This window comes from Erythranthe guttata, chromosome 9 (genome assembly GCF_056151865.1).
Source record: "Erythranthe guttata isolate IM_541 chromosome 9, IM_541, whole genome shotgun sequence".
Lineage (NCBI taxonomy): Eukaryota > Viridiplantae > Streptophyta > Magnoliopsida > Lamiales > Phrymaceae > Erythranthe > Erythranthe guttata.
Genome location: NC_142541.1, coordinates 1,433,451 through 1,490,608, shown reverse-complemented (window position 1 = coordinate 1,490,608; position 57,158 = coordinate 1,433,451). Strand labels below are relative to the sequence as shown.

At 33.4% G+C, this 57,158-nt stretch overlaps 7 protein-coding genes and 2 non-coding genes across 10 annotated transcripts; 7 read left to right on the top strand and 2 right to left on the bottom strand.

Annotated features, from left to right (window-relative positions):
* Positions 1-3,121: 3,121 nt before the first annotated feature.
* LOC105952167 (CASP-like protein 4A3) lies at positions 3,122-5,220 on the top strand. The gene is made up of 3 exons (XM_012975684.2): positions 3,122-3,980; positions 4,620-4,755; positions 4,850-5,220. Exons 1-3 carry the CDS (start codon positions 3,259-3,261, stop codon positions 5,036-5,038), a joined length of 1,047 nt encoding a protein of 348 aa, XP_012831138.2. The 5' UTR covers positions 3,122-3,258; the 3' UTR covers positions 5,039-5,220.
* A 1,111-nt stretch (positions 5,221-6,331) lies between these two features.
* On the top strand, positions 6,332-10,072 carry PPT1 (polyprenyltransferase 1). 2 transcript variants are annotated; one of them, XM_088823474.1, is made up of 9 exons: positions 6,332-6,810; positions 7,268-7,403; positions 7,521-7,642; positions 7,951-8,020; positions 8,189-8,338; positions 8,659-8,794; positions 8,948-9,044; positions 9,377-9,474; positions 9,711-9,835. In XM_088823474.1, exons 1-8 carry the CDS (start codon positions 6,380-6,382, stop codon positions 9,444-9,446), a joined length of 1,212 nt encoding a protein of 403 aa, XP_088679600.1. In that variant the 5' UTR covers positions 6,332-6,379; the 3' UTR covers positions 9,447-9,474; positions 9,711-9,835. The 2 variants fall into 2 exon arrangements, with proteins under 2 accessions (XP_088679600.1, XP_088679599.1); XM_088823473.1 differs by lacking the exon at positions 9,711-9,835 and adding an exon at positions 9,859-10,072 and having other exon boundaries at positions 6,337-6,810; positions 9,377-9,448.
* Positions 10,073-17,364: 7,292 nt separating this feature from the next.
* Positions 17,365-21,493, top strand: LOC105952221 (serine/threonine/tyrosine-protein kinase HT1). Its single transcript, XM_088823470.1, has 3 exons — positions 17,365-18,315; positions 19,681-20,136; positions 21,017-21,493. The coding sequence occupies exons 1-3, from the start codon at positions 17,950-17,952 to the stop codon at positions 21,263-21,265; spliced, it is 1,071 nt and encodes a 356-aa protein (XP_088679596.1). The 5' UTR covers positions 17,365-17,949; the 3' UTR covers positions 21,266-21,493.
* A 1,630-nt stretch (positions 21,494-23,123) lies between these two features.
* LOC148767832 (small nucleolar RNA Z247) lies at positions 23,124-23,252 on the bottom strand. Its single transcript, XR_016033708.1, has one exon. It is a non-coding gene; the product is annotated as a small nucleolar RNA Z247 (small nucleolar RNA).
* Positions 23,253-24,805: 1,553 nt separating this feature from the next.
* LOC105952222 (uncharacterized) lies at positions 24,806-28,018 on the top strand. Its single transcript, XM_012975753.2, has 9 exons — positions 24,806-24,990; positions 25,113-25,187; positions 25,434-25,520; positions 26,422-26,478; positions 26,671-26,763; positions 27,020-27,092; positions 27,191-27,266; positions 27,353-27,443; positions 27,557-28,018. Exons 1-9 carry the CDS (start codon positions 24,940-24,942, stop codon positions 27,674-27,676), a joined length of 723 nt encoding a protein of 240 aa, XP_012831207.1. The 5' UTR covers positions 24,806-24,939; the 3' UTR covers positions 27,677-28,018.
* Positions 28,019-28,871: 853 nt separating this feature from the next.
* On the top strand, positions 28,872-33,461 carry PEX14 (peroxin 14). The gene is made up of 12 exons (XM_012975754.2): positions 28,872-29,218; positions 29,576-29,802; positions 29,893-29,941; positions 30,040-30,230; positions 30,391-30,583; positions 30,671-30,763; positions 30,888-30,955; positions 31,487-31,529; positions 31,617-31,684; positions 31,816-31,860; positions 32,020-32,088; positions 32,753-33,461. Exons 1-12 carry the CDS (start codon positions 29,161-29,163, stop codon positions 33,224-33,226), a joined length of 1,578 nt encoding a protein of 525 aa, XP_012831208.1. The 5' UTR covers positions 28,872-29,160; the 3' UTR covers positions 33,227-33,461.
* A 1,596-nt stretch (positions 33,462-35,057) lies between these two features.
* On the top strand, positions 35,058-39,504 carry LOC105952225 (1-deoxy-D-xylulose 5-phosphate reductoisomerase, chloroplastic). The gene is made up of 11 exons (XM_012975756.2): positions 35,058-35,220; positions 36,090-36,268; positions 36,390-36,476; positions 37,340-37,528; positions 37,620-37,769; positions 37,861-37,928; positions 38,163-38,277; positions 38,456-38,560; positions 38,664-38,785; positions 38,963-39,109; positions 39,215-39,504. The coding sequence occupies exons 1-11, from the start codon at positions 35,124-35,126 to the stop codon at positions 39,363-39,365; spliced, it is 1,410 nt and encodes a 469-aa protein (XP_012831210.2). The 5' UTR covers positions 35,058-35,123; the 3' UTR covers positions 39,366-39,504.
* A 2,985-nt stretch (positions 39,505-42,489) lies between these two features.
* LOC105952224 (1-deoxy-D-xylulose 5-phosphate reductoisomerase, chloroplastic) lies at positions 42,490-46,967 on the top strand. The gene is made up of 13 exons (XM_088823472.1): positions 42,490-42,659; positions 42,787-42,904; positions 43,137-43,318; positions 43,409-43,495; positions 44,202-44,390; positions 44,483-44,632; positions 45,164-45,231; positions 45,362-45,473; positions 45,571-45,675; positions 45,793-45,914; positions 46,103-46,249; positions 46,603-46,783; positions 46,822-46,967. The coding sequence occupies exons 1-12, from the start codon at positions 42,615-42,617 to the stop codon at positions 46,769-46,771; spliced, it is 1,494 nt and encodes a 497-aa protein (XP_088679598.1). The 5' UTR covers positions 42,490-42,614; the 3' UTR covers positions 46,772-46,783; positions 46,822-46,967.
* A 7,750-nt stretch (positions 46,968-54,717) lies between these two features.
* On the bottom strand, positions 54,718-55,943 carry LOC105952168 (uncharacterized). The gene has a single exon (XR_016033608.1). It is a non-coding gene; the product is annotated as an uncharacterized LOC105952168 (transcript).
* Between the last annotated feature and the right edge of the window lie 1,215 nt (positions 55,944-57,158).

Sequence of the window (57,158 nt, the reverse complement as noted above, 5' to 3'; positions counted from 1 at the left end):
CCTTTGAAGTCACAAGGTCATTTTTTTTTTTGGGTTACTTTTACGAAGAAAAAACAACGGGCAAAATACTAGTCAATCCCTTGAGGTAAGATTAAATTACGAAAAAATCCCTTCTGTTTTGGTAGTTACTACAATTCCTCACTTCCGTATTTTCCTGTACGCCCATCATTACAATGTCAAATTTACCTACTGAAAGAGGGGTTTTTTCGTAAATAATAAATAGTTGAGGATGTGACTGTGATTATTCGAAGAAGAAGAGGAGTTTTTTTTCGTAATTTGATCTTATTTCACGGGTGGCAGTAATTTACCCCAAAACAAATAATATATCTTTCTAAAGTGAATTCTAATGCTAAGGAGGGTGTAAAATCCCAAAAATAACCCTAGAGAAAAAGAAAAGGCTTGATGATTGGAAGACAAATATCCAACAATGAGGAATAAAGAGGAAAGTGGAAAGAGCAAAGAATTTGCATGACATCCAAAAAGAGATTATTTGAAGAAGAAGAAAAAATGAGTTTTGCTTACTTTAAACTATTGTTAATTCATAAGTTTATTCACTTTTTTTATGGCTTATGAAAAGGGGTTTTAAATTAAATAAATATACTTTGATTGTTAAATTAACAATACTTTGAGTGTGGCTAAAAAGTGACTTAAAAAAGAAGAGTTGAATGTGAACAATGCTTTTGTTGTGTGTGTCTCAAAAGATAGGGTTTTCTTACCACAAATTAGTCACTCCTAAAGTTAAAGCTAAAGCTATTGCTACCTCTTCAGTTTTGGATTGTACGGAAGGTTATTCTCTTCCTTCTAGCTTGGCTGGTTTAGCCTAATAAATTTGGTTTTTTTCAAAAAAAAAAAAAAAAGTTAAAGCTAAAGCTAAAGTTAGATTTTAAAAAAAAAAATCTTTATAAAAATGATTGGGAAGTAATGCAAATTATTGCTGAAAAGGTAGAAATAATTGAAATAGGGGTAAATTACAATGCCCCAGAAATAAGGTCTATTTACAAAACAACCCCCTTGTAATTTGTAGACTTCTTACATAAACACCCTTTTGTAGGGGTGAATAAACACCCTTTTGTAGGGGTGAATGTAAGAAGTTTACAAACTGCATGAAACTAGATGTAATTTCTAAAATATGAAGGATTTTTTAGTAAATAAACTTTATCTTAGGGAGGTGGTTGTAATTTACCCTTGAAATAGAGTTTCTTTTTTCTTTTCAAATTAATAGTGGTTGAATTCTTAGCTCTTAAGTAGGAATTCAATATTGAAAAATAATAATAATTTGTAAAGAAGGAAGAAAAGGTTAATCTTGTTTGGGAACAACTTATTTTGACATAGCTTTGACTATAAGTCAACGCACACCCACTAGTGATTTGCTTTTTAGGGTGTGTAAAACAAATGAACAAGTTAAACATGTTATTTTTATTTTATTCAAGTTTATTAAGAAAAAAAAATGTCGATCTTTTAAAATTAGTTTGGAGCTTAATTTTTTTGTGATTGATTGAGTTTTCTACGAGCATTAGAAAAGAGTTGACTTCAATAACCTGATCCAGGGTTGTTGACAAATTTTAATTTCTTTTTGTTAGAGGTATATACAAAAGTATTACAAATTAAAAAAAAAAATTATATAAATTTTACAAATTATATATTGTAATACAAGTTCATTAAACAAATATAAAATTTACATAAGAGAATATTTATAATGTAAACATGATAGATGAATAAACTGTAGCTCATCAGATCCTACACCTGGTGAAATACACCATGCACTTTTAAACCGTAGATCTATATAACTAATTACTCCCTCTATTCCTCAATAACTGTCTCGTTTTAAAAATGTTTTGTTCCATATTATCTGTCAATTTAGATTTCCAATATTGCATAAAATGCATTTTTCCTGTTTTAACCTTATTAATGAAAATCTAATTATTAATTTTCTCTCATAAATTATTAAATAATAAAGGTTGTTATAGTCATTTTTATATGATTTTTCTAAAATCAAGATATATTTATTGAGTTTCTTAATTTTTGTGAAAAGTGAAAAGAGACACTTATTTAGGAACGGATGGAGTATTCACTAAGCACACATATACGTCGGTGTGTGTTAGTATGTGCAGATCAATAGTGCATTTCTCGAGGTATAGGTTCTACGAAACCGTGTGGCAAAATTACGAAAAATCTAAATTATATAGAATAATCAAATAAATAAATATTGCAAGCTTATTTATTTTTGGTTGGTTCAGAATCACGAAAAATATAAATTATATTGAATAAATCAAATAAATAAACATTGCAAGCTAATTTATTTTTGGTTGGCTCTTGAAGTAAGCAAACGTCACATAAATAGCTTTTAAGGTAATAATTATGCAACTTTAACAATACGACGACGTTTGCATGCACAAAGTACAATCACGTAAAGAATCGTCACTGACGCGTAGGATTCGCAGAGAAATCACAACAGAAATCGCTGATTGATTCTACACAGCCGCACGCGCCACCGCACGTGAAGCGCACAATGAATCCTCCCTCGCCACGTCATCAATCAATCAATCCCCAGAAACCTAGTCGTTTCGACCGCTACCTATTATATGCTACCCTGCTCCTCTCCACAGTCAATAACTCCTCCTCGAAAATATATTTTTTGATTTATTTAAATTAATAATAAAAAAATAGGGCGACCCCAGTGGTATGGTCAAATTGTGAAAAATCACATCATGTTTTGATAATTACAACTACCCTCTCAACTATGAATTTTCTTACACATCCACCCTTATGTTGTCAAATTCAACACAATCTTCGTGGAATGTTCTCTAGTTTGTACTCGTTTTGTGCATAAATGCAGTTTTTGATTCACCACAATCTGATATATACAAGCCAAAAAACACATCTTATGATCATCTTGCTTCAAAATGTGGAGCTCGAATGGGATAAAACGGGGAAAAATTTGAGAATATTCCATATAATTTAGAAGATTCAACTAAATTTGACACTGCAAGGGTGGACGTATAAGAAGATTCATTGTTGATGGGTGGTTGTAATTACCGAAACATGAGGGGTTTGTTCGTAATTTGACCATCCCTCAGGGGGCGATTGTAATTTACCAAAAAGAAAAAAAAAAGATGACACGTTTCACTTTATTATATTTAAATTTCTGAATTCAAAAATTTATTTTTTCCCAAATTTCCATTGTTTCTTCTGCCCTCTTTCCTTTTCTTCTTCGTCGTCTTCATCTCAAAATTGCCATAACCCGATTACAGAATTTTAATGGAAAACCCGGACCCGAATAGCAACAACAACAACCCGAGTAAGCGGACCCTGCGGAGAAGCAGCAACAGTCACATATCAATGTCGGACACTGAGTCAACCACGAGCCAGGTCGATTCATGGCACTCCCCTCTCCGATCCGACTCACCCTTCCGCTCCGACGACCCGTGCTTTCAGTCCGAACACGACGCCGTCGGAAATAAAAGCAGCAAGTCACTCGTCACCGTCGATAAGTACTACTCCCCGGTGCCGTCCCCGGGAAAATCCAATTTTCCGGCGAGTTCTCCCGCCGCCGGTGGGAAGGGATGGCGTCCGTGGCCGCACTCGGAGAAGCCCTCTTCCGGGAACGTCGATACGCCGGCGGGTGGGAAGGGTGGTCGGAGGGAGAAGCCCGTTTCCGAGAACCGCGATTTTCCGGCGGCGAAGGGGGCTTCTCCGGTGGTGCTGGGGCTGAATAGATTGGTCAGGGACGAGCCTCCTCCGCCGCGGGTGAAGAAGATGGGGCAGAGTGGCGGTGGTGGGTTGGTGGAGGATGGGTACGGCGGCGGCGAGGGGGAGGCCGAGTTGGGCGGAGAACGGCGGCCGAGGGCGGCGGCGAGTAAGGCGGCGTTGGTTTTCAGAGTATTGGAGCTGATTTTGTGCCTGATTTCATTCTCTGTAATGGCTGCTGACAAAACTAAGGGTTGGAGCGGCGATTCTTTCGATCGATACATGGAATACCGGTACTATACATTCTTGATTCTTCTGTCTTCGATTTTGTTCTGAATCAATGGTAATTAGTTTATAGCTAAGCTTGCTTTAATTAGCTTGCTTTAATTATCATGTTGAATGAAGTGAAGTAAATGAAGTGAAGTAATAGAATCTCGATAAATTAATAACCTGACTTAAATAATAATTTATCGCGGTCCCGACTCGGTGTAAACATACTAAATTACTAGTTCGATAGTTTTATATTTCGGTACATTAATAGAATTTATTAATTTATAGAGGTTTACCTGTATATTGTATATTGTAGTTTTATGAATATAAAGGCTAGGGAGAATATTTACGAATTTCGTATTTGTTTTTTAAATGAAACCGAAAAAACACTATAAATTATCTCGTCATTGTAATGTTGATCAAACGGGCTTTCGTAAAATGTTTTTTTTTAAGCAATGAAATTTGTTTCCTCGTGTTTTATTGTTTCTTGTCGGAATTTTACGATTATATACAAGATCGTTTGCTGCTTGAGTTTCTATAGTTGTTGTTTGTCGACTTCTTATTATGCTTTAGATTGGATTTCTATATTCTACCTTCGAAATCCAGTTCTTTCGATACTTATTGAATATTGATATATGTACTCAAATTATTTTTCTATGCAGATATTGCCTCTCTGTAAATGTTATCGGCTTCGTATATTCGGCTTTTCAAGCGTATGACCTGGCGTACCATTTGGGCACGGAAAAACACGTCATCTCTCATCATCTACGTTATCATTTCGATTTCTCAATGGATCAGGCAAGTTTTATAAATCTCTCTCATCATCATTTACAAATGTATTTCACTCGTTACATTACAAGGGCTAAAAGAGTCTTTTTCATATGTATCGCAGATTATGGCTTACCTTTTAATGTCGGCATCTTCATCGGCAGCTACAAGGGTGAATGATTGGATATTGAATTGGGGCAAAGACGAATTTACGTTAATGGCCACTGCGTCGATTTCTATGTCGTTTTTGGCTTTCGTTGCCTTTGCATTGAGCTCTCTCGTTTCGGGTCACAATCTTTGCACCAGGGATTAATTCCGTTTCGCAATCTTTTTATTTTATTTTTATCTTGAGAAACCATTGCCGCGAATATCTTAGTTGCAGAGGAAAGGGGAAAATGTGTATATATGCCGTGTAATTACGCAGGAAATGCTCCTTTTTTTTTTAAATTATTAATATTATGATTATTATTTTGGCGTCGAGGGTGCATTTGTTAAGATCGATATTATTTACGATAAAACGTAGGTTGCATATTACGAAATTAAGTTCTAGGGAAAATCGTGCAAAAACAACGGGATGCGATAAATGTCGTTTCAGTTTTAATAATACCGTTTGAACTTCAAAAGTGATTTTGACTATTTTTTATGTTCAATTTGGCAAAACTCAAACTACGGATTTATAGTTCTTTGAGTTAGCTTTCTAATCTAACTTGAATCACCAAGATTGGATGTTGGTTGAAAAAAGATATACACAAATCAATGAATATTGGCAATAATTTTGATATTTTGAGTTATCTAAAATTGGTAATGTAACTCGTTGATGCATAACGTTGTCATCCTACATCCGATCTAGTTGATTCAAATTGTGTTAGAAACCCATCTCGAAGGACTACAATTTTCGTATTTTGAAATTTACAAAAATCATAATAGAAAGTGGACAAAATTACATTTGAAATCAAAACGGTATTATTAAATTTGAAACGACATTTAACATTTCAGAAAAAAGAAATTATTCCATAGGCAATGTGCAAATTGACGTAAAATGTTATTTACCCTAATTTTAAACGTATTCGACTCTTTTACAAAGGAAATGTGCACAGGGATGTAAATTGGACGAATTAGTTAGCAATTTTGAAAAATTCCGATTTCTTTTGGAAGTAAGAAACTAGTTCCAAATCTGTTCCACAAAAATTGGAAAATCTGAAATCGAAATTTCGGAAATTGAAACAAAAAAACTTGTTCCAAAATCGGAAAATTTCGAATCTTAATCGGCAGAATTCGAAATTTTCTAATTTTTGCTCACCTTAAATATAAAATTAAAACACATAATAATATTGGTATTTTAATTGTAATATTCGAAAGAAAGAAAAAAAATCAGAATCTTTAGAATTATTCTCGAAATTTTAGTCGGAACGGAAATCGGAATCTCATATATTCCAATTATGATCCAAATAATTTCGGAAAAATCGAAAGTTGGAATGAAAAAATGTTGTTCCAAAATTGAAAATTTTGGTATCCAATCAGCGGAAATCAGAAATTTCATTCCAATTTCCACGAGAAGATTTTCAAAATTTGATTTTTCAATTTTAATAATTAATAATAGAATAAGAAAAATATTAATAAAAAAAGCTCACTACTGCTTCATTACTTGTTGACAATGGCGTTCTATCGTCTCTCACGAATCACCCGGAGTCTCCACCGCCGCCGCCACCACCACTGCCCTTCTCTCTCCACCGCAAACTCCTATTTCGACTCACCCCAACCCTCTACCAATTACAACTCCCCTCCCACTCGCCGCCGCCTGCACCACCTCTTCGAGCTCTCCGGTAATTTTGGCTCCAAAAATCAATGGCACAATTACAGCAGCTCAATCAGATCAATCGGCGCCTATCACGAACTTATTCAGCACTCCAGCTTTTCCACCGCAGCACCCGACGGAAAACGAGAAGAATCGAAAAATTCGAATAGCAGTAACGGCGATCGTTCGTGGATTGATGTTTATTTGCCGGAAAATGCGCGGCCGTACGCTCGGCTGGCGCGGCTTGACAAGCCGATCGGCACTTGGCTTCTGGCTTGGCCATGTATGTGGTGAGTGTATTTTGTTTACGCCCTAGGTTTCCAATTCGTGTGTATTATTATTATCATCATCTTATTTTGCGCAATTTTGTTTCTCTATATACCTTTGTTTGTATCAAATTTAGTTGAATAAATAGCTTAAAAGCTAAAGTTGAGTAAATAGTTAGCTTAAAAGCTAAAGGGTAGAACTGGTGTTCGTTGTATTTTTTCTTTAACAAGTTCTGCATCAATTTATAGTATACGTTTTGATGTATTTAAGTCTAGGGAGAAAACGAAGTAGTCGAACGATAAACAAAGTAGTCTGCATATCATGTTTGCACTAGCCTTTTGCTTGCTAATTGCTTTAAAACTAAACAAAGAAAATTGCGTCGTACTCCATTAATACGTAAGATCCAGACATTAAAGAATGTAACAAGTAAATTTTGATGATGATTACTGTTACCTGATTCAAATATTTTGGGTTTTAAAGGTCGATTACAATGGCGGCAGCTCCAGGTAGCTTTCCGGATATTAAGATGATGATGCTTTTCGGTACAGGGGCGTTGCTTTTGCGTGGTGCAGGGTGCACGATTAATGATTTACTCGATCGAGATATTGATACTAAGGTAATTATTTTTTGTACTTGAAGCGGCAGCTATTTATTTTGTAATTCCCTCTTCGTATTTGATGTCCGTCTTTCCTCCTTGTAACGATTGTGTTTTTGATAGCTTGATGTGGTGTAGGTAGAACGGACGAGGTTGAGGCCCATAGCAAGCGGTGCGTTGTCGCCGTTTCAAGGAGTTTGTTTTCTTGGCTTTCAATTGCTTTTGGGTTTGGGGATTCTTCTGCAACTGAACAATTTTAGGTTTGTACTCGTTCTTAGTCTAATTTGTGCCGTAAATTGCTCTGCACGAGTATACTCTTTTCTTCCAGTATTTACGCGGTGTGCTTCTTTCACAACTTGACTTTAGCATTTATATGTATAGTTTACTCTTGTTGGACGCCGTTTTCTTAGGAAATAGGGGAATGTGCTGACATTGTATTTATTGTAATAAATAAATTTTCAAGACGTATCTTGCACTATTAAACGCTCTTCAATTCACAAAAAACTGAAAGATAATGATCCAGTGTGTATACGGATTGTTTATTGCTAAACTTGTGAAATATTTGCAGTCGTGTTTTGGGGGCTTCGTCTTTGTTGCTCGTTTTTTCATACCCTCTTATGAAGAGACTGACATTTTGGGTAATTAATTCTGATCTCTGTTCCTATTTATCCTCTTTCTATTTTCACCTTCCATTTAACTCACATTCATCTTAAATTCCTTCTCCCGAGTCCGTCTTGGGCGCACACACACACACACACACACACCCCAAGAAAGCTGGTCCTGAACTTACATTTACGTCTGTGCAGCCACAGGCCTACCTTGGATTGACATTTAACTGGGGTGCTTTACTCGGTTGGGCTGCTGTTAAAGGGAGTCTTGATCCAGCTGTCGTACTCCCTCTTTACGCGGCTGGTGTATTTTGGACCCTTGTTTATGATACAATATACGCTCATCAGGTATACAGTATACTTATATTTTATTTTATCTCATGTATCAATATATAAATTCATTAGCCGACATGGGTATAAGCATAATTCAGGAAACGAGTCAAAAAGTAGGGGTTCTTGGATTTTCGGAACTCGCCTCGAGTGACATAAGGCGTAATACATTTAGCTCGACTAGAAATATTAACTTATCAACTGCTTATAAATATCTTCAATTCGAATTTTGCAAATGATTATGATATTTCCGCTATCGTTTTCTTCCAATGCATGTTTACTCACATAAAAATAAATTTGTAAAAAGACGAATAAAAATGTGATAATTGTGCATTCAGGACAAAGAAGATGATATAAGAGTAGGTGTCAAATCGACGGCCTTGAGATTTGGGGATTCGACAAAAGAATGGGTTTCTGGATTTGGAATAGCATGTATTAGTAGCCTCGCTCTTAGTGGATATAATGCCGATCTTGGTACGTTGGTCTCTTTTTCTTTTAATTCTCTCTCTGCTAATAAATAATTACACTCGTAACAATCCTATATTTTTATCCGTTTTAATTCATTCATTTATTTAATGTTTTGTCTTCCTTAGTCACTTTGATATCTTTGCTGTTGGTTTGAAACAGAATGGCCGTATTACACATTCTTAGCTGCTGCGTCTGCTCAATTATCTTGGCAGATTTTGACAGTTGACCTTTCGAGTCGTGCTGATTGCAACAGAAAGTGAGTACTCGAATACTTGATAGATAATTTAATCAAGGTTTGTCAAATGTTTTCGGGTTTAAGTTTCAAGCCCGTGATTAAAAAATAAAGTGACCCGGTGTTTAATCAAACAAAAGAATATTACCCAATACAAGTATTTTAAAATAATCGACAATCTCAAACAAGGCCTATCTCTAATCTTACATACTTCTAAGTAGAAGCCGTCCTTGAAATTAGTTTTGATAAATATTAACGTAATAGAAATTTATGCGTACGTGCATTGTAAGCTCGATTGTTCCTTTTTTTTTTTTTTTTATAACTATTGATTCATTTTCTGTTTTCTGTATAATCAGATTTGTATCCAACAAGTGGTTTGGAGCAGCCGTTTGCAGTGGGATTCTGTTCGGAAGGCTCTTATCCTGACGGTACGAACTCACCTTTCCAACAGCTTGTATAAATTCCAGAAAATTTAAAATTAAAATTAAAATTATATTCTTCTCGGATATAACTTTTGATAACATTATTCATGGGGTGATTTAGTTTCGGTGTTCTTTTTTTTTTCTCCATAATTACATAAATCCTTTACGTTCATTTCCTTTTTAATAAACTATACATACAGTGATACAACATACATATTTTCAGATACTTTGTTAATGAGAAAATTTGCTTATATTCCAACGACGCAAGACGCCATGTGTTGTTACGGCTGTTACGATAATTTTACTCAAATAGGAGAATGTCATTTCTTGCTTCTTTTAGTAGTGACATTTATAAGTGTTACCTCTCTTAATTTACCAACCCGAGTTAATTTGTAATATTGTATTGGTCTTAACAGAATGGGCAAATTACGGCCACCCCCTTGAGGTAAGGTCAAATTACGAAAAAACCCTCTTGTTTGGGTAGTTACAAATATGTATTTTTTTACGAAAAAACTCCTCTTTCAATAGATAAATTTGACACCGAAAAAATGAACGTGTAAGACGATACATAATTGAAGGGCAGTTGCAATTGGTCAAATATAAGAGTTCTTTTTTTTCGTATTTTGACTTTATCTTAGGGGTGGCCGTAATTTGCCCTAAAATAATTATTTTTACACCTTTTTTTTTTCGGCGGTGGGGGTGGGCGGGGGGAGGGGGCGGTGTTGGGGGCCAACAGCTGGTGTGTCAATCGAACTGATGTAATGTATTTTATTGAAATTCTTTTTGTGGTTCCTATTTTCTCTTGAGATGATGCTTTGCCCCCACAATGTAGCTGTTTTTGTGCCAATCAGATTGTCGTCTTCATACTAATTTATTAATGAATAAATAATTCATAAATTGCAGTTGGAAGTGATTGTAGAATAATGCCATGAACTAATTTAAAAAAATTTAGAGGACTTTTTTTTATATAGAATCCACTATAATCTCTACTGTTACAAGGATTATAAATAATAATGGGAAAATTATAGTTTACATCCCTAAAGTTTGCATCGATTTCACATTTCGTCCTTCATGTTTATAAAAAATACATTTGGTCCCTCATGTTATAATAGTTAAACACTTTTGGTCATTTCCGTCAATTTACCGTTAATTCGTTGTTAATGTAGTGATGGGCACAAGCTTGATTCGATTCAGTTAGTAGTAACGGAAAATTCACGGAAAGGACTAAAAGTATTGAGTTTTTTAAATATGATGGACCAAATGTATTTTTTATGAACATTAAGGAGAAAATATGAAATTAGTGCAAACTAGAGGGTTGAAAACTGTATTTTTTCCTTATAATAATCTATGAATTGCAAAGTCGATAAGCTTGAACTCGAGCTCGCCAAATATGACTCTGCTTGAAAAAGCTGGCGAGCTCGACTTATTTACTCCCTAGTTGCAGTGGTGGTATTCCTAAAATCATATAGGGTGTGGCAAAGTATTATCATTTTTATCTGATAAATACTACACCTGGTGAAATACGAGAGGGTAATTTCATATTTTGCATTTAATCACACATAAATACTTGTGTACGTGTGCAAAATAAAAAGAAGAAATAGTTGAAAATGATTTGACATTCCAACGAAATTAACAATCTTTTTTGAATGAAAGTATAAATGCTACTTGCTACAAAGTATATAATAATTGTGGACCCCAGTCTTCATAGATTTGGGCTGGCAGTGGTTGGGCCATAACAAACACCTTGGGCAATGTTTGGAATTGTTTTGAGAGTTATTTTTCGTGTTATTTTGGTGAAATATGCTTTGAGATAATAATTTGAGTATAAAAATAATGTTTGTTTATGATTTGAGATTGGACAAAATACTCTGTAGCAGTCGAATCATGTTTAAAGTTGTTTGAAAAAATATAATTTAGAAGAAGAATTTAAAAAATAAAGTGGTGTTTGTTTGTTTTTTAGTGAAAACATTTTTAACTGTACCAGTCAAATCATGTCTGGACGAGAGAGAAACTTTAAAACTTGTTTTGAAAATGATTTTTTGGAAAAGCTAAACAAACACGAATTCGTTTCCGGGAAAGAATAAAAGTGAAACCAAAACCAGAGCCAAACATTGCCCAAGATTTCCTAACTTACAATATGAGTTTTGGGTTCCAAATCCTAATTATTATTTTTAATATTTATTTTAGTATTATTATTCATTATTAATTAACTTTATTAATTAGTGATGTAGCTTTTCTACTATGACATATAAGAGGAGAAAGGGACCCCTAAGGCCCTAACATCTTATATCCATTAATTATTGTATTTGTAATTGTAGTTAGTTAAGCTAATAAGCCTTTTTTATCATCATAACAACTAATATTATATTTGATGGTGTGGGATCTGTATTTTCAATACCTCATTTCAAACCCTACTCCCGTAACTGTCGGTAAAATCCATCCAGCACCGGTGTAGTCGTCCGGTGAAGATGAATTCAATGGATGGAAAAGTAAACCAAAATAAATAGAGAACTTGGAAGAGAGTATAATGTTTATTAACTGTTCAAAACGTAAGATGTTTTTTTTTAGAACCCTTTAATTTTGTCTAAGAATATGATCTTGATTACATAATTATAGTATCAAAATCATGTGTTTTATTTATCAATTTACGGAATAAATCCTCGGATCGTACCTGTCTATGATCCGAAGATCAGTTCGTCACCTACTGTTTATCTTTTTCTCATTTTCAGGTGCGCCAGGAGCGATTGACGAGCTTTCTACCTTATGAAATGGTACTCATGTTGTCGCCTCTTTAAAATGTGAATCTTTATAGAACCGATAAAATCCCCCAATTTTATTTTTTAATATAAAATAAAATAAAACATCATTATATTATGTAAGCATTGACCCGAATTGAATCCCTAAAAACTATATGTACAAAACATATATACTTGTTCCAGATCTTTTGTGTATTATTATACTTATTATGTCAGTTGAGGAAATTTAATAGGGGAGTTGTGTTTGTGGTGTGGATGTTATGATCAGCTGGTTTTAGGACCACCATAACAAATTTAAATATATATTTTTTCTACAATAATAATTATAATAATAATTATTATTATTAAAAAAAATGTGTTCTTATTTCTTCTTCTTGCAAAGAAACATAAAAACAAGACATGTGATAGTCCATCACCGGCCATGTTCTTGCAGTGTGCAAATATGAACTAAGTGACAAGAAATCCTCTTCAAAATAACCAAATCTTGTTCTACACCCAACCACTTCTTCCTTTTATAGGAGTTTGATAAATGCAGGACGACTTTTAGTAAATGCAGGACATTCTATTTGATAAATCAACAAACCCGTCTTTTTCCTTTCAAACCTTTATTTTGCCGGAATATCGCATTATTAATCGTCAAAACAGGATTATATCAAATTTTGTGCATAACTCAGACGCTCGTTTTTCTGGATTTGTGAAGCTTTCTTAGATCAAATTGTTCAACCATTTTTTCTGTTTCTACTCCATAAAAATCGCCAAAAAACTATTCACTATGAGTAGAAACTTTTAGTTTTTTTAATTTCAAGACAAATATACGGATAAATTTTGAGTTCAGATAATTTTTCCCAATTTAATTCTAAAAGTTCAAAATCATTATTTAAATTTAGAAATTCAACAGCACTAAATATAATAAATTTTAAAAAAATTGACCTATGTTTACTAAAACCCATCATTTATTTATCATTTCAGTTTTTTATAATACTACTATTAAAAAAAAAATCAATTTCTTTTGTTGGTCTTTGTTTTGCACAATTTGGCATAAGACAAGCCCTATGTGCCCACCTAACATTTTTGGGAACAAAATAATCAATTTGGCTTTGAAGAATAAGAAATTTAATTTCTACATGAAAAAAAGCCTAAAAATACTAAAATTTTCAAATAAAAATCATTATTTTAAATCAAGTCCCCAATAAATATTTCGATATCAAATAGGCCCTAATGCTCACACCTAACCCAAAAACATGCTCATTTAATCCTACGCGTAACCATGTCTGACCAATAATTATATATTACGGTAGAACATCGATAAATTAATCCCCGATAATTTAACAATCTCCCTTAAATAATAGTTTCTTCTAGTTCCGACTCGGTAAAAACACATCAAAATAATTTGTTCGACAATTTGATATTTCACTAAATTAATAAAAATTTTATTAGCCCGACTGTATTAATATTATAGAGGTTTAACTATAATAATAATTGATTATTAATATAATTTAAAAAAATTAATGAGATATTCCCTCTTGGTACAAACCGACATAAAAACCCGGCCGTACTTTACCGTATGCAACTTATATATATGCACATGGACATGGGCATCTCAATTATTTATTTCCCACCTATAAAAAGTAGTATTAGAAAATGACAAAAAAGTCCTCTGGCTCGTACGATATAATCAGTTGACAGTTGATAACCTGACTCATCAAGGGATTATAAAATTTAATTTTTCTTTTCCAATATATTTTATTATTTTTTTAATTAAATAAAGCCACTTTTGATGTTTATATTATACATAACTCTTATTCTTTCGGTAAAATCGTACCAGGATTTCTTGTAAATTGAAATTTCGGTACTTCAAAAATTTGTGCGGCTCGGTACGTTTTTCTACCGAATTATTTCGGTTTATTTGGTTCGGTGCCTGTCAAAATTGGAAATATATTTTCTTATCTTAAAAAAAGGTAAAAAAAATATTTAAACTAATTAATTCTTGAGTATGACATCCAAAATTTCAATAATCGGTCCTGAAAACAACAACAACAAAAAAATGATTATCAATAGAGGTTAATTTGTAATAATTGAAAAAAATCAATCTATAAATATTTGTAATTTGTTAATTAGAACCTTAAACGATTTAAAATAAAGGGCAAAAATTATAAATATATATTAAATATTTGACATTCGGTACGGTATACTGAACATCAATATAGTATACTGTACCGAATACCCGAGTTTTTAAAAGGAAATACCGTATACCGGACCAAATTTTCAATTCGGTATGTAGCATTTACCGAATTTTCGGTTTGGTACGGTTCGGTTGGTTTACCGACCGTGTGAACACCCCCAAATTAAATATCAAAAAAGGAGTCGATGATTTTTTTTTTTTAAATATACTTAGACCCACCTAAATTAGTTGTTATTGTTTATTACAATCACTTTCTAAGCATTAAGGTTTAAGTTAATTATATAGTATTCATTTAAGTTATAGATGAGTTTAATGGGGTGAGTCATGATCAATAAACCCTTTTACATTTATTTTTTTAATTGACAAATGATTTAATTATTAATGTTTAATCGATAAATTCAATTTCCAGATTTTACAGATTTATGTTTATTACAGTTTGACCCCCTCCTGGGGTCCCTGCCGCAATTTTATATTCTTCCACAGACTTATCTTTGGAGGACAACACCAAGATTGATTATTTGCATTTTGACCCCCACCTGGGTTCAAAATAGCAATTCCCGTTTGAGGACAGCACCAAGATTGATTATTTACAGTTTGACCCCCACATGGGGTCAAAACAGCAATTTCTGTTGGAGGACAGCACCAAGATTGATTATTTGCAGTTTGACCCCCACCTGGGGTCAAAACAGCAATTTCCGTTTTCATCATTTACCTAGTTTAGCTTGTTTGCTCTCTTACCCTTCTCTTTGGGGCATTTGTGTAATAGCCTAGATGGGTCTCGTTTTGATTTTTTATTACCATTATAGGGTTATGTTTTAACGAGGCCCTAAAACTCTTATCAATAATAGAATAATAAAATCTTTTGGCAAAATAAAAAATAAAAATAAATAAAAATTCATCGTGTAATAGCTCACAAATTATATCATGTCTAAGCTTTAGAGGATGTTTGGCTAAGCTTATAAGCTGTTAAAAAAAGTTTATAAGATATTTAAGAATTATAAGCTCTTACAAAGTGTTTGGTAAAATTCTTTAAAAAAGATTAAAAAATTCGAAACAAGGTTATGGAGAATTTTTAAGATCTTTAAAAAAATACCTACAACCAAACTTTTTATTTAAAATCTTATAATGCTTGAAACTAACCTATAAATAAGTTCATTATTTAAATACTTTAAAAAATTAATTCTAAAAATAAGATGTAACAACTTATCAGCTTTTAAAATAACTTATCAGACGTAAGAACTTATGAGTTGTTCCATTGCCTCACAACAATTTAAAAAAAGATATATGTTTGGAAATCTTATCAATTTGAAAAAGAGTTCTTATCAACTCCTATCTCATGGTTTGTTAGTTGGATCTTGTCTTAATCTTGATGGGATTTCTAATAAGGATAACATATAATTGGGTGCTTAAAGGAATTAAAAAGCAAGGTTTTTATGGAGATAAGTGAAATATAAGGTAATTATTTGGTATTTAAGTTACAATTAAGATAAAATAAACAATCGTGTACAAGCAAGACTAGCTAGTTTGGTGCACGGAATTACGAAAGCTTATATATACGGTTAAAACTTTATAAATTAATATAGTTGAGATAATCAATTTTTTTTAAAAATATCATTAAATTTCTTCTTTAATTGCATCGTGCTATTTTCTTATAATTAAATTCAATTTGATTAAATCTAACAAATTGGTTAAAAAGGAACATTAGAATCCAAGGGATAAGATCTTAATTAATTGTGACAGCTTTATGCTGATCATGTCTTTAACTTTTTATTGCCAAAAAAAATGTAAAATATTTAATAAAATAAAATAATATATAATTGAGATAATTATTGTGAAAAAAAAAAAAAAAAAAAGGAGAAAGGTTTTGTGAAAGAGTGAAGAGAGAAAAGTGGCCGTATACGGAATATGCATACGGTACAGTACACACACAAACACTTGGTTTTGAGTGGGTCCCACTTTTGGGAATCCTAACTCTCACCCCCATCCACCCCCCCCCCCTCAATGGGTGTTTATGTTTTTCTGGTGGCAGGCCATACATGGGGCACGTGCTACTAAATTACCAAAATATCCTTCTCTTATTTCCAAGGTCACTATTATTTTATTATGTACTTTGACAAGAATAACCCTTTCATGAATGTTCTGATAGGCCCATTGCATTATATAGATCATAGATGAATGAATGAATATTTTAGGGGTTTCTCTATCCACAATTAATTTGTATTAGTGTGTTCTTTGCTTTTTTTTTCTTTTTTTTATTAAATAATTAATCTTATAATGGTCATTCAACGTGATATTAAAGTTAGATTAAATTAAAGGTCTTGAGTTCGAATTTCACCGCCACTCATTTCTTATATTTTTAGTGCAGATCTTTAAATGTAATTTGTCTACACTTGAGGAGGCGTATTGATATTTTATATTAATGAAACATTTTACTAAAAAAAATATGCTTTCAGTTGAGACGACATTCAACAGCATGGTATCAAACTTTTGATTAAGGTGGTCGGTCATTCAACACTTACGGCATACAAATCAGAGGGATTTGAATCCCCAATCTCTCTCACCAGACTCCATTATGAAGAAATTTTTAATAACACTTAAACTAATCATTAACGACCCGTTTTCCCTCTAGAAGTATGAAAATTACGATCATGTCAAAAGCTAGAACTCGAGTGTCGATATTTTCTTGTTTATCGTGAACGATGGGATCACCACGCGTGTTGTACCTCAAGTCTACAATTATAATTTAAAAAGAATTTGAAAGAATTCGTGTATAATTTAAAAGAATTTTCTTGTTAATAGTTGTTCTATATTAATTAAACAAAAATATACTACTAGCCTATTAGGGGTATACAAGAGAAATAAGGTTATAAAATGAAGAAAATTAAGATGGCCAAATAGTAATTTAGAGGGAATTAGAAGGGCAAAAAAGGAAGAGTAAAAAAAGGGGAGGGAGTCATAATCCGTAGACAGCCGCATGTCTCCTCAGAAGTGGATCTTCGCACGTTATGAATGTTAACTCTCTCTCTCTACTAGTTACTCTCTCTCTCTCTCTCTTCTCCCTTCTCTCTCCTCTCTCTCTCTCTCTCTCTCCATAACTCTTTATGCTAATCAGTCATCACAGTGACAGAAAAACACAAACCCAACCGCCACTCCCCCCCCCTCTCTCTCTCTCTCTCTCACACACACACACACACAGCTTCAACACACATTCATCTCCTTCAACAGACATCACCTGCCTGCCTGCCTCTCTCTCATCGTTTTCTCTCTCTAGTCTCCTAGAGTCCTAGATACAAAGAATAGCTTCATTCTTCACACACACACACACACATATATATATATATACAGCAGAAAAAGAAGATCTACTTTTTACTTGAATGAACAGAGGGAAAGATCCCATTTCCAAAACGCTAAAACAACAATTAAATTCCAGTTCCAAAACTCGAGGCCCCACACAAAGCTCCAGTCTTTTCCTCCATTAAAACCCCCCCTCCCACCAAGAATTCAGACAAGAACTACAAATTCAAAAAAAAAAAAAAAAATTCGGTATTAGATGTTCTTGCACAAAACCCATGAAGAAATTTCACTGGCTGAGGCAAATAGCGAACACACAGCAAAGCAAGCTGGAGCGGCGGCTCTCGTTGGGGGAGTACAACAGGGCGATTTCATGGTCGAAGTACCTGGTTTCCTCCGGCGCGGAAATCAAGGGCGGCGGCGAGCAAGAATGGAGTGCTGACATGTCACAGCTGTACATTGGTAATAAATTTGCATCTGGTCGGCACAGCAGAATATACAGAGGTGTGTACAAGAGGAGAGATGTTGCTATTAAGCTGATTAGTCAGCCTGAGGAAGATGGTGATTTGGCTGCTTTCTTGGAGAAACAGTTCACTTCTGAAGTTGCTATTTTGTTTGGGTTAAGGCACCCTAATATCATCTCTGTAAGTACCTTCTTTTTTTTTTTTTTTTTTTTTTTGCTTCTGGTGGTACATTGTGCTTAGAAGGTTGTACCTTGTGCATTAGAAGGTTGTACCTTGCCTGACAGAATCCTAGATTTTTCCGTGTTATGAATTTTGTGTGTTGCTTTGGTTGTGTTTATTTGCCTGAGGTGGGGTGAATGTATGCTGCTGAGAATGGAATTCATGAAATTGATGTGTTGTACATTGTGCATTAGAAGGCGTACCTTGCTTGACAGCATCCTTAAAATTTGTCAAGATTGATTTTTTGTGAAATTGTTGTTGCTTTGATTGTGTTCAAATATGTTTTATGGCTGATGTGGTTTTGTGGTTATTTTATGAAACAATTGCATATACATATATACACAAAGACCGTAAAGATTGGATTTTTTGGTGGTACATTGTGCCTAGAAGGTTGTACCTTGCCTGGCAGGATCCTGGATTTTCCCAATTATGAAATTTTGTGAAGTTGATGTGTTGGTTTGGTTGTGTTTATGACTGAGGTGGGGTGAATGTATGTAGCTGAGAATGGATTTTATGAAATTGACGTGTTGTACATTGTGCATTAGAAAGTTGTACCTTGCTTGACAGCATCCTTCAAATTTGTCAAGATTGAATTTTTATGAAATTGTTGTTGTTGTTGCTTTGATTGTGTTCACTGTTCACATATGTTTGTCAAAGATTGGATTTTTATTACATGAAAAGTAGTATTCTTGTACACTGTGCATCGGAGTTGTACCTTGTGCCTTAGAAGGTTGTACATTGTGCATAGAAGGTTCTACCTTGGCTGAAAGGATCCTGGATTATCCCAATTATGATTTTTTGTGAAGTTGGTGTGTTGCTTTGGTTGTGTTTATGGCTGGGGTGGTGTGAATGTATGTTGCTGAGAATGGTTTTTGATGAAATTGTTGTGTTGTACATTGTTCTTTAGAAGGTTGTACCTTGCTTGACAGCACCCTTAAAATTTTGTCAAGATTGAATTTTTATGAAATTGTTGTTGTTTGTTGCTTTGATTGTATTCACATATGTTTTATGGCTGATGTGGCTTTATGGTTATTTTATGAAACAATTGCATATATATATATATATATATATATATATATATATATATATATATATATATATATATATATATATATATATATATATATGCACAAAGCCCGTAAAGATTGGATTTTTATTACATGAAAAGTAGTATTCTTGTAAATGTTGATCGCCGTCTCTAATTGCCCGATTAATTAACTAATTACCTCGTTCGCACTTATACTAGCTTTCGAATACTATGTATATAAAGTACGTTTCGAACGAGAATTGAAGTTATATATAACATTGAATTTTTACTTTTTGCAGTTCATCGCAGCGTGTAAGAAGCCCCCGGTATTTTGCATAATCACAGAGTACTACCCGGGCGGGTCCCTCCGGAAATACCTCCACCAGCAAGAACCCTATTCGCTCCCACTAAACCTCGTACTAAAACTATCGCTCGACATTGCGCATGGAATGCAGTATCTCCACGGTCGAGGGATTCTTCACCGGGACCTAAAATCGGAGAATCTTTTGCTCGACGAAGATATGTGCGTGAAAGTGGCGGATTTCGGAATATCCTGTTTGGAATCTCAATGCGGTAGTGCGAAGGGATTTACGGGTACTTATAGATGGATGGCTCCGGAAATGATTAAGGAAAAACACCACACGAAGAAAGTCGATGTTTATAGCTTCGGCCTCGTTTTGTGGGAGCTTTTGACTGCTTTGATACCGTTCGATGATATGACTCCCGAACAAGCTGCATTTGCAGTGTGCCAAAAGGTAAATTTTTTTTTTTTTTTTTTACTTTCTTTTAAAACTAATGCTTATAAATTATTGTTAAGATCAACCCATTAACCCTAATCCCGAAATTGCAAATACCGTGTTATATCGAATTGTTAAAAAACTCCCCGTACTATTAATATTAGCCGAAACCCCCTTATGATGCATTTTTTAGTCCTAAATGATGTGTTTTATAGGGGTAGTTTTTTAGCCTTAAATCATTTTTTTTTTTTTTTTTTTTTTTTTGTAATATAGTATTTATAACTAAGGGTGTAAATGAGCTGAGCCGGCTCGACAAAAGCTCGAACTCAAATTTTTCTAGCTCGAGCTTTCTGACGAGTCGAGCCCGAGCTCATTCTTAGTTGTTCTTGAGCTCGCGAGCCGGCTCTTAAATAATTAATATAAATCATATAAATAATTAAAAAAAAAATTACATGTCATTTTTTTAATTATAATTTATAATAATATAATTCTAGTAATATTAATAAAAAAGAAAAAAAGAAAATAGACATAATGGCTCAGGCTCGAGCTCGCTTGAGTTCGAGCCCAAAAAAATACTCGAGGAGCTCGAGCTCGCCAAAACAGCCAAGCTCGGCTCATTTATACCTCTATTTATAACACGGTGAGGTTTTTAGCAATTCAATATAAACAATGAGGGGCTTAATGCAATTAACCCTATTTATCTTCTTTTCGTTGTTCATGCTTTAGTTGGAAGAAACCGTTGCCAGTTAATTCGATATAAGTTTTGAGTATAACTACTTGTTGATGATTTTAGATTATTTTATGTTACCACATTGCAATAGATTGTAAAATCTGCCATTTGAAAATTGTTATTTTCTTTCTTTTAATTGTTGTAAATATATTGCGTAATTATTTGCAGAATGCAAGGCCTCCGTTGCCATCTTCATGCCCAACGGCGTTTCGTAATCTCATTAACCGTTGTTGGTCGAGCAATCCAGATAAGCGGCCACACTTCGATGAAATTGTGGGGATTCTAGAAAGATACTCGGAATCTTTAGAGCGGGACCCGCAATTTTTTTCTTCGTACGAGCCAAGGGAGAGTAGTGCACTTGCGAGATGTATTCCGAAGTGCATTGCTGCTCGTAGATCCCCGTCTCTAAGTTCGTGAGAGAAAACGTGCGTCGAAAAAAAAAAAAGGGGTTTGTGTAGGTTTTATTTATTTATTTTATTGCTAGAGTTTTCTTAAGAGTTGAATTTGTAACTTTGAGGTGCAATTTGCCGTACATTATTCTTTTTCTCTCTATTGAAATGTATGGAACTATACTAAAATAGTTCTTTTTCTTAAACTTTTTTATTTTATTTTTATTTATACTAGCCCTAAATGGGGATTTGGGAATTCCATTGGAGTTTATACTATTATGCTATACCGGTTAAATCTTTATTATTCATATATACACAAACATATATACATCTACATTAGTGTATGTAAATCAACAGTAAAAAGATCATCTGGTGTAAATTGAGAGAATGAGAGATAAATGGTGGAAGCCACTGAAAAGAAGTCTCATATGTTGGATGTGGAAGTTGAGATTGGATTGAGGAAAAAGGAAATAACGACTCAACAAACTTGACATGACTCGACGTGTAGATTTTGTTAGTGATGCAGAGGTGGCGGAGCCGGAATTGTGTGGGGACAAGTTTTTCCGAACCGGAACGACGAGGGGAGTTAAACACACCGCTCTGCTGTGAAGTGCGACGAATTTTGGCGTTTCGAGGTCGTTTAGGCCTTCAAAACGACGTTTTTGTTATTTTCGGGGGTGTGAGATGTGAAATGCCATGTGTGGCCAGATAGTGAGAAAGTGCTTTGTATTCCCCCCGTTATTAGAGTAAAGTGTAATGATTTTTCGATTAAAGAATTTTTCCACAATGGCCTTGAAACGGGTAAACACAGCCAAACCATCAGATTTTCACTTGAGTGGATAAAACTAAATGTATTTTGTAAAATGATCGACAAAAAATAATATAATATTTGAAACCATCAAAGGAGTGTACTGTTGATGTCCAAACATCAGAGAAAAGAATTTGTAAAGGAGAGTTTGAGACAAGTGAGGAACTAGAAAATGGAAGTTTGTGACTTTTATTGCATTGACATGCATCACAATTAAATGACAAAGATAAATGACCCGACAATTCTAAATTAGACTTCGCTATAATATGCTTAAGAAAAATAGATGGATGACCTAGTCTATGGTGCCACTCGGACGAAGTGGTCTTAAAACTTGAAAATGCAACTAGTGGAGAAGAGGAACTTGAAGGAACCAGCCATTCATACACACCATCTTTAGAGCGGCCCTGTAGAAGTATTTTCCCTGTGCGAAGATCCTTCACATAAAAAGAGTAAGGTAAAAGTTCAATGGAAGAATTATTGTTACGGCAAAATTGAGAAATTGAAATTAAATTCTTTTTCATATTCGGCACACATAAGACATTATGTAGTGAAAATTTGGAAGTAGGTGTAGAGAAAGATGTAAAACCAGTATGTGTAATAGGGAGACCCATGCCATCGCCAATCATAATGTCGTCAGAGCCGTCATAAGGAGTATATATGAAGAGAGATTATATTGCTCAGATCTGTGGTGACATGGTGTGATGCGCCGCTATCAAGAAGCCAACCGGGAGGAGTACCAGATGATTGGTTGGTTGCGACATGTGCACGAGGTTGCCATGGTTGAGTTGGTGCTCGATTTGACCATTGAGTTTGCGGAGATGAAGTCAAATAGGATGGAGAGACAATGACCAACCGGAATAAAGGGCAATGTTGGACTGTGTGACCTTGTGCACGACAACCTTGGCATTTGCTAACTTAAGGACGAGTGGGAGGCCTATGTGCTGGAAGTGGACTGCCACAATGATCTCTTGAAGTTGGAATGAGAGACTCCATTATTGTTGTTGCGGTGAGCAACATTTGCAGTAGCGGGTAGTGGTGATGTGGATGGTTGATGAATCCGCAAAGACAATTCTTTAGTGATCAATTTTTCGTGAAGTTCGTCAAACGTGATTGGTGTTTCACGACCTACAATAATGTCAACAATAGGCTTATAGTCATCATCAAGTCCGTCAAGAATTTTCTCAATGAGATCTTCATGATCCATGGGTTTGTCGAGAGCAGCCAATTCATCAGCCATGTTTTTGATGAATTGCATGTAAGTAGTAATTGTTTGAGAGCTTTTTACAGCAGTTTTGATTTGGTCTTTGATTTGTTTAATACCACGAGAGGGGCGAGCATAAGTGTGTGCAAGCGTGGGTCCAAGCTTCACGCGTAGTTTGCGCTTGTTGAATAAGTGGAACGAGAGGCGGAGTAAGAGAGCCAACCAAGGCCCAAAAAATCAATTTATCTTGGCAAATCCATGTTGAGAAGTCGGGATTCGGTATAGTCAGATTATCTTTCTGAATCGTTAGTGATGGACATAGATGTGAGCCATCAATAAATTTGTATATATAGATCGTAACCTATGAGAAGTGCCTCGAGTTGCAATTTCCATGAAATATAGTTGGTAGAGGTTAATTTGATGATATTGGAGGCTGAGATGTTAATAATGGTGAGCGGTTTGGTGGGTTCTTGGGTATTTGGGAGAAGAACAGGCGCATTATCACTGGCCATGGGAGAAGAAAAAAAATAGAAGAGATCAGACATGGTGGTGAAGAGAGGGGAATATATTAGGATCTTTGCTGTGATACCATGAGAGAATAAGATAGAAGAATAATTTCTTGCATTTCATTATTGCAGACTAGATATATATAATTTACATAGTGTAATCTATTCTAAATATATTCTAACTAATAATAATCCTAATGATACACCAAAGAGATTACAAAAGATTACGTAAGATTACAATCAATTAAAATAATAATATTGATTTAGTTTCCTAAATATCTCTAACATAAACTTCACCGGGTGTAGCATATAAATAACGAAACTACTTGGAAAAGAGTTTTTCGCAACATCAAGTACCAGAAAATACGATAAATATATTAAGAAAAAGAGCACTAGTTTGACTGTTTGACAAATTTAATATAGGGGAAATTACGGCCACCCTGATGTAAGATCAAATATCCTTTATGTTTCGGTAATTACAACCACTCCCCCCAACTATAAATCTTTTTACACGTCCGCCCTTGTGGTGTCAAATTTAGTGGATTCTTCTATATTATATGGATTTTCTTCAGTTACTCATTTTACTCTATTCGAATTGCATATTTTGAAACAAGATAATCATAAGATGTGTCTCTTGAGTTGTGAATATAAGATTGTAGTGCATCAGAAACTGCATTTTTGCACAAAACGAGTACAAACTAGACAACATTCCTTGGAATCTAGAAGATTGTGTTGATTCGACACCGTAAGGATAGACGTGTAAGAAAATTCATTGTTGATGTGTGATTGTAATTATACAAACATGAGAGATTTTTTCATAATTTGACCTTACCTCAGGAATGAGTAACCGTAATTTACCCTTTAGTATACAATAGAAAAAAAAAAAAAAAATTCTTGAGAACAGTAATAGAAAGATAAAAAGGGCCAATGTGCTTCAACCAATAGATTTTCTTTAATTTGGGGGCAGAACGCAAAATATATCAAAGTTCAGGGGCAAAAATGCCATTAACCCTAATTGTAATTATAAAGTGATAATTACAATTTTCACCTAACGCTTCACAAACATCTTACAAACTTAATTCGCGCGCCGTTAACCTGTTGTTTCCGCCTCCACCCCATCGGCGCCGCTTCTTTTTGGCGACGGGCATACATACAAATTACTGTATCTATTTTCTCTTCAAAGAAATATGGAAGCAAAACCCTCAGTTGCTCCGTCAAGCTTCATCGACCAGCAAGTGGTTTGTACTTTGCGCTCATTCTCTTGTTCCTTTTCAGTTCAATCGACTATTCAAATAGAGACGATGAAATTGTATCTATAGGTTGTGATTTCTGTGTGGTTTTTTTTCAATTGGATTATTAGTTTCCAGGGGATTTGGTATTGGACCTCTCCAAAATGACTAATCAAACCATCAAGCTCGGCGGCGGCCTCTGTCAGGTTTCCTTCTTCTTCTAGGGTTTTATTTTATTTCGTTTTAGGCAAAATTGACGTGCAAAATTGGATCTTTTATAATGTTTTTTTTCCAGAAACTATAACTGTAATTGTAATTTTGATACCAACACTTGTCTTTTCCAATTTGCTGAAGAATTCGGGAGTTACGATTTTTTGAAAATCGAATATTGTATTAGTGGATCGATAGTTTGTAGCTAGGGAGATTTTAAATTAAATATACAATTTTTGCAGGATGGTGATGTTATATCTGTTATGAAAGCAGGGAAGCTAAGGTTCTCGAAACCGAACAAGTATTGGGTCGAAAGCTCACATAAACGGGTGAGTCAAATGTTAACTGCTTCGATGAGTTTCAACTCGTTCCACGTTAATTAACTTTGTCGTATGTGTTCTTCCCTTAGTTTAAACTAAATTATCATCACGGAACATGTGATAGTAATATAATAAGTAAGTGAAGTTACTAAAGCTATTTTACACCATTTCGTAGAATCTTCCTGCTATTGATAAACCTTCGAGCATATATTCTGACCATTTTTCGACATTTCTCACTGTTTAAATGTGATTGTGTGTTCACTGCCGAAGATGTTTTTAAGATTGATGCAGTAAAGAAAAGCTTAATACATGCTAATAATGTACTCGTTTGCTTTGATTGATTTGTCCGTATGGTTTCTTACAAAAACAGAAACGAGAGTCATTAGAGTTCATTAAAAATCTCACACAATTTATTTTCTAGATGATCATGAAACTCAAATGAAATCAAGTTTAGCTACATGATCCTGCTAATTGCTCACAAGCGTCAATAAACAATCTATAGGAAAAAGTGAAATTGGATTGTAAATAAAACACGAGTTTTTCATAGTATTTTGTTTATAACTGACAGATAATTTTTGATATCCTAATCCTCAAAACCTGCATAGTCACAATGTAGAAAAAATCCTAAACGATCCATGGGGTCTCTTCATATTTGAATAAAGTGCCATTCTTGGAGATTTTTCTGCAACGTGGCTGTTAAACAAACAATTGTTACATCATGTGAAACCGACATTTTCAAAATTTGGTTTTTATTGTGAAATTTCATTCTTACTTGCATTTTTCCTTGCTGCTTAGGCATATATGTCAGTTCTTGAATTTTCAATGAAATTGACTTCTTGGCTTTATTTATGGTTAATTGGTAACTTTTGGCTTGTGATATTCATACAAGTTGTGTTTTACTTTTTGACAGTACGTACCTAGTGTTGGGGACAATGTACTTGGAATAGTGGTTGAAGCAAGAGCAGACGTAAGTACTTTAGGTTCCGTGTTGTTCTTTATGAAGATAATTTGTTCTCTATTTTATGTTTCCTTCTATGATTCTTCTACCATCGGGAGAAATGGTGTGATCTGCGCCTTCATATCTTCTGATTTTGTATTTGATACATTGCCAAAACATGTTATTTCACACTTGTTTGTTGATTTGTTATACGTGCAACAGAATTTTTTTGTGGATATAAAAGGTCCTGCATTGGCATTTCTGCCGGTTCTTGCTTTCGAAGGTGGAACCAGGAGAAACATTCCTAAGTTTGAGGTATTAATATTTATTGTCTCGTATGAATACTATTAGTGGTGTTTCCGGTTTCCCGAGTGTGGCACAAATATGTTGCATAAAATAAATGATAAATCAACAATTCATTTCCCATCACGATTTCTTGTTGGAAAAAACTCGTCCGTTGAGCATGTGCTATCCTTTTTCTGCAAGCGAAAAACTTTGAATTATGTTATTCTGATATAGCTATTATTTTTCTCTTATCTATAATTGTCTGAAAGTTTTCTATCATCTTCAGACAGGAACTTTGCTGTATGTCCGTGTTGTCAAGGCGAACACTGGCATGAACCCTGAATTATCATGCACAGATGGTTGGTCTATTACAAAATTGGAAGCTCTTTTGTAATATATATATAATTCTATTTCTTCTCTAATTTTTTTTTCCAATGAAATTTCTTCTGCTCCATAGCCATGGGGAAAGCAGCAGAGTATGGCCCGCTTAAAGATGGGTTCATGTTTGAATCATCGACTGGATTATCACGAACGTAAGATATTATTCCCCAATCAAGAGAATATTGTACTCAAAAGTTTTTCTTGAATTACTCAAAAATTCTCCAACTTGCATTTTTAGGTTGCTAAGCTCTCCAACATGTCCAGTTCTTGAAACTCTGGGGAAAAAAATTGCGTTTGAGATTGCAGTTGGTTTGAACGGCCGGGTTTGGGTATGATTCCATTTATTTATTTTTTATTTTTATTTTAATGATTATCTTCTATGAAGTTTATTAGTATTTGAGGCGTTATTTGTCTAATTTTGATGAATTTGGAAATTGTTTAGGTGAATGCTACGTCTCCTTCGATCATTGTTCTTGTTGCAAATACAATCATGCAAACAGAGTCGTTGAGTCCAGCTCAGCAAAAAATCAGGGTTGAAAACCTGCTGCAGAAATTGCAATAAACGGACACAACTTTGTGCGACGATTTTTGTAGTATGAGCAACAATGTTGGCAGCAAATTCTAACTCCTAATGCAGGCTAGTAAGATTGCTTCTCCGTCTAATTCTTGCCGATATTGCGAACCAAAACGAAAAGTTTGCAGAGCATCATTTTGTGGCTTATGAAGAACATCCGAAGTAGATTTTTTTTCAAATTAAAATTTCAATGTTTAATGTTGATATTGTCGGAGATAGATAATACTAGTTCCGTAAACTTGAAGATGATCGATTTTATTGTTTATTATTTTAGGTGATATTAAATTTTATTTCCTTTATGCGGAAATTAGATTTTCCTTGAGAATGAAACTTGTTGGCTAATACTTTTCTTACTTAGTGTGCATCTACCTGAAACGGCACTTAGAAAAAACCGGAGGGAGTGTACAATAAAAGAGCCCACAAGAGTAGTTTAGTTGGTTGAGTAAGGAGAACACAATCGTGTTTCAATAATTCTTGCACGACTTTACATCTCTTGTGTAATTTACGAACGAAAATGTGAGGCCTAAACAAGAGAAATACAATTTTATCCTTAAATTTATATTTTATCAAGTATGATGTTTTATGGACAAATTCAATGTATAATACGAGAATTTAACTAAATTTAATACAAGAACTAATCTAAGGAAGCAAATATATTACTAACTAAATAATTAATTAATCAATAGAAAATTAAATTCAATCTCATATAATACAAACCAATCTATAGGTAACTGCCTAGTGCATACTAGGGGTGTAAATGAGCCGAGCCAGCTCGTGAGCTCGGTGAGCCGGCTCGACAAAAGCTCAAACTCAAACTCGAATTTTTGGAGTTCAAGCTCGCGAGCTTGAGCTTTCTGACGAGTCGAGTCCGAGCTCATTTTTAGTTGTTCGTGAGCTCGCGAGTTTTTTTTTTTATTTTTTAAATATATTTAATATAAAATAATTACTAATTCATATAAATGATTACAAAAATAAATTAAAGGTTATTTTAATTTTAATTTTTTTAGTATAATAAATAATTATAAATTTTTAATAATATTTAAAAATAAAATTACCACCGGCTCGCGCGAGCTCGAGCTCAAAGAAAGAATACTCGAAGAGCTCGAGCTCGTCAAAACGGATTCGAGTTTGAGCTCGAGTTTGTCAAAACAGCCAAAATCGGCTCGTTTACACCCGTAGAACTGCATATATTGTACTATTAAAAAAGAAAAAGAAAAAAGGATAATACATTTTGAGATGCTTTGGGATGAGCAAAAATAAAAAATAACCAGAGAAGCAAAATCCAAAATCAGCGGCACCTCTTCACTCACTCCTTCATCTCTCATACATAATCTCCTTTCTCTCTCATTGTTTCATAAGAATCACTGTTCCCAATATCCAATCGTCGATGAATTCCCCTTTCTCCTTCAATCCATCTCATCCTTTCTGAAAATAAGAAAAACTGCTTCTGTTTTGGTCTTCGATTTCTTCCCATGGCGACTCCGTCTGATGCTCCGCCAAGTTCGGCTGACGAAAACCCCCAAAATTCAGGTTTTTGTTTTGTTGATTCCTTTTTCTCTTTCTACCTTAATTTCTTTGATTTTTACTCGTGTGTTTTGATTACTATTATGGAAGCATCTTTGTAAAATTGAATGATCGAACTTCTGATAATCTGATTCATAGTTGAATTTTCCAATTCGTGGTATGAATTCAATTTCAGCTCCAATTGACTAGTTTCTTAGCGTGTTCTGCTGTACGCGGTACATGTGTGTGTGTGTGTGTGTGTGCGCGCGCGCGCGTGTGCAGTTATAATAGATTAACATAAGCTGAGCCACAATTTTGGATTCATTTGTAATTTTATAACCGGAAAGCCTTCCGATTTCTGATGTTTGCTATGTTGAACTGCAGTTCTCACTCAGCCGACCAATGATAATTTTCAAGACACTGTGAAGGAAAGTTCTCCCACTTCAGTATTTGTGAACTCGGAACCCATTCGAGAAGATCAAGTACAAAACGCAATAAAGTTTCTCTCGCATCCAAAAGTTAGGGGATCACCCGTAGTTTACAGAAGGTCGTTTCTCGAGAGGAAGGGTCTCACAAAAGAGGAGATCGATGAAGCCTTTCGACGTGTTCCTGTAAGTCGAATAATTTTCTTGATTATATCATCAGCATGTGAATTTTTTTAAAAAGTATCGAATCCTAACAGTTAATATATTATTATGCAGGATCCAACCCCACCTGTTACAACGACGCCATCGGTTGTTACTAATCAAGGTAATCTCGTAATTTGACATGTTTTTTGTTTTTGGGTTATTAAGCGTGCTTAAAGTACTGACGTTGATCTTCTCTTCTCGAACAATATATATATGAAGATGGGCAGATTAAATCTTCTGGAAATGTTCAACAGCAACCTCCAGCACAAGCGTTACAGCAGATTACGCCCGTTGGAAATGTGAATAGTAATTCGAAAATGGGGAGACTAGCTCGATTCCAGTGGTACCATGGTATTCTTGCTGTAGGCTTTCTCGCCGTATCAGGGGCCGGAACAGCAATACTTTTCAAGGTAAATGTTAAATATTGTATTTACTCGCTGTAAATTTTCGAACAATGAAATGTAGTTCTGTTTTAATTTGTGGTTATGTATGTATTTACTTGCATCCGTCGGTTTGATATTTCCTAATTTGACATCAGATTTTCGTTGGCGTGTTTTTTTGTCTTTTCAGAAAGCAATTGTTCCTAGGTTCAAGTCTTGGATTCGTAAAATTGTATTGGAAGAAGACGAAGAGGGCGTGATGAAGAAAAACGATGCGAAACCAAGCATAGCGGAAGAAGCTGCCGCCGCTGCAAAATCTGCCGCCGCTGCAGCGGCTGATGTAGCTCGAGCAAGCCAGGAGATGTTGATTACGAAAAGTGAAGGTACATCTTTAATGAGTTCTGGTCAATATATGTATATATATATATATATATATATATATATATAATTGTTTCTGTTGTTTTTTTCAGAGAAGAGATGTTTTGAAGAGCTTATCAAAATGTTGAATGTCCAAGTACACGAGATGAAATCGATGAGTAACGCAATACAGAAGTTGGAAGTTGGTAAGAATTTGCTCCGTGTTAATCCATCTGAATGCTGAATTTTCTTTTTTTTTTTGCCCGTTTGTTTGGTGCTTCCGTATATCTGCAAAATGTGAGGAGTTCGTTTTTTTGCTGTGAATATCAGGACAAAGTATAAATGGTAGAATTGCTGTGGAGGAACAATACCAAAGGGTCTCAGGAACCAGTTCAAGGGTAAGAAAGCTATTACTATATAGGGTAAATTACAACCACCCCTCGAGGTATGGTTAAATTACGAAAAAACCCCTCTTGTTTGGATAATTACAACTACCCCTCAATTATGAATCTTCTTACACATCCACCCTTATGATGTCAAATTCAACATAATCTTCTAGATTTCGTGGAATGTTCTCTAGTTTGTACTCGTTTTGTGCAAAAATGCAGTTTCTCAATCTGATATTTACAAGCCAAAACACACATTTTATGATCATCTTGCTTCAAAATGTGGAGTTCGAATGGGATAAAACGGGTACAAAATTGAGAATGTTCCATATAATCTAAAAAGTTCCACTAAATTTAACACCGCAAGGGTGGACGTGTAAGAAGATTTATAGTTGAGGGGGTGGTTGTAATTACCCAAACTGGAGGGAGTTTCGTAATTTGGCCATACCTCAGGGGTGGTTGTAATTTACCCTACTATATTTTCAATTAGTTTTTATTTATTTAATGCTGATTCTCTTACATGCATGTCGTCTTGGTTTTCAGCAACCTTATGCCAATGGCAGGGCAGATACTGATTCTCGTTCAGGTTTATTTATTTATTGATGTTATATTTCTTTTAAATTTCTCGTTGCTCTTTTAAATGTTATTTATTTGTCGGAGGTGTTCTTTGCAGTGAGATCTTTGTCACCGCCTGCGCCAGTGGAACCTTCTGCTGCTCCTCATCCTAAGTCGTATATGGATGTAAATATATATCTTTTTTCACTCTTACATATGTGCTCGGATTTCTATAATTGGAATAACTCTTTATTATTAATTTTAGAAGTCTATTTTCGTTTCTATTCTCTTTACTAATATGCACAGCTCTTTTGCAGATAATGGCTATGATACAAAGAGGGGAAAAACCCTCCAATATAAGGGTCAGTCCACTTTCACTAATCACGTTTTTGTCGAATTCACACACACACACACACACACACATATATATATATATATATATATATATATATATATATATATATATATATATATATATATATATATATATATATAAAACGTGCTTTTGTTAATCGTTTCAGGAGATCAATGATGCACCACCGAACCCCAGTCAGCCATTATCAAATCCACGTTTAGCACCAAGGCTTAAGGTTTGCCTTCGAAACTCTTACCTATTTCAAATATTTAATAATTCCTATTGAAGATACGAAAATCACCATCACAAGCAATATAGCTCTAATTGCCCAAAAAACAAGATGTACTGATTCTAAAAGTCTCGTTTACTAATATGAAAACTTGTATTTATTATTGTTATAAATAGGGGTGGAAATTGGAATGGAATTCCAGATTTCCGCCGAGTTTTTTCAATTTTGGAACATTTTCATTCTGAATTCCGAAAACCCGATTCCATTTTTTCCCCTTTTTAAAAAAAACTGGAATTGAAATATACATGAGATTCCAATTTCCAATCCAATTTCAATTTCTGGAAATAATTCCACAAATTCGGATTTCTTTTTTCCTCCAAAATTACACTTGTAAGATCAGTATTATTATGCATTTTATATTTTAGGTAACTAAAAAATTTGGAATTTTCCGACTACCGCCGATTCCAATTCCGATTTTTTTCCAATTTTTTTTGGAACGGACTCGGAACTTCACTTCCAAAAAAAATCAGAATTCTTCCGGAAATACTTATTCCGATCCGATCAGTCTGAATTCCGCCCTCTAAACTTGTTCGCATTAAACTATTTGTATTGGCTTTAGTATTTACACACAATAGACGATTATCAACACAAACTTCTTGTTTACATTCAGCCATGGGAATCTCAGAATAGCGCCCCCAACAATTATCCAGCTCAAGATAGCATCAACGCCTCAAATTACGATTTCCAAGATAACCAGATGAACGGAGACAATGCAGCAGCATCTTCTTGGTGGCAACAAAAGAACGCAAGAATCACAGAAATCGAAACTCCCAATACGACAATGGTTAACGAACGTGGGCCCCCCGCCATTCAGAGGTCATCATCGTGGGTGCCACCTCAGCCGCCACCTGTCGTGATGCCTGAAGCAGCTGCCGCCATACGGCAACCCAAAAAATCTCCGTATCAAATGGAGCAGTTGACCGACGACCAACTACTTGCTCGTTCTTCTGCAGATGCAAACGACGAGTTGCAGAGAATTACGAAAATATCCGAATCTGGAGGTACTGTACTGGATAGTACTAATGGTGGAATTTATTCCAGCGAGATATCGAATGAAGAGAATGGCTCGTATTTCGAGACTTGATTAATTCGAGGTACCGTATAGCCGATAGGGAGTTGATCGTAATCGGAGAATAGAGCATATCGATCTTATTCCACAATCATTTAGTTCCGAGTTTTAAATTAAAAAATAAATAAATATATTGTGGTACATAAACCATTAATTATATAAGGTCCACTGTTTGTGTTGAGCACAATTTGTTATCTGCTGAACAGGTAATCAATCTGTTATCCATGAACCATTTTTTTCGGCCTTCGAATTTTGGTCGTCTTTAGGTGTTATTTTTCGAGTAGAGAAACGAGTAGTGCTTCTTAATCTAATTGCAACATCTGATCTGCTCTTTTTGCTTTATTTTCAAACTTAATTCGTTATCGTCGAATCCCCAACTCTTTTAACTGATCGATCTCGATTAAGTGTTTGTTATGATTTTATTTCCGTATTGATTGGAATCGGCGGAAATTGGAAAATTTCAGTATCAATCAATCAATCAACAAATGTATCTATATTCCTCAATTTTTTTATACCTAAACTACCCTCATATTTTCTCTTTTGAAAACAACCCCTCCTTTGCTGGAAGAAACTGATCACCCTCTCTTCCACCAACAGCCACCAAAATGATACTGAATAAGAAAAAATTTCAAAAGTGACAGTTAATTTAAATAAATTGAGAGATCCAGGAGTAACAATATCTTGATTTTCTGAATTTTATACTCGTATTAAAAAAAATTGAAATTCAAAATAATTATTTGAATTCCAATTTATTTCTCAAAAAAAAAAAAAAAGAATATTTATGAAGACAATTTATTTTAAGGCAAGTGGTGAAAGATTTTTAGAGTACCATCTAAATATGTTTCATGAGTTCCTAATCTAAAATGAATGGTCTGCATTCTTGAAGTGGGCCTTAATTCAATTGGTTTATTGCACCAATAATTAAAAGATAGAACATACTAGATCATTCAAATATAAGTCTTATATAATTGTTTTATATATATATATATATATATATATATATATATATAAGTCTTATATAATTGTTTTATATATATATATATATATATATATATATATACACGCACACACGTGTATTATGTTTGTGTATAAATATAGGCTTACTTACATATACAACCCTACATTGTGTTACTAATAGTTATAAACTTATAATACTAAAAAAATATTGTTATTACATGACTTACCTAATATAATCCTACATGATTTGGATGCTACAACATAAAATATTTTACTCAAAAAAATTAGAAAAATCGATACACAAAGTTCGATTTCGTAGAACCTACATCTGGTGAAATACACCATGCAGTTCTACACCACTGATCTGCACATAATCACACACACACCCATGTGTATATGTGCTTATTCGGTAGTTATTTATGTAGTTCTACAGTTTTAAAATCACATGGTGTATTTTCACTAGGTGTAGGATCTCGTAAACCCACAAAGTCGATTGATTCTTGGCCATTCAGAATTCCAATTTAATTTAATGATATTTTTGATTCATATGTGTATATATTAGAGGTCCATGATTTTTAATTTCTTGTTCTAGAATTCTCATATGTAGATAATTTATTTAGCTGAAATTAATATTATTTTTTATGGTAAGTATTTTTTGCTAAAAAAAAACATATAGAGGAAATTAAAGATTATATTTGAATGAGGGTTGTGTAAGTTGGTGTCATTTTCAACTAATAAGCCCCAAGTGAGAGAAGACACGTACTCTCTCTCTCTCTCTCTCTCTCTCTCTCTCTCTCTCTCTCTCTCTCTCTCTCTCTCTCTCTCTCTCTCTCTCTCTCTCTCTCTCTCTCTCTCTCTCTCTGTATGTATATATATATATTGTGTTTCTTGAAATAAGCATGAAAGACAATAAGAAGAAAAAGCCTTTTGTTAATACCTCATTGAGTTGTGTAAAATGGCTCTAAAAATGCTCTCTCCAACTGAAATAAAGCCTCTTTCTTTCTTGGATTCCTCTAAATCCAATTACAACCTTAATCTTCTCAACTTCCCAGGTACATTTTAGTCTATTTATTTATTATTATTTAGATTCTATAATTTCGATATTATTATTGTTATTGTTGTTGTTGCTGCCGTCGTTGTTGTTGTTTCTTGAGGATTATGAGGCAATAAGTTTGTTGTATGAGACACGAAAAATTCCAATTTGTAATGAGTTTTTTCATTTCAATTTCTCAAATTCGATTTCCGATTTTTTCAGTTTCGAATATTTTTATTCTGTCTGTATTTCCACCCCTAATGGGATGGACGTCGTTCATTTTTATTTTTACGCTTTCTTGATATATGTATAGATAAATATTCGCATATTTTCGAATTGAACCTAAATCCGCTTATTTTCTTCATCTCCAATACCCGTTGCTAGACAAATATAGGGGTAAAAATCGAACGTATCAGGATTATCATTTTCGAAAGGAAAAAAAACAATTTCTTTCGAAATTTGAAAATTAGTTCCAGCTCGACTAATTAAATCAGAAAATCAGAAATTTGAATGAAACAAATTGTTCCAAAACCCTTTTTTTAAATCAAGATTGTTAAAATTCACAAATTCCATTTTTTTCGTCACCAACAATACAAACTACAGAATAATATTGATATCCTAAGTGCAATTTTCGGGAAAAAAGAAAAAGCGTCGAAAATATTTACGAAAATTAAAATCGGATCGCAAATTGGAATCTTCTATATTCTACCAAAAGAAATGGTGGGAACTTTCAGAATTCGAAATTAATAAAATATTATTCCTAAGAAGTTTGATGGCCCATGGGTCCAATCTGCTGGCCCGGCCCGTAGTATAAACTTACTTAAGATGCCGAGTTATTAAATATTCATTTATTTAAATAATTAAATGTGTTAATATTATTATATCCAGGTGTATTTTCTTTGAAGAGGAAGGAAAATGGAAGCACTCCGGCGAAGCAAGTCCGTTGCTCGGCGGCGGCGCCACCTCCGGCTTGGCCCGGTCGAGCCGTGGCTGAGCCCGACCGAAAAAAATGGGATAGTCCAAAGCCTATTTCAATTATCGGATCGACTGGCTCCATTGGTACTCAGGTGAAACAATATTTGAGTTCTGAATCTGAATTTCTGCCCTAAATAAAAACAAAAAACCCTAAGAACTGAATTAATTTGGGTATTATTAGCATTTTAATTAGTTTTGGATTGTGATTGGCAGACATTGGGCATAGTTGCTGAAAATCCGGATAAGTTCAATGTTATCGCACTTGCAGCTGGTTCTAACGTTACTCTTCTTGCTGATCAGGTGATTAATTGATCTTTTTTTTTTTGTTTTTTTTTTTTTTTTTAATTCTAAAAATAACTCAATCAAGTTTCAGATTATTATTTTTTGTTGTTGAGGAATTTCTTTTGTTCTATATTAGTTGTAACTTCACAATTCTAGTCATGCAGTAATAGGTGTGTAAATCGGACCGATCGGATCGGAATTAGCCGTTTCGGAAAAATCCCAATTTTTTTTGGAAGTGAAAAACTAGTTCCAATTCCCTTAAAAAAAAGGAAAGAAAACGGAAATCGGAATTTCGGAAATTAGAACCAAAAATCTTGTTCCATAATCAGAAAATTTCGGATCGGAATCGGCGGAATTCGGAATTTTCCAATTTTTGCTCACCTTAAATATAACATACAGAATAATATTGGTATTTTAATTGTAATATTCAGAGAAAAAATCGGAATTTTTAGAATTATTTTCAGAACTTTAATCAGAATCTCATATATATATATTCCAATTCCGATCCAAATAATTTCGGAAAAATCGGAAGTAGGAATTTTGGAATTCGGATTGAAAAATATTGTTCCAATAATCGGAAAATTTCGGTTCGGAATCGGTGGAAATCAGAATTTTCGTTCCAATTTCCACCCCTATGCAGTAATTATCCTGTTTTTTTTCTTTCCCAATTCTGCTTCTATAATTCCTAAATTCTCACCTACCAAGGGGTGTAATTAACAGAGAGAGAGAACTGATCGTAAACGATATTTCAGTCATATTATATACAAATTTTTTTCCTAGTATTCTTGATAATTGTGCTGAAGACACCTTAAACTAGAGCTAATTTGAATTAAACTATGGTGGTAAAAAAATATATTCAATCTTAGTAGTGATTAATGCAGGTGAAGAGATTTAAACCTAAATTAGTTTCTATTAGAAACGAGTCGTTAGTCGATGAACTGAGAGAGGCTTTAGCTGGTATTGAAGAAATGCCCGAAATAATTACTGGAGATCAGGGAACAATCGAAGTTGCTCGTCATCCAGATTCCGTTACTACTGTCACTGGCATTGTTGGTTGTGCCGGTTTAAAGGTAAAATAAATTCAATTATTTTTGTCGTAGAAAATAAAATAGAATAAATTAATTCCGATAGAAAAATGATCGTTTTTTTTCGATAAAATAGCCTACAGTGGCTGCCATAGAAGCTGGGAAAGACATTGCGTTGGCCAATAAAGAGACACTAATTGCTGGAGGGCCTTTCGTCCTCCCTCTTGCCAAAAAGCATAATGTCAAGATTCTTCCGGCAGATTCCGAACACTCTGCTATATTTCAAGTATGTTTATATACGTCTTAATTTATCCGAATCGCATAACAAATAATTCGTCATTTATAAAAACAATAAAAAAAATTATAATATATTTCAGTGTATACAAGGCTTGCCTGAAGGTGCTCTGAGGCGCATCATTTTGACCGCATCTGGAGGTACTTTCAGGTGCGGCCGTTGTTTTGTCTGTCACTTTAGAATGATGTATTAGTTACTCGTTTTCCAATTTTGCCCTTAATATTCCTAATTCGTCTCGATCTTTGATGCTTACAAAGAAACAATGATTCCCCGCGTAGAATTACATCGCCTAGATAAATTATCTCGAGTTTACATATAAATTTCTCTCGAGTTCATTTGCGATTAGTTGGACTGTTTTAACCGACAAATGCTGCCAAATGATAGGGATTTGCCGGTTGAGAAACTAAAAGACGTGACGGCAGCCGAAGCTTTAAAGCACCCGATCTGGAATAATATGGGGAAAAAGGTCACAATAGACTCTGCTACACTCTTCAACAAGGTAACTTCCTTAGTAGGTAAATTTGACACCGTAAGGGTGGACGTGTAAGACAATACATAGTTGAGGGGGGTTTTTGTAATTTGGCCTTACCTCAGGGGGTTGGCCGTAATTTGCTTTAATACAATTAAGGGCTTATTGCATTATTATAAAATAAAAGTAATTCATTTTGTCTTTACAGGGTTTAGAAGTTATAGAAGCCCACTATCTGTTTGGGGCTGAATACGATGATATCGAGATCGTTATTCATCCTCAATCTATCATACATTCAATGATCGAGACACAGGTAAATAAATTCAGTGTTTATTAATCCAAATACCTCGTACTTATACTGCTGCATAAGCTGCTTTTATTATATATTTTTTTATTTCGTATTTTTTTCTTTCTAGGATTCATCTGTAATAGCACAGTTGGGGTGGCCCGATATGCGTATACCTATTCTTTACACCTTATCGTGGCCCGAAAGAGTTTACTGTTCCGAGATCACTTGGCCCCGCCTCGATTTTTGCAAGTAATTTACTCATTTACCCCTGCCCTCATATCAACATTTTAACAGCTGACGTGTCTTTACTCGTTGATTTGAAGAATAATTTGAACTGCTGAAAACCCAATTTTTAGACGCTTCGTTACAATTTAGCTAGTTCTGATTAATTATTTTTTTGATTATTTTTGTTTTTTTAATTTTTAGGCTTGGATCTCTCACATTCAAGAATCCCGACACTGCGAAATATCCATCAATGGATCTAGCTTATGCTGCTGGACGAGCTGGTGGGACCATGACCGGTGTTCTTAGTGCAGCTAACGAGAAAGCCGTCGAATTGTTTATCGATGGGAAGTAAGACTTTTTCTTCCTTAAGTTTGATTTGATGAGTTTAATAATCTTTTGTAATTAAAAAAAAAATTAAATTTATTTTAACGTACGAATGTTTACTTGCTGCAGAATAAGTTACCTGGACATATTTAAGGTTGTGGAGCTAACATGCGATAAGCATCGGCCCGAACTGGTGACATCACCGTCGCTCGAGGAAATTATACACTACGACTTGTGGGCCCGCGATTTTGCCGCCAGTTTGCAGCCTCAGCTGGTTTAAAAGTCCGGCTCAGCTAGCTGATGAAATATGTTCAATTAGAATAATTAAAATAAGCAAAAACCATATGAAAATGATTGTTACTTCACTTTGAATGATTGAATGAGTGGTTGGTTTTGGGCGACCATTTTTTTTGGCTGAATGGAGTATGTACATGTTTATGACTTGTGAATTATCTCAACTGTTATGGATGAAATGAATTGCTAATAATTACGGTCACCTTTGAGGTAAGTTCAAATTACGAAAAAATATCTTCTGTTTGGATAATTAAAACCATCATCTTCAACTGTGTATTGTCGTATGAAAACCTTCCTCATTCAGTAGATAAATTTGATATTGTAAAGGTGGACGTGTAAGACAATACATAGTTGAGGGAGGTGGTTGTAATTATCCAAATATGACGGATTTTTTCGTAATTGTACTGACCTCAGGGGTTGGCCGTAATTATTCTAACCATTGATTAGTTAATTTGGTAATTTGAACTTACCTCATGTGGTGGCCGTAATTACGACAATTACATGATAAAAGTAAAATATATTCCTTTCAAATAAAATTCTTGTATAAATAAAAATAATTTTCTTGAAAAATAAAAGTGGGTCCACTGTATGACATAATCATAAATCATTACATAATTTAACTATATATTAATAAATAAATCTATGTCATCTTTATGGGGTAACCATTTTTTTTTCCATTGTGCAATTAGTCAACTTATTCGCTCTTATAAATACATGTTTTCTGTTACTCCACTGAAATATGTTTAGATACTTCATTATTTAAACTTTGATTTCTTGTTTGTTGTGAAGATAAAATTAAATAATTTAATAAAATCCAATTATATTACTGGATCTTGGAAAATCTAGTAAAAAACTTGCATAAAAGATAAGATAATATAATATTTGTGAGTCGACCCATCAAGTTGTTGGGATACCCAATATCAAATAAGGTCGCATTATTTAATTAATTTTGAATAATTTTCCGAACCAAACGAGATCTGAGAGGATTAATTAATTTACAGTCACAAAAAGGCTAAAATTCAACCATCTTTAATTATGATATATTAATTTAAATGACTCCTATCCTAAGATAATACTTAATAGTATATATGTTTAGTGGGGTTTCTAATCAGTGCCGGCTCAAGTGCTCAACCATATAATAAGATTGTTAGGCCATTATTAAAATTTATCTTCATAATAAATTAGTCTAAATAACTATATAAGCTTTTTAGTAAGACTAAGAATATCTATTTTCCAAGTCTTCTATTCATTTTTTTATTCTTTTTTATTGCATTCAGCACACTTGTGTTTACTCAATTGTTAATTTCGTCGTGCTATTAGATTAAAAAAAATCATATTTGTGATTTATTGTCTTTTTAGAAAACAATCCTCTAAAACCTCACTATTTAACCAATGGTGCAAACTAAGGTTTAAAATGTCTTATAAATATAAAATATTCTTGAATTCAATTGAATTTCCATTCAATTGTTTTATATATATGAATTCAATTGAATTTTCATTTAATTGTGTTTAACTAGTGGCGTGGCGGAGCCAGCATAGGTTGGGTGACATGACCTCCTAACATTTCTCAAATGTCTATTACTTTATACAAAATTTTAAAAATTATTTCGCTCATTATATATTTTGGAAAATAATAATTTCTTTTGTTGATTAATTGTATAATAATTAAATTACCTTTACTTAATTATTTTAAAAAAATTATGGGGTTCCTAAGCAAGTATATTTTATAGGAACTTTAATACCTATATGATGAGATTTTATTCGAAATTCGGCGCAATATATGCCTAACCAGCACCAAATGGAAGATAATAAAACAAATTGAACTCTTTTAAGAAAATTGGACTTTTCACAAGAGAATAATATTTGGAAAGGAATAGGAATCATATAGCCTTCTATTCCAAGAATTCATCCTATTTTCCAACTTGTGGAATTTTATATTTAGTTAATTGCATCACAATGCGAAATTTCTCGACCCATAACTCCTCTCCCTGACCCGACAAATTTTTAATGGAAAAATGTAAATCATTGTGACTCAACGACTCGTTAGATAGCGGATCTAGGCCCACAAGCCACACTGAACCAACCCTTTATTGGAGTTGAATTTTTCACAGTACGGCTGCTATTACTCGATCATCGACCCTAGGATCTGGCATCAAATTACAATCCCGAGACCAGTTAAGCTGTACCCATATTGGCTTATATTTAGTTAATTAAAATAATTAGAAAAGGATAGAATCATAAAGAATACCTCCATGCAGTCCACGCGATGTGCTTGATTCCTCAACTGTCTCTTACTTCATTTGTCTTCTTACCCTTATTTATAAATCCATTTTTTAAATCCATCCTCCACATAATAATAATAATAATAATAATAATAATAATAATAATAATAATAATAATAATAATAATATGGAGAGTTTTTGCAGGACCTCAGGCGCTACTATTTATTCTAAAATTAATTGGTGTTAGAAAAGACGCAAATCCAGCATTATAGTGCACTCTTTCAAAAGAGTGTTAAATCAATAAACGCTACTCCCTCCGTTCCTAAATAGGTGTGGTTTTTCACCTTTTCACAAATCTTAAGAATCTCAATAAATATTTCTTGATTTTAGGAAAATAGATATTGATGGACAAAAATACCCTTATTTATTAATTAATGCAGGAAGAATGCTATAGAGTTAAAAAGGGTAAAATTGAAAAATAAACAATTAATGCAGCATTGGAATTGTAAAGTGACAGATAATATGGAACAAAAAAAATTCTCAAAAGAGACAGATATTATGGAACAGAGAGAGTATTAGATTTCATAATTATAATGTAATTAATGCATGGTTATTTCATACTGTTTGTGACCTAACTAAATTTCGATAAATTTATTACACCTCCCAAGTCAGCATAATTAACATTTAATATGGTATAATCGGCACTAGTTTTTTTCACACCCTTAAAAAATATAATTTGATTAAATGTGTTACATATAAATTGTATTGGATTTCTTACAAGACCACATGGTTAAAAAATATTATTCATTTATTTAAATCTATATTTAAAAAAAAAAAATTATACAGCAAAGATTATAGTTAAATATGAGTTGGGCAAGTTGGTGTAATGTTTCAATTAATACTTAATACCACCCCCAAGAGAAGGGAGACATGTATTACAGTATTAGTGCCACACTCTCTCTCTCTCTCTCCTCCGTAACACTTTCTCTCTCTAAAAACTGTCACTAACCTGTATGTATGTATCTCTATATATTTTGCCATCCTTGACCAACTCGAAAGTACACTGTTCTTCCTTATTTATCTTTCTTTCTTCATTTATACACAAAAACAAAAGCTTTATTTATTTTTATTTATTTATTTTTCATCATTAAATTCATATCTCTCTCTCTCTCTCTCTCTCTGCAGAAGAGCTGTGTGAAATCTGAAATGGCTCTAAATATGCTCTCTCCAACTGAATTAAAAACCCTTTCGTTCATGGATTCCTCCAAATCCAATTACAACCTTAATCTCCTCAAATTCCCAGGTATTTATATTTATTTATTTATTTTCAATTTTTATTTTTATTAGGTGGCAAGTTTTTCTGGATAAGAATTGATGGGATAGGCGTAGTTGATTTTATTTTTATTTATTAATTAAATTCCTTGTGATTTTTCCAGTCTCCAATTTGAGGTGATTGGGTTTGGTTGACTAATTTCAGTGATTTTGACTTTTTTTTTTTGGGTGGAATTTAATTTCATGTGATTATATATGTACAGGTGTATTTTCTTTGAAGAAGAAGGAAAATGGAAGCACTGGTTCTAGAAGGTTCCGTTGCTCGGCGGCTCAGCCGCCTCCACCGGCTTGGCCCGGTCGAGCCGTTATTGAGCCGGGTCGAAAAACTTGGGATGGTCCTAAGCCTATTTCAATTGTTGGATCTACTGGCTCCATTGGAACTCAGGTGAGATAATTAATTTAATATTATTTAATTAATTTTGTGAAATTGCTAAATTAAGGACCTAAAAAAAATGAAATTTCTTGTGATCGGCAGACATTGGATATAGTTGCCGAAAATCCGGATAAATTCAGAGTCGTCGCACTTGCAGCTGGTTCGAATGTGACTCTTCTTGCTGATCAGGTGATTAATCGATAATTTTAAATGTTTTTTTAATTTCATTTTTCGAATTAGTCCGTCAGTTTCATATTATCTGTCACGTTAGAATTAGAATTCCAGCGATGCAGTAATTATTCGTTTTCCAATTTTGCTCATATGATTCGAAAAAAAAATCTTTCGAGCATTAAATTCTCGTAAATAAGGGGATTAATTATTGGAGACAGAATCGACGGTAAGGATATTTCATTTTTATTATATAGAAGTCATATTATTGAAAATGGATCAAGTATGCTATACTCCCTCCGTTTCATATTATCTGTCGTTTAAGATTCCGGCACAAGTATTAAGGAAAACTAATAAATACTTTTGATTTTAGAAAAAAAAATGTACTTAATGGACGAAAATACCCTTTCTTATTATTTCTCTATCTAGTAATTCACTCTCCATTAATTACGAGCATGCGGACAAAATTGAGAAAAATGTAATTGATGCATCATTGGAACTCTAAAGTGATAGATAATATGAAACGAAAAAAAAAAATCTCGTTAATTTGAAACGGAGGGAAGGAGTATTAAACGATGGTGTTAATGAATGTCATTTACTTATTCTTTTTTTTGATAATTATGTCATTTACTTATTCATTAGCTTGTGGATAATAGAATACGTAAATCTTAGTGATTATGGATATAATTCCAAGATTAATTCACTAATTAATACCTCGAAAACACAGGTGAAGAGATTTAAACCGCAGTTAGTTTCTATTAAAGACGAGTCGTTAGTGAACGAGTTGAGAGAGGCTTTAGCTGGTGTGGAAAACATGCCGGAAATAATTCCAGGCGAGCAGGGAATAATCGAGGTTGCTCGTCATCCAGATGCTGTTACTACTGTCACTGGCATTGTTGGTTGTGCCGGTTTAAAGGTAAAATAAAATTCAATTATTTTTTTCGTAGAAAATAAAATAAAATAAATTAATTCCGATGGAAAAATGATCGTTTTTTTTCGATATAATAGCCTACAGTGGCTGCCATAGAAGCTGGGAAAGACATTGCTTTGGCCAACAAAGAGACACTAATTGCTGGAGGGCCTTTTGTCCTCCCTCTCGCGAAAAAGCATAATGTCAAGATTCTTCCGGCAGATTCCGAACACTCTGCTATATTTCAGGTATATGTATTTGAAATCAAAACGGGTATTAGTAAAATTGAAACGACGTTTAACATTTTAGTTCAGGGAAGTTCAGGGATGTGATATATGCCAATTCACTTTTAATACTACCGTTTCGTTTTCCAAACGTGTTTTTTTAACGATATTTGAGTCTGAATTTGGCAAAACTCAAAACACATAAATTTGTAATTCTTTGAATTATGTTTCTAAACCAACTCGAATCACCAAGATCGGATGTCGGGTGAGAAAGATTTATGAATCGATGAACAGTGCCCACATCTTGTTCATGCATAACTTTGTCGCCCGACGTCCAATCTAGCTTATTCAAGTTGGATTCGAAAGCTAACTCAAAGTACTGCACTTTACTACATTTTTGAGTTTTGCCAAAATCAGACTAGAAAATGGTCAAAATCACATTCGAAGTCGAAACGGTATTAGTAAAATAGAAACGACATTTAACATTCCCATTTCAAAAATAAATTTCGTGATGTTTATTTAGCATATATTTCATTTCTTTTCGTTCTTTTTCAGTGCATACAAGGCCTTCCAGAAGGTGCCCTTAGGCGCATCATTTTGACTGCATCGGGAGGTGCTTTCAGGTGCGCTGATTTTTAATTATTTATAAAAGAAGTTTGCATTAGAATTTCGTCATTATCTTTCGTTTTGTTTTAATTTTTATGATTTGTGATTAATTAGATTGTTGTAACCGGAAAATTCTGCAAATGATAGGGATTTGCCGGTTGAAAAACTAAAAGACGTAAAAGTAGCCGATGCTTTAAAGCATCCGAACTGGAATATGGGGAAAAAGATCACAGTCGACTCTGCCACACTCTTCAACAAGGTAAGCTCAATTAAGGGTTTATTGCATTATGAACTATTAATAATACTTGATTTATTTATTTATATTAACTATTACGTAATATATTTCGTGTTTACAGGGTTTAGAAGTTATAGAAGCCCACTATCTGTTTGGAGCTGAATATGATGATATCGATATCGTTATTCATCCTCAATCTATCATACATTCAATGATCGAGACACAGGTGAATAAATCTATTTTATTATTATTATTATTAATCCAAATACCTCGTACTTACGAGTAAGCTGCCTTTTTTTTTTTTTTTTTTAAGTTGCATTTTCTTCGTATCTTTGTTTTATAGGATTCATCGGTGCTAGCACAATTGGGATGGCCCGATATGCGTATACCTATTCTGTACACTTTATCGTGGCCGGACAGAATTTACTGTTCCGAGATCACTTGGCCCCGCCTCGATCTTTGCAAGTAATTTACACATTTACCCTTTCCCCTTATATAAACATATTAAACAGCCGAGATGCCTTCGAATTTTAGTGGTCGATCTGAATTTTAATTAATCTGTTGAAAATTGAATTTCTAGACTGTTCAGTATAATTTAGTACCGATTTTTTTAATTTTTTAATTTTTAAATTTTTAAATTTTTTATGGTTTAGGCTTGGATCTCTTACTTTCAAGAGTCCCGACAATGTGAAATATCCGTCGATGGATCTAGCTTATGCTGCTGGCCGAGCTGGTGGGACTATGACTGGGGTACTTAGTGCAGCTAACGAGAAAGCCGTTGAACTGTTTATCGATGAGAAGTAAGCATTTTTATTTTTATTTTTTCGTACTTAATTGTGTTTCAATTATTATGTTTAAAATTGTCAATTCCAATGAGTTTATTATTTTTTTGTAATTCTTGACAAAAAATAAGATGATATGAAAATACGTACACCTACTCTTATAAGTTCTAGAGACAGTGGGCGGAGGCAACATATTTGGGGGCTATAACCCCCCATCAATTTCGAAAAATCTACTATTTTAATATAGAGATTTGATATTTTTCGAGTAGTGCAGTATTGTCGAACTTTTTAGATCTTGTGATACCATACCATATGATACTTTTACGAGTGATGATTTTTTTTTTTTTTTTGTTTCTTTTTCGTTGTTGCAGAATAAGTTACCTGGACATATTTAAGGTTGTGGAGCTAACATGCGATAAGCATCGGGCAGAATTGGTGACATCACCTTCGCTGGAGGAAATTGTACACTACGACTTGTGGGCCCGCGATTATGCCGCCAGTTTGCAGCCATTGGCCGGTTTAAGTCCGGCTCTTGTATGAGCGGAGATAAATGTACGTGGCTGATGAATATATTCAGCTAGAGGGCATAGGAACATTTGTAATTGTTCATCATCAAAACAGTTGAAAAAAAAATCACATTGTTCTTTTTCCAAGTGAAAAACCACAAAATGTTGAGCAAATGAATAATTTGATGTCACTTTACTAGATTTTTTTTATATATATTAATTGCTTGATTAAACTTTCACCCCCAATTTGGGAGTGGAAAATTCGATCTCATTCCCAAATTGGGAGTGAAATCGAAACTCACTCCGAAATTAGTTGAGGAAATTCGATTTTACTTCCAAAGTCGGAGTGGGATTGAATTTTCGCAAAAACTGAATGAAGTTTATCAATTCCCTCCAATGAATAGAAAATTTCCATATACTTGACTGGTAAATATTGGTCTCGTACAAGAGTCCGCAATTAAATCGTATTGGACCAGCCATCTAAGTTGAGTTCGGCCTAAAAAGTATTAGCAAGACAAATCAAACTCGAGTTCAACATCATGTTCTTCTACTTTACCAAACGGAGTCAATCCTTGTGACTGGGGTAAACTACAACCACCTCCGTGATGTAAATTGTAATTATAAAAAAATCCATTCTTTTTGGGAAACTACATCCAGCCCCATGGAGTTTGTAAATTTCTGATATCCACTCCCCTATAAGAGGGCGTTAATTTAGAAAATCTACAAATTACAGGTGTGGATGTAATTATGAAAACGTTAGGGGTTTGTTCGTAAACATATCTTACTTTGGGAGATCGGTTGTAATTTACCTAATTTAAGTGCCTTAATACAACATATGGGCTTGTAGAAAGGATCAAATTTGGGCCCATTAAGGAGCCCATCGAAGCTAAATGGGCCGATTTGGGCTTTCATATTTATTGACTCAGGTTCAAATCCTTATTAACGGTCGTCAGATCCAGCTTGTCAGATATGCTTAGCCTACTGTTCGTTGAATTTTTCAGTATTAGTTAAAATATTTATTGAGGAGAGTGATTGTTCATCTTACCTCATAATTGTAATCTTGAATCATCCTAGGAAAATGGCATGAAACCAAATTATGGAGTGAGAATTAAGGCTTCACTTATCAAGAAAGGCGAAAACAAAAAATTATGAACCATAATTAAATAAATAATTTAATGTAAAATTTAATATTTGATAAATTGTTTAACATCTACTTTTAAACAAATAACTTTAGTTGAAAGGAGAAAAAAAATTGTATAGATCCTAAATTTGTGAGCAATTTTCAAGAATGCCATCATAACACAAGTAATTCTTAACACAAATTATTGCTATTCATTTACCTCAAGGAAAAAAAGAACTCGAAAATAAAAAATGAAAAATAAAACTAATTTAATTTTCATATAAAATTGGAATAAAACGATATAAATTATAATTTTGGTACACAAAGGGAATATAACATCAAGTAAGGTGAGGTCCCCTCGTTGGGATTTGGTTATGCTTTCAAGAGATATGGGCATATATATGTGGAACTTATACTCTCTTTTTGCAGACTACAAAAGAAGCAAATAAATATATAAAATAAAATAAAATAAAATATATATAAATAAGGAAAAATAAAAACATGTAAGTGAAAAATTATCTAAATTTCACATGCTATTGCTCCTGAAATGCACTACAATTATATGCACCTTTTCACTTTATAGAATTGTGTGTGGCTCAATAGAGGAGGTTTATGGAATGATACAGTAGAATCTCGATAAATTAATAAATGTTATTAAATAATAAATTTTTTCGGTCCCAATTCGGCGAAAATGTATTAAATTATTAGTTCGATAATTTAATATTTTGCTTGTAGTTCTTTGTATTAGCTTTCTAATTCAACTTGAATCATCGAGATTGAATGTCGGATGAATGTATATGAATCGATGGGCATTATTGCCCAGAACTGTGATGTTTTAAGTCATCTAAAATTCAAAAATGTGATTCATTCATGCATGACTTTGTCCCACAACGTCCAATTTAACTGATTCAAGTTTGATTAGAAAACGAACTCAAAGAACTACGGTTCTTGTGTTTTGAATTTTGTCAAAATCAGACTAGAAATGGGTCAAAATCACGTTCAAAGTCAAGACAGTACAAGTAAAATTGAAACGACATTCAACATTTTCATATAATTGGATTAGTATATGCAACTTCTCTTAATTGTCACTATGATGAAGTCGTGATGCTATATTATTGTTATTTTTTTATGCTAAATATATTTTCTAGGGTAAATTATGAGGCTTAATTCCACTTCGCACCCTTGAAATATACCATTTTGGCACTTTGCACCCTCGAAATAGATTAATAGCACTTTGCACCCTCGAAATACAATAAATCATGCATAATGCACCCCAAATAATTTTTTAAAGCTAAAAAATATAAATTTAATATTTGTAGTGATATTTTTTTAGGATGCCAAATGTCAAATATTTTTTTTATTCATCAATCATTTTGAAACTATAAAGTTCAAAAATAAAAATACATTCTATCAACATATTTAAAAATTATATTGTTTTATCAAAATAAAATATTTTACGAAAAAAAATCATTCAGCTATTACGTTATCAAGTTATCTGAAAATTATTTTTTCTTCCAAATATTTTCACCTAATATTTTACAAACAGTGACATAAAAGATCCACAATCGAATAATTTAGTGATAAAAGATTATTTTTTTTTATTTTTCTTTTGTAAGATAATGTAGTTTTTTTTAAATAATCCGGTGTAATTTTTATTTTTTCGCACTTTGTCCGCTCGAAATTAGGTTTGAGGTTCAAGAAAACAACAATTTTTTTTTTGTACCCCAAAAAGAAAAACACCAATGAAAAATAAAATTGCCTTTATTATTCAATTGAGGGTGCATTGTGAATGATTTATTGTGTTTTGAGGGTGCAAAGTGCTATTATTATTTTTCGAGGGTGCAAAGTGCCAAAATGGTATATTTCAAGGGTGCAAAGTGGAATTAAGCCAAATTATGACCACCTCCTTGAAATAAAGTGTAAATACACAAAAAAAGAAAAACTCTTATTTTTGAAAAATTACATCTAGCCCCCTGTATTTGTCAATTTCTTACATCCAACCCCCTTTTTACAAAAATGTGTTAATGTAAGAAATCTATAAAATTCAGAGGGTTGGATATAGTTAGAAAAAAATGAGGGATTTTTTCGTAAATAAACCTTACTTCAGTGGTAGTTGTAATTCACCTATTTTCTAATGGGGCCAATCTAAATTTTCTCAAAGTATAGGGACCATTTTGCAAATTTTAACATCACTGATAGTGAAGAAAAAGAGTGACAAATGAATCTTCTACTTTTCCCATATTACGAGGTGTGCCCCAAAGCTTTTGCAGTGGGATTGAGGACCAAAGACCAAGACCCAAAAGCACAGTGGGATTGACATTTAATTTCTTCCTAATAATTAGTTTTTTCTTTTTTTTTTTCATTTATTTATCCTTTTAACTTACTTTTCTTATTTTATTTTATGTTATATGTATTTAATAAAGCAGAATTATGTTAATTGTATTAAGCAATGGTTGATTACTTGATTTTGTAAGTTAGAAAGTTTGTGCATTGAAATAGTACTCCCTCCGTTCCTAAATAATTGTCACTTTTCACAAAGATTAAGAAACTCAATAAATATATCTTGATTTTAGAAAAATCATATAAAAATGACTAAAACAACCTTTATTATTAAATGATTTATCAGAGAAAATTAATGAATAGAGTTTCATTAATAAGGTTAAAACAGGAAAAATGCATTTAATGCAGTATTGGAAATCTAAAGTGACAGATAATATGGAACAAAAATATTTTTAAAAAGAGACAGTTATTGTGGAACAGAGGGAGTATTAGATTGTTGTCCATGGCCGATCCTAGGGTTCGGGAGGCCCTAAATGAAAATAATAAACGAGAACTTTTATATTTTTAATATAACATAAATCTAAATATATTAATATTTTTATATAATATTCAATAATTTTGATTAATGGTACACAGAATAAAGTAGTGTGGTTGGGTTTATTTAAAATAAATTGATAAATTTTAATTGAAGTAATTTTAAAAATCTTTGACCAACAATAAAATTATGGGTAAATAGTACTTAACCCCGCTGTGGTTTGAGCTTTGTGCACATGATCCCCTTGTACTTTCAATATAAGCACATAATCTCCTTGTAGTTTGAATTTTGTGTAAATGACCCCTTGTACTTTTAATATAAGCGCATAATCCCCCTATTATATTTCATTTGGTAAAAAATCATGTTCATTAGTAAGTTGAAACTTTTGAAAGTACAAGGAGGTCATATGTTTCTATTAAAATACAAGGGAGTTATTTATTTATACTAAAATACAAGGGGGTCATGTGCTATATTAAAAGTACAATGGGTCATACGTACAAAGTTCAAACCACAGAGGGAGCAAATGTTGTTTATCCTAAAATCATATAACATATGGGTTTTTTTGGAGTTTCTTTAAAACATTATTATTTTAAAAAGAAAAAAAAATCCATTATTTTACGTTGTATTTACAATTTATTGAACAAAAAATGAAATATATAACATTCGTGGGCCATTTTCGACACTTCATACAAAATATTGATATAATAAATGTAATTTCCAAAAAATAATTTTTTTTAAAATTAATTTCGACAACTAAAATCATATCGAAGAAATAAAATAAATTTCTACTGAACCGTTTACAAGTTATTGCACGAGAGCACCTCGAGTAATGAGTTTCTTGTTAATTAAAAATAAATAAAAATTAGTAACAAACATTTTGCTTTGGAAGTGCCCTACAAAAACAATCGTTTTGCTTTCTAAGTGCCCTACAAAGATTAAATAGCCATTACAGAATGTACCCTAAGCTCACCTGATTTGACACACATATATATCAATAATGGGCAAATCATAATTCAAATTGAGAAAAATAAATAAATGATATTTAAATTGAAAAGGACAACCATTTTAACTTGAGCAAGAAATCTACGTTTTGAATAATTTAATTTGGTCCAGGTGGGGGTAGTTCAAATAATCCTGTCCCTAATCCAAATCTTTTTTGACTTTGTAATTAGAAAATGAACTTGTTTTCTTGATAAAGTGATCATAATAGTGGTTTCCTAATAAATAAATTAATTAATTAAATTGTTTGCTTTGTTTATTTTAATATTAAATCGTTGGAAAACACAAGAAATAAGCGCGGAAAAGCAATTAATTTGTAGCTAATTATTCAATTGTACCCTCAACTTTTTTGTTAACCTTTTTGGTAATGACAAGACTTTTAATACATGAACAATATTTGAGATTAGTCTGACTGTGGTATTAAGATGCTACACCCGATGAAATACAATTGATGATTAATAACTTCTCACTAAGTACATAAACACAAGGTGTGTGTGTGATTATGTGCAGATCAATTGTTAATAATCACCCGATGTACTTCACCGACTGTAATATCAAAGAAAGTTGTTAATTAAATAGCGTGAAAGCAATATTTTGCAACTTCTTCAATGCCTATAACAGGGTTTATATTATGCTACATCGGGTAGATCTTTACCATTCAGAAGCTCACAACACACACACACACACACACACACACACATCTACATTGGTGTGTGTAGATCAACGGTAAAAATTCACCATATAAGAGGAAAGTTTAATTAAGAAATCCATGTTAATCGAATATTTTGTCATAAATTTTAGTAATATAGATAGGTATTTGTTAACATTTAATTATTATAATGTTTTCTATCATTGTTCTATAATAGCTATCTCTTTTTAAAAATATTGTTGTTCCATATTACTCCCTCCGTTCCTCTATAATTGTCGTTTTTAGCTTGTGCACAAGGACTAAGAATCTCAATAAATGTTGCTTAATTTTAGAAAAATATATGTTCTTATACTAAAATGACCTTGCTAATAATTAATGTGAGAGAGTGTTGGAGATAGTTAATAAGGGTAAAATTGATAATTACACAATTAATGCAGTATTGGAAATGTAAAGTGACAGATAATATGGAACAAAAATAATTTTAAAAAGAGACAGTTATTATGGAACAACGGGAGTATCTGTTATTTTAGATTTTTAATGGTGCACTAAATTCGTTGTTTCATGTTTTATCCTTATTAATTCAACTCTAAGTATTAACTCTCTCTTAAATTAAGGTTATTTTAGTCTTTTTTAATGTATTTTTCCTCAAATCAAGACATGTTTATTGACATTCTTAATACTTGTGCTAAGCTGAAAAACGACAATAATTAATTAGGAACAAAAGAAGTATTTGTTAACATTTCACTATTCTAACGTTTTAATTTATAACTTTATTTTTGGCTCTTATGAATATAAAATTCTAGCTTCCCCACCGATGTACATCGATGAGATACATAACACCATTAACTATTTTATTTAATTTTTATGAAATAATGTAAATTAAAGTGTTAAATACATACTTTGTCAAAGGTTCAAAAGTAGGAAATAACTAATGGGGACGGTTAGATGAATAAACAAATATAATAAATACAAATTGGTGTTGACTTTGTCACTGTTCAAACTGTTCTTGGTCTTACAAATTCGAACATTCCTTTTCACAGTTCACACAAAGATTTTTTCTATGACAATAAATAAACTAAAATAAAACTATAGTTGAACTTGTTGGAGCCCATTTAATAAAATAATTTGTAAAAAATGAAATATACATTTGATTTAGAATTTTGACAAATAATGAACTAATAGGATTATCAAGCTTTTTTTTTTTTTTTTTTACCCATATACTTAGTTAAACAATTAATTTTCATCTTTAATAAATTTGGGTAATTACAACCATCCATCTCAACTATGAATCTTTTTACACGTCTGCCCCTGTGATGTCAAATTTAGTGGGATGTTCTAGATTATGTGAATATTCTTCAATTTGTACATGTTTTACCCAATCGAGCTCCATATTTTGAGATTAGATGATTATAAGATGTGTCTCTTAACTTCTAAATATTAGATTGTGGTGCATCAGAACCTACATTTTTGCACAAAATAAGTACAAACTAGAGAACATTCCACGAAATCTAGAACGTTATATTGAATTTAACACCATAATAGTGGACATATAAGAAGATTACAAGTTAACGGGTGTAGTTGTAATTATCCAAACATAATGAATGTTTTCGCAATTTAATATTACCTCGTGAGGATAGCCCTGATTTACCCTTAAACAAATGATTAGTTTTGGGTACAATCTCACTTATTTCAAGGGTTTTAATAATGAGTTTTTTTTACAATAAGTTATTTATTTTTGTTCTAAAATGTATATACAATTAAACCTCTATAAATTAATACAGTTGGGACTATCAAAATTTCATTAATTTAGCAAAATATTAACTTATCGATAAATTAATAATTATTAATTTATACATTAATAATAACTTATTCATTTATGAAATTACTTTTATTATTATTTTCAATAAATACATTTATTTTTAAAACAAATTGTGTATATTATTCATTGTACCATTCGTTCAATGCACTATAGAGCCCGTTGAACGAACGGAAGCTCTTAAAGCAGCAATGGTATACAACGATTTATGTTGAGTTATGAGAAAACTATATCGAAAGTTCTAACCATGTTAAGAAAAGTAAGGGACGAGATTGATGGTAATGTAAACTTCAACAAGAAAGAAACGAGAATTAAATTATATTGTATTAAGCTTTCATAGATCTATAAAATATGTACTGTACCATGTAATTTAAAAAATATTTTTATGCATTATTAATGTATATATTATATGGGGCTTCTTAAAATTTTCGAATGTGTATTATCTTATACATTTTGCGAATTATTAATTAAACACGTTACCCCCGAGTCGGGACCGGAAAAAAATATTATTTAAGCGAGGTTATTAATTTATCGGGTATTAATTTATCAATGTTCTACTGTATACGAAAATACAACTGCCCTTAAATGAAAGAAAATTAGAGTTGAAAGGTATTATAGCAAATTGCCCCTAAATTTAAAATACAAATACTAATTTTACAATAAATTATAAAAACAATTTCATATACATTACCACACAAAACCTCACTAAATAAAACAAAAAATAATAAATTTTCAAAATGGCTGCAAATTTTTACTGAATCCATCGACATTTACGTTAGAGAGAAAAAGCCCACTAAATCCTGTTTATACGGCAAGTACGACCGCCGCTTCACAACTACATCCTGGCTGTACAACGGCGGAGACGGAGGCGCCGCCGCCGCCGGCGGTTTCACTTTCCCACCTATTTCTCCGTTCTCCTTTTTCCTTCCACTGCTGCTCGGACTTAAAAAGACGAAACTGTCCTTAATCCCGTCGCTGTGGCTCCTATACAGCAGGTCTTTGAATTTCCATCTCTTCGAATTAGAGCCGGTGGAGCTGCTCTTTTTGCGCAGCTCCTCCGCCGCCACCGCCTCCTTCGGCCGCCACACGCAGTACGTCTCCGCCGGAACGCCGTCCAGATCATCCACCTCCGACGACGAAGAGCTCGTAGTCGTCATCGTCGATTCTCTCTCCGCGATAAACAGCTTCCTCAACGGAAGCCGAATCGTCGGGCCTTTCTCCGGGCCCGAATCAGGGACTCCGTTTACCTTTTCGCTACCGTTTTGAAATTCCAGGAGCAAATTCCGGTTAAAAACAGGGTAAGCGGGTCGGATCTGACCGTTGTGGAAGATCTCGTCGGCGGAAACAGGGGAAGCGGATAAATCGGAATCTCCGGTCGTCGCGAAAGCGAATTCGAATTCTTCGTGTTCGACGGAATCTGAATTTTCATCTTCTCCGGCGGATGGAATCTCTCCTCCCCTATCGAAGTAGAACTCGTCGTAGAATTCCTCGGAAGCGAATTCGTCGACTACACGCGCCGCGATTGCGGCGATTTCGGTGTTGGAATAGCTGTTGAAGCTGGGCGAGAGCGAGATTACCGAACTCGCCTGCATCATCTTCTTCTCCGGCGGAGGAAAAACCAGTTTGAAATTTTCTCTCTCTAGAATCTCAATTATCCAGCTGTTTCGAAATTCTCTCTCTAGAATCTCAATTATTCAGATGTTTAATTTTGGGGAAGAGAGAGGAGAGAGAGAAGAGTGGAAAATGTTGATGGAAGATTTAGAAGTTTGGGTGTGATGAAGAAAGTTAGTTGGAAGGGCCGAAAGTGTGGGGGTGAGCACAGGGGATTATATAGCTCTGATTGGTTGTGAATATTAATTTAATATTAAATAATTAATAATAAATAAATAAAAGAAAAAGGAGAGAAATGGAAAAAAACGCGCGCCACGGGAAGGCTGTGATCGGGTGGGCTACGGTGCAGCGTGGATTTTGTGCCACTTGTAGGGGGGTTGGCTATTCAATTTGGAAAGTATCGTGTTAATGAAAAATATTAGACAATGCTCTTTACGGTTTAAAAAGTGCTATTTACCGTTCAAAACAAAAAAGTGTTTATCTCTCTAAAACCCCTAAAATTTTCGAAAAAAATGGACGAACGCCTAAGTCGGGCGCCCGCCGCCTGAACAGACGCCCAAAGTGGGCGTCCGTTCAGGCGACCGGCGCCCGACTTGGGCGTGTAAACAGTTTCTGGACGCCCGGTTTGGGCTTTTCCCGGGCGAACCGGCGCCCGGTCCAGGCGTCGGTTCGGCCGGGAAAAGCCCAAACCGGGCGTTCGATTAATTTTTTTTTTTTTTTTTTTTTCTGTTTTAAAATAAATATATTTTTTTTCTGAATTAAAATAAGTTAGTAAATTTAATATAATTTATGTTTACAGAATGTCTAATTGGGTGAAAAAATTCGGACTCGGAAAAGGGAAAGGACCCCTGATTCGTCCTCCTGCAGATCCGTACTTCTACGATAACTTGCCTCCGTCTACTATTCCAGGATATCGGCGTATGCCCGATGACTTCTTCAGGACCTTATTATTATTATTATTATTATTATTATTATTATTATTATTATTATTATTATTATTATTATTATTATTATTATTATTATTATTATTATTATTATTATTATTATTATTATTATTATTATTATTATTATTATTATAACATAATATAATAATAATAATATCATACTAACATTCATTATAACATCATAACATAATAATAATAACATACAATGTCAATAGTAATACATTCATTCCAATAAAAAAAACAAAACTAAATCAAACACTATTTAGAATATCCCACGCTTCACGTCGACTCCGCAACGCCGTTGTTGTAAAATAATCGGTATGATCAACTTCAATTGTAGACGTATCGTCCTGAAAAAAGCGTAAAAAAATTGATAAAAAAAAAAAAAAAAAAAAAAAAAAAAAAAAAAAAAAAAAACGTTTCAAAGCCAAAAAAAACGTATCGTCCCGAAGGTGCAGTGCACGCCC

What these genes read in the sequence shown, in the direction of transcription:
- LOC105952221 (XM_088823470.1), top strand. Translation starts at nt 17,950, where the DNA reads ATGAAGAAATTTCACTGGCTGAGGCAAATAGCGAACACACAGCAAAGC. An exon ending in GGCACCCTAATATCATCTCT is followed by an intron (nt 18,316 to 19,680) that starts GTAAGTACCTTC and finishes TACTTTTTGCAG; the next exon opens with TTCATCGCAGCGTGTAAGAA. An exon ending in CATTTGCAGTGTGCCAAAAG is followed by an intron (nt 20,137 to 21,016) that starts GTAAATTTTTTT and finishes AATTATTTGCAG; the next exon opens with AATGCAAGGCCTCCGTTGCC.
- LOC105952225 (XM_012975756.2), top strand. Translation starts at nt 35,124, where the DNA reads ATGGCTCTAAAAATGCTCTCTCCAACTGAAATAAAGCCTCTTTCTTTC. An exon ending in GCATCTGGAGGTACTTTCAG is followed by an intron (nt 37,929 to 38,162) that starts GTGCGGCCGTTG and finishes GCCAAATGATAG; the next exon opens with GGATTTGCCGGTTGAGAAAC. An exon ending in CTGCTACACTCTTCAACAAG is followed by an intron (nt 38,278 to 38,455) that starts GTAACTTCCTTA and finishes TTGTCTTTACAG; the next exon opens with GGTTTAGAAGTTATAGAAGC.
- LOC105952222 (XM_012975753.2), top strand. Translation starts at nt 24,940, where the DNA reads ATGGAAGCAAAACCCTCAGTTGCTCCGTCAAGCTTCATCGACCAGCAA. An exon ending in TCGAAAGCTCACATAAACGG is followed by an intron (nt 25,521 to 26,421) that starts GTGAGTCAAATG and finishes ACTTTTTGACAG; the next exon opens with TACGTACCTAGTGTTGGGGA. An exon ending in GTTTGAACGGCCGGGTTTGG is followed by an intron (nt 27,444 to 27,556) that starts GTATGATTCCAT and finishes GAAATTGTTTAG; the next exon opens with GTGAATGCTACGTCTCCTTC.
- PEX14 (XM_012975754.2), top strand. Translation starts at nt 29,161, where the DNA reads ATGGCGACTCCGTCTGATGCTCCGCCAAGTTCGGCTGACGAAAACCCC. An exon ending in AGATACTGATTCTCGTTCAG is followed by an intron (nt 31,530 to 31,616) that starts GTTTATTTATTT and finishes TGTTCTTTGCAG; the next exon opens with TGAGATCTTTGTCACCGCCT. An exon ending in GTTTAGCACCAAGGCTTAAG is followed by an intron (nt 32,089 to 32,752) that starts GTTTGCCTTCGA and finishes GTTTACATTCAG; the next exon opens with CCATGGGAATCTCAGAATAG.
- LOC105952224 (XM_088823472.1), top strand. Translation starts at nt 42,615, where the DNA reads ATGTATGTATCTCTATATATTTTGCCATCCTTGACCAACTCGAAA. An exon ending in CTGCCACACTCTTCAACAAG is followed by an intron (nt 45,474 to 45,570) that starts GTAAGCTCAATT and finishes TCGTGTTTACAG; the next exon opens with GGTTTAGAAGTTATAGAAGC. An exon ending in ATTCAATGATCGAGACACAG is followed by an intron (nt 45,676 to 45,792) that starts GTGAATAAATCT and finishes TTTGTTTTATAG; the next exon opens with GATTCATCGGTGCTAGCACA.
- LOC105952167 (XM_012975684.2), top strand. Translation starts at nt 3,259, where the DNA reads ATGGAAAACCCGGACCCGAATAGCAACAACAACAACCCGAGTAAGCGG. An exon ending in GATCGATACATGGAATACCG is followed by an intron (nt 3,981 to 4,619) that starts GTACTATACATT and finishes TTTTCTATGCAG; the next exon opens with ATATTGCCTCTCTGTAAATG. An exon ending in TCGATTTCTCAATGGATCAG is followed by an intron (nt 4,756 to 4,849) that starts GCAAGTTTTATA and finishes TATGTATCGCAG; the next exon opens with ATTATGGCTTACCTTTTAAT.
- PPT1 (XM_088823473.1), top strand. Translation starts at nt 6,380, where the DNA reads ATGGCGTTCTATCGTCTCTCACGAATCACCCGGAGTCTCCACCGCCGC. An exon ending in CTGGCTTGGCCATGTATGTG is followed by an intron (nt 6,811 to 7,267) that starts GTGAGTGTATTT and finishes TGGGTTTTAAAG; the next exon opens with GTCGATTACAATGGCGGCAG. An exon ending in TGGATATAATGCCGATCTTG is followed by an intron (nt 8,795 to 8,947) that starts GTACGTTGGTCT and finishes GGTTTGAAACAG; the next exon opens with AATGGCCGTATTACACATTC.